We start from the raw sequence: 64,992 nt of genomic DNA, 5'->3' as shown, positions 1-64,992 counted from the left end.
GCAAGAATTGATAAAAACTGCCACAAAATTTCTTCAATCTTTTCCCATGTTCAAGAGAAGCTTAAATATGAATTTTACCCACCCTGATTTTTTTTTTTTAATATATGGTGAACATGTGAAAAGTTTCAAGAAATTGAGTACTGGTACACAGGCATTTCCATAAAGCTATTGCAGGAGAGACTTCAGAAAATTACTTCACTTCCACCTCACTTCCCAAAATACATGTAAAAATTTCACCATATAAGTCACAGGTCAGCTTACATCACATTGGTAGATCAACTGTACTGATACCATGCTATACCTATATACACCTTATGAAAAGAATGAAGGATGACAATGGGGGCTGGCCTACTGCCACACTGTCTGCATGCTGAGAACACTTGAAATCAAGCATTCCCTTCACGGCAATTTTGACATCTTCTATACGGCATTTATTAAATTCATTTCCACTGATAACACAGCCCAGATACAAAATACACATACAAAAACACACTAAAATACTACATTTATTATGAACAAATATGAATGTAAATGTCTATGTAAACGATAAAAAAAATAAAGGTTTACTCTGATAACACCACAAATTTAGGTTAAAGTGGATAGACAGACTATATTGAAAATGATCAAAATGAAACCTAAAGATATATGGAAATAAATCTGAATTCTGTAACAATCGGCACATCCAAATAAATCTGAATTCTGTAACAAATGGTACATCCAAATAAATCTGAATTCTGTAAAAATCGGCACATTTAAATAAACCTGAATTCTGTAACAATCGGCACATCCAAATAAATCTGAATTCTGTAACAATCGGCACATCCAAATAAATCTGAATCTGTAACAATCGGCACATCCAAATAAATCTGAATTCTGTAACAAATGGTACATCCAAATAAATTTGAATTCTGTAACAATCGGCACATTTAAATAAATCTGAAATCTGAAACTAAGGCTTACAGATGCCATCAGTTTAGTAATCTGTACAGTGTATATACTGGGAAAAATATATGCTAATATATACGAAAAACATGGAAAAAATGAGAAAAAAAAAATCTACATGAGGAAATTAGTGGTTAAGGCCACACCGATTTAAATTTTTTTACACACAGAACGAATCTCTTTTCAATATTGTCAGAAGGATTAAACTTAAAATAATAGTGAAAAATCATCCAAGTGTCATATTTATGTGATCTGAAATCCTTGAAAAGCTGGACAATCGAAAAGCAGATTTTCAATTTAATTCTTATCCCACTCATTAGATTCTGTATGCGTGTAAAACACAAATTAAAATTGGTCTCGCCTAATATAATGAAACAAAAAAAATGATAACAATATGCCGTAAATCGAACCGCTAAAGCACTTTTTCTCATCGGGAATTTTTGCTTACAATGATAATAGAAATGATGCTAGAAATGATTTGTTAATGTCATTAAAGATGCAAGCTTCATAAAACTTACTTCTTTATACCCCATAGTTCTTCTCAGAATGTTTCAAAATAATGCTTACAGAGGCAGTTGAAAAGGTTGAAGAATTGAGGAACACAATAAACTGGTCAGTTTAAGGTCAGTGCATAAAATGTACATTGAATCTCGATATAACAGAGCAAGCAGAACTTTAGATGGGAGCTTCTATTTGCGTACTCTCAACATCTACAACAGACTTGTTCGCTGCGGCGCCAGAACAATTTGCGCTGTTGGCTCTCATGGCTTCCAATTTTTTCTTCAGCCCCATAAAACCATTCATACCGACTTTGGCGCCTGCTAATTTACATCCAAACGTGATGGCCTCTCGAAGTCCAATCCCATTGCTGATGTTGTAAATTGTGGAGGCGATGAATGTATCGCCGGCGCCAAGCGTATCCACAATGCTTTCTGGGGGAAATGCTGGTGTGTAGATTATCTCCCCTTCTTTCTTCATGGCCACAGCGCCATGTTCCCCCCATGGAAGGATAAGAGTTGCTCTACAAAAAACACAAAGAAGGTCATTGCATAAAGTGTTCTCAGACAGAACCCTAGAAGACTCTACCATCTGTCCTGCATGTATACACGCCAGACTCCACAAAATAATGCAACCGTGATGTTGATAGATGCATATCCTGCATCTTTGGATCTTTGGTGAACAAAAAAAAATCCCAAATGATGCAGTACATTCACTAATGGATGCGTTCAGGTAGCGCACATTTATTTCCCATTAAGGTTACACTGTCAACCAGAAATCCACATTGTAATCATAGAAATAAACAAATTCAGCCTTAATTTATTTATTTATTTCATTGGTGAATATGAATCTGGCCCACATTGCAGTGGGAGGAAACTGGACAGAGCCCGCGGGAAACCCGTGACCATCCTGGACTGACCCTGGACAATATCATAACGGATAAATGTAAGTTTCAGCCCCCAAGTAGTATTTTATGACATTTATTTACCTTAAAAAAAAGTCAAAATTTAGTCATTTAGGTCAGGACCTAATTCCTCAACTTTTTCACATATGAAAGACTAACTTTCCGTTCAATTTATGTACACTTTTTATTTGATTTTGGAGACAAAACTACATTGATTGCATTAGCCAATGTCAAGGCTTCACAAAACGTATAGTGTTATCAGTCAACACAGAATAATTCTCACAGATTATGCAAACAAAAACCTGAAAAGGCTGAAAAATTACAGTATACATATACATGGACATCCATATCAAATTCTCAAATTCTGGTCTGCTGCTTTTCGGACACAACAAGAATTCACGTCTCTGCTGATGAACACAGCAAATTTAAAGTTCCCATCAACTTTTATCACATTCACACACAGGCAGGGTACATGTACAAGTTTTTCTGCTACATCTCTCCACAATTCATGTTGTCACATGAAGATGGAGGGAACTCTGGGATCCGTCCATAGCAGGCCTTCCCATGAGCTGGTCCTCGTGTATATCAGGTCCTTAAGCCAGTGTTACATCAAAACATGACCGCAGCAAAACGCTTACACTGTTTACAATGTACTATAGTTTTTCAACCCTTTCGCATGTTTGCAAGGTGTTGATTCAAGCAACCTCTGAGGGCATTATTCAGTGCAGACTGACAAAATTATGTTTTTTGTGAAGCCCTGACATTGGCCAATCCAAACAATGTAGTTTTATGTCCAAAATCAAAATAAAAACGATGCATAAATGCATTGAAAATTGCTCTTTCATAAGTGAAAAAGAATTAAGGTATTTTTATCTGCTGTAATGTTGTTCTGTCTTTAATACAAGGCTAATGTGATGAGATGGGAAACGAACGTCTGATGTAAGTAAAATGGCCTCAAGGTTGTACTGCTGGGTGTTTGCCAAGTTCCGATCCTGGTGCTTGAAGTCAAAAGATTTTACGAAAATTTTGTTAATTACAACAAAATATACACATACGTTATTCATGTATACACTCAATTCTTCTCTGGTCATATCTGGGAAGGCCTGCCCGCAACCTAGAGATTGTCGTGGGATTCCCCCTGTCTTTGCCCATCTCTGTATTACAGCACAAGTGAAATATTCTTGAAAATGGCATAAAAACCCCAATCAAATAAATAAATACATATATACATATGTGCACTCAGATTACAGCAACACGTTTGCAAATTTTGCAATAAATGCCATTTTCTTTTCCTGCACCAAAACAATCAACAGATGTAAAGTAGCTTCGTAAACATACCCTGGTCTTATCCTGGTGAAGAAGGCGTTCAGTGCATCTTCTTTGTTGTCGTACCCATGGTGTCTGGCATAGTCCTTACTGACAAACACGTAGTCAGCAGTGTTGAACAGCATTCCTACAGCAGACAGAAAAAGTCACTACATTATGAAAAGAAACAGAAGCAGATCGTGGCCATGTGGCTAAGGTGCTTTCCTTGCTATGTCGAAGGAGACGTGGGTTCTATCCCAATCTCGGTCCAGTAAATTTTTGAGTTCCACTGCGAGTGAGTGAGTGAGTGAGTGAGTGAATGCTTCTGTTTTAACTTCGTACTTAACAGTCATATGACGATGAAGGAGTTTGAGTACTCATACTTTGAGTATATAATGTGCCTTCTTGTTGAAGGACGGATTTCCACTACTCTTTTATCTGCTACTGCTTCACTCAGACGACTTACCGAAAGCAAGTAAGCCGCCCCGCACAAGTCAATCATTATACTGATATTAGTCAACAAGTCGCTGCACTATCCTCTTAATGTTGAATGCCAAGCGAGGAAGTTACAACTTCTTTTAAGGTTTTAGGTGTGACCCAATCTAGAATCTACCTTCCCTGAAGTGGATGCTATAAGAAACTGAGCTATCAAGGCCAATCTCCACTGTTTGTGGTTAGCAGCACTGGTTGTGTACAGAGCTCTCTAATCTGGGCTTGCATGAATTTCTCTAGAGACCACTAGCCATGCACATCACCCCTCATCCAAAATAAACAAAGTCACATTACTACTTGTCTTTTCTTTTCAGGAAAATAAAGTTTTTGGTTTTAACACACATGCTGAAAGGGAGATAACTCTTACCGAGCTGTGGTCTTGGTTTCTCCAGCTCCACAGAAGTCGTAATGCGCTTGCTCTCGCCCACAGAGGCATTGTAATCGTCAACATAGGCCAGCATCTTCTTTATTTCAGCAGCTGCAGGGCGACCCTGTGAAAAATCAATGAGGAGTGATCAGTTACACAGATGTGCCCGGTGAACCAATAAAAATATTCAAAACAAAAGAAATTCCCCCTTCTGCTACATGTGCATAATGTAGACAGTATGTATCACACAGTACTTGATTGTAAATTCAATAGCACACACGTCAACAGCAGGCCTTTTTTGCTAACAGCTTAAATACAATTGTGCCTCATTTTATTGCTGAGCAAGCATGATGTTCCGTTGATGCAAACAATGCAATTTTTTTTTTTTTTACCTAATTTGTTGAGGAATAAGTCTAGGAAATCTACTGGCCTCAGTATCAAATTCAATGTTGAATAAATCTGACATTGCATGCCCCTGAAATCCCAAAGTTTTCTGCCATACAACAAGAAGGATGGATGCTACAAAAATTAAGACACTAAGAAAATAACTTTGAGCGAACGACTGAATGATTATGGCTTAACACCACTTTGGCAATATTGCAGGTATATCCAAACAATAATGAAAACATTCAGAATCCAATATAAAACAAACTGATCCAGCTAAACAGACACAAACTTCAGTTAAAATTCAATAACTCCATTTATTTTTTAAAAGTACATACAGTAATTTACAAATTTTTTTATAAAGAAATGTTTAACAGTATGATATCATACACATTATGAAGAAAAATAATTGAAACAATTCCTAAACAAAGTGTGTCTAGACCATTATAAACTAAAAAAGGACCGTATGGAATTACCTCCCTTGATGTAACTCTCCCATTTGTTTTAAAATGGTGTACTTTTAGGAGTAAGCAGTGGGTAGGTAAAGCCACTGAAAAGGGCTAATGGTGACCTTCAAAGTTAAAACGACATATTAAAGTTAGCTGAAGACCTATCCAGGATAAAGGTTTATATAATTTCTTACGCCATCTTTAACAATCCCCAAACGAAAACCTACAAGTCAAATCACATCTGTAATTGTTTGAGTGCATGTACCGTAATGGGTATAGCTCTCTAAGTACAGTTCGTCTCTGAAAATTAAGCACACACAAGTTTACATCATGGGAAAGACGTATACAAATTTTTATGTGTATACATGTGTGCTGTGCTTTAAGAGTTATGTGAAGAAAGTTGTGTCTACAGACGGACAGACAGACACTGTGATTTTAATATCCCCTCCCTTTCCCCTTCCCCAGAGAACATCATTACTGAGTGGAATAACAAGCAAAAACACAACTTACCTCAAAATGCATCCATTTGTAGAGGCCGGAGTTGAGGTCGACTTTGGTTTTGAAGTCTTGGAATGTGAGATCGGGCAAGCTTTTGTTGGAGTTGATGATAGTGCGCGATCCGTTTTGGACATTAATAATGACAAAGGACGTGGAACATGAATGGTTGGCATGGTACACACAATTCTCTATGTGAATCCCATTCTTCTCAAAATCACTGGTAAAAAACCTGAAAGCCAGACAAAAATATTCACTCAAAAGCCCCCCAAGCACCATGTTTGTGGTCACTCTGCCCCATACTCCTTACAGCACACTTGTCTCTCTCTATGCTTTCTTTACACAACTGCCACCACTTTTGGTGACCTTTGACGCCACTGGTGTCCTTACGCAGAACTACTTTATCAGCATTGATCTATTAAACTGGTGGGAATCATGTTGTCGATACTTTAGATCAACAAAACATGTGCGTGAGAAGTATTATTAGTTTTAACATGAATATTTTCTGATATCACTTCCTGCCTCATCACCACGACCCCAGTGGCCTCGTCGTTGTTCAAGATTTCTGTACAAAATTTGCTGGTGGTGGAGGTACAGTAAACCCTATGTTGGAGAGCACTCCACATGTAAAGAAGCATGACTCTGCCAATGTACAATTTCACAAACTTTGTGAGTCAATTTTTGTAACTTTCCTCATAACAGGTGTCAAATTATGATATTTTGACTTATTTATTTATTTGATTGGTGTTTCACACCGTACTCACGAATATTTCACTTATACAATGGCAGCCAGCATTACGGTGGGAGGAAACCGGGCCGAGCCCAGGGGAAACCCATGACCACCCTCAGGTTGCTGGGAGACCTTCCTACTTATGGCTGGAGAGTGAGATATTTTGAGTTCTTCAGAGTAATGACTTCAACAACAACTGAGGACATCCCACATTATTTCAAGCTGTCAAATGTATTATGCTTCATTTATATATGAAGGCAAAACAATACAGATAAAATACCATATACCATGTCTATGACTGAAGGTATGTATACCTTAGATATGCATGATGCATTACACAAAGTCATCTTTGTGATGACCTGGGCTCAATTTGAGGCCATCATTTTTATTTCTGAGCTCTTAAAATTAATTGAATGACAAAACATTTTGACCCTTGACATGAACTAAAATGAATTTGGCTAATTAAACTTTGTGAAAGTGGCCTTTGTGTGTTACATGTGTAACAGTTAATTACTGTAATACTTCAACTGTTTCAACTAATGAAGCACTATTTTGTTGCAAGTTACGCATATAATTATTACAAAAATAATGCTAAAAATGATAAATGTTTGTTTTTCATTGAAGATCAAGCTTCACAAAACTGTGCAAGTTACTTCTCCACACCCAATAGTTCTCACAGAATGTTTCAAAAATTTTGGTTGTAGGGACGGTTGAATAAGTTACAGAATTAGGGTAGTGACTTATGAAACGATGATTCAGTATGGGCAAGCTTGTTTCCTCTCGCCCATCAACGCGGACTTCCTCTGCATAAATGAAATATTCTTGAGCACCCTTCAACCTTTCAACCGCCTTTTATGAAGCTTGCATCTTTAATGACACAAACAAATCATTTTTGACATAATTTTTACAATAACTGTATGCATACATGTAAATTCCACTGAAAAGTGCTTCAGTGGTTGAAAAGAGTGAAGATTTACAGTCAGTTCTTAAAAGCTAATCAATCAATCTTTTTTTTTTTTAAACACTCGAGGAACTACAAGTAAGAGCAATGACGAGAATTCATCAGGTGGGAAATTGTAAGTCAAGATTTTACTAGGAGTTAAGAGATTACATGATGATGAAATGAAGTGATGCACAGCAAAGTCAAAACAAGGGCAGAAAACTCACAGTACTTCGTGACTCTTGGCTATCGTGCCAAAGAATTCGCAGGGCACTCCTAGGATGGAGAGAACAGTTGTGTTGTTGGAGGCATTCCCACCTCGCTGCCAAAATCGCTCTATACACCTGAAATCATACAAATTTGCTTTAAATATAAAAGTTTTTAATTATTAAGATATCTACCAAGCCCCTGACCAAGGCTGAGCTGGCGTTTCAAATCCAGCTCTAGCAGCTTAAAGTTATGACGTTTGTCAGGTACATGGCAAAAATCTGTGATTTGCTCCACCCATACAATTAAGTGTCGTCATACGAGTGAAAAAATTTCCTATACGGCTTTAAAAACAGATCAAATAGATAAATAAAAAGCGTATTAATCATTACAAAAGCATGACAATATTTATTTACTCTATTGGTGTTTTATGTCATACTCAGTAATATGTCACTTATACGCCTGCAGCCAGTATTATGGTGGGAGGAAACCACGCAGAGCCCAGGGGAAATCCACGACCATCGGCAGGTGGCTGGCAGACCTTCCAACGTACGGCCGTAGAGGATGACAATATTTCATCAGAAATGACACTTTCTAAAACATATTTCCATGAGGCCATGAAATCAGCTAAAAGAGTTGATGTTCATAGCTTTGTGAAAGTCAGCCATCAAAAAAGTTCACTTGCACATGGTCAAGAGTCAATAACAAAAAAACATGAGTCAATAACCAGACACGTCTATATCACACACAAATTGATCTTGTAGCTTAAATGGTGACAGTCATGGTTAGGTCTGCCAATACATCAAAAGAAGCTGCCTGGGGGTTAGACTAGTACCACAGTATCACACTTTACTAGGCCTTCCTCACTCACTGTTATTAGGTGGTTTAGACAGGCTAAAATGAATAATTTACCCGGTGAATGATCAGGGGTGAGTTTCATGAAGCATACTTGGTATTAAGTAGTCCTTAGCTAAGTGCACTTAACATGTCTCTACAATGAACATCAAATCTTGCCATGGGAGTTAAAGGCTCACTTAAGTGAATCCGCTTCTTCATGATGCTGGCCTCTTGTCTATTTCTATCAATCCTTAAAAAGAGAATGATTACAAATTTTCAAACTGAACTTTCTGTATTTCTCCTCCAATAGTTGACTTTCAGAAGCACTTTCTGAAGATATCCCTCTCTCTGCATCTTGTGATTTTGTGTTTTCATGAAATTCATTTCTCTGTTGTTCCATTTTAACCCAAGCTATAAAAGTTTTAACCCAAGCTATAAAAGTTACTGTATCCATGAAAAATAATGAGCATTACCATATATGGATGTAGAAAAATAATGAGCATAACCATATATGGATGCAGAAAAATAATGCGCATTACAATATATGGATGTAGAAAAATAATGAGCATTACCATGTATGGATGTAGAAATATAATGAGCATTACAATATATGGATGTAGAAAAATAATGAGCATTACAATATATGGATGTAGAAAAATAATGAGCATTACAATATATGGATGTAGAAAAATAATGAGCATTACCATTTTTGGATGTAGAAAAATAATGAGCATTACCATATATGGATGTAGAAGGCCGCTCAGCAAAATTTATACAAAATAGATGTTAACATTCATTTTATTCTCACCAAAAGAAGTGGAAGGCTTGTGGATGAGCTACACAAAATGGTCCTAATTGCAGTAGAACGGATCATGCTAAGCTGCTTATGTACTACAATGGTGAGCACACACACACACCGATAGTTATGACAAATTGACAGAAAGAACAAAAGAGTTCATAGCTTTGGACACATTTGTTACATCATTTACGAGTTCCCTTCTGTGAAGTTATATTCAAAATTGAGACTTTTCACGGTTTTTAATGTCTAAGACCATTCCTGTTGTAAGTACTTTGAAACAATGGGAACATCTGATTTATTAATTTGTTTGGTTTTTTGTGCCTTGCTCGAGAATATTTCACATATGTCTGTGGTCAGTATTATGGTGGGAGGAAAGCGGTGAGTACATGTTTATACCCTGAAGGACCTAAAATTTCGTCACAAAAGTGCATTTTTAGAGACAAATAAAGGTCACAAAACGTTATTGTTCATGCTGAAACTTGCAATTTTCTAAATTATCCAAAATATTAGGCACCTATAACGCATTTACTAAAACATGGGCCTCAGAGAAAAACTTTCACCAAAAGTAAGTTAGAGTAGACAAACAACGGAGAAAACTGAGGAGGTGAATGTTTGTGAACTGTCAAAGTTTCTACAGAAAAGAGGAGTCGGATACAAAGATAAAAAACCCAAACACTTACATGTAATTCTTTAAATTGAGAAACACTCCTACTTTATGATAAATATCGTCTGTTTTATTATTTACACACTAAATATCACTGTATCCTCTTAGACCCTAATAAAGAGTTTATAAGAAAGAATTTCACTGAGCGGGATACATGTCAACTGCTGTGATTTTTTAGCCAAAAATCTCCACTTTCAGTATGAACAAAGATTTGCCAGGAATGTTGCACTGATCACGTTTCAAGAGAAAAAAAATGAATATGGTCTCTGTTAACAATACATTCTAAATGAAATCCTCTTGTCTTGAACCAGTAATACAGCACACATATCTGTACATCAAAAGTGGGAAAGTTTGTCAGTAACTTGCCAAAGGTCAGTGGTTTACACCGGGCACTCCAGTTTCCTCCACCCATAAAACTGACCCTCTTGGAATTGGTAAAAAGTATGGTCTTAAACAGCAACCCAAATAAGTAGATTCGAATCCAGATGTCGGAAATCCCCCGCTTCCATCCCCAAACATTTCCAAGAATAATAGCAAAGAAGAACTAAAAAAACCTTTATACAATTAACAGGACGTCATGTTGTCATTATCATTAAGTCTGTAGATGTTCCAATAATATCAAAAATCTACACAAAGTTTCAGGGAAATTGATGCTTTAGCAGAATTTGCGACAGACAAAATCTGTGTACATGGAAATCCATTAATACACTACATGTAAGTAGCTTAACGAGAGTAATTATGAAATTAATTACCTGATCGTAATTAAACTCAAGCATGCACGAGTTTAACTGACAGGCAAGCTGTATGGTAAGTTTCATCAAACAAGCACAGTAGTTTGGGAAGAGATCAATAGACAAAATTACATCTACAAACAGACAGGGTCCAATAAATAAATAAATAAATAAAATAGATGATGATAACACACATTACAATGAAAAGTGTCTCACCTCTGGTCACTATCTTCCTGTGGGAACTCCTTGCAGATGCTAATGATATCCAGGCATAACAGGCCTGCGCAGAAGATTCTCTTCTCTTTATTACTACTGCTACTATCTGCGTCATCCTTAGCTAGAAAAAAAAATCACAACCATGTTAATTTACTTTACCCATTACGCAAGAATACTGCACTTACCGTATTTCTCTGACCTTTTCAACCATCACTGTGACCATTATTCTTTAACATTTTGAGAAAACTATGGGGTGTACAGCAATTATGTGCACAGTTTTATGGAGCTTACATCTTACAATGACACAAACAAATCCTTTTTGGTGTTATTTTCATAATAATTGTAGGCATAAGTTCAACTGGAAAAGCTTCTTAAGAGGTCTAAAAGGTTGAAAATTTACAGCATATGTCGGTGACCACTACTGTGGTGGGAGGAAAATGGGCAAAGTCAAGTCAATTCACTGATTTAAGGATGAAATGTCCAGTTGGTTGAAGGTGAAATTAAGTAAAAGCTTCCAACTTTGGCCAAACTAACTGTGAGACGAATGAACAAGAGCCACTCTGACGTCACCGCATGCGCAAATCCACGGGGGAAAAAGCCATGGGTGCTTTTAACGATTAAGAAAAACTGTTGTTTCGCGCAGTGCATCAGTAAGCATGTGAGTAACGTGTCACAGAAGGGATAAACAAAAGCACATGATCTTTGTGCCTATGGCATAAAATTACAGTCTTCGGTGGCAGCCCCGTATTCGATTTATTTATTTATTTATTTGATTGGTGTTTTATGCCGCACTCAAGAATATTTCACTCATACAATGGCGGCCAGCATTATGGTGGGAGGAAACCGGGCACAGCCTGGGGGAAACCCATGACCATCTGCAGGTTGCTGCCAGACCTTCCCACTTACAGCCAGAGAGAAAGCCAGCATGAGTTGAACTTGAACTCATAGCGACTGCATTGGTGAGAGGCTCCTTGGTCATTACACTGCACTAGCGCGCCAACCGACTGAGCCAAGGAGCACCCCCCCCCCCTCCCCCAACCCACAGTATTCGACTACAATCCAATTTCTTAAAATGTATTTTTTCAAATTTTTTCATTTTTGATTGTCACAAAAAGTCTCAGATGTCACAATTGGAATAAAATACACAGATCTGGCTGAACTGTGTGTAACTGCTGAGGGTCACAATGCTCTAACATGGACACGTGGATTTGTTTGTCTCACAGCTTTGAAATCTCAGTCACACCCGCTGGAAACAGCTATCCACCTTACTATAGACTGATCAGATTTTTCGCACTAAACATGTATGTAATTTCTAGCAAACATGAGAAACAAAATGCACAAAAATGTGACTCAAATCATCACAATGAATTTACATATGCTCTGATAACTTTGTTTCATATCAAAATCCTTTAACAAAAGGGCTATGCACCTGCTTGTGTGCAACAGAGATGACAGCTTGCTTCTGAAACACCATAATTGGTTATACAAAATCAAACTGAATATGATATGAAATGTCACCAAAATCAGACAATATTTGAAGCAGTTATTGTACAAATTTAACCAAGAACAAATGAGAATCATGAAACTCACTGAACATGCTGGCTGTCAAACTAGGTTTGTTTGGAAGATAAGATATAGGATTTAACACCAAAAGACACTTATTTGCCTCTAAAAATGCACATTTTGTGATAAAATAACTACACACTTAAGTGTACATACTTTCACATGTGCATGTCAGACTGTGGATATGTACAATCAATGAACAGAGCTCTATTAAATATATTACAGCTGTGCAAACTTGAACGCAGACAATTGCAATTACACTGACAGCCTTTACATTGCATGTCACTTATGTCCAATTAAAGAGCCCACTTCAAAAAAATCAATCAACGTGAAAATCTAATGAAAACTATTATTATTATCATTATTAAAAGATAATGCGTTTCACCACAGATAAGCCTCGTCTGTGCAGATGTTATAAAAAGATGTTAAAAAAGATCCCAAAATTTTTATAGAGGGCTGCATTGCAACTTTTTCAAACCTTAGAATTATCTCAACATTATATAAATTTATAGGGGCCTCCTTGGCTCAGTTGGTTAGTGCCCTAGCGCAGCGTAATGACTCAGAAGACACGTCACTAAAAGTAAAAGGTATTGAGAAAAATCAAAGCGCATTTTATTTGTTAGACCTCAGACTACAGTTGTTATCTGATTCTCTGACATTATATGAACACTTTTTTACCTTTTAATGTAGTTATTAGGAGCTCCAGCCTTGAAATTGTTTGGATTATTACTATTCACAACAAATCTAGGTCACATTTTTAGTGAAAACAGTCGGTCAGAAATTCAGGAAACTTTGTTTTCGGGTATGACTTCAGGTTGTGCCCAATAACTTTTGGCCTATATTTGGCCATATTGGATTTTTAATAAAAACACTTTATTAGGTGAAACTTCTCCTAGATGAGTGCAGGGGCTTTTTCAAAGACCTTTTGCAAAATTTGTAGTTTTTCTATTTTTATGTAAATCAGTGATCTGAAAATATTGCAAAAGTAGGTCACTTTAATAACCATTTAAAAAACCAAAACATAATGTTGTTATGCAACAAGATCCTATGCCAGTCTGTGAATGCCTACAGGTAAAGCATTCAACATAACAAAGTTCAAACACCTCAAGCATCAACATATCAAAATATAAATAATAAATAGAATATGGCACAGTGAAAGCTGAAAACAACAGATATTGCTCTCAAAGTATCTTGTGATTGTCATTTCCACCTCTCTCTCCAAAGATATTTATGGTATTAATTTCAACCTACATTGTACACTGTGAAATATCCTTTATACACCTGTTGCATATGCCAAATAAAAGCGTCACGATACGTTGTTGAAGCTCGTAAGATGTCTACAACAGAGCTTGTAACGTTTACCTTCTCATTTATATGAACACCGTAACAGATAACACTCGGAAACGGCTTAAAATGGCCGAAAAGATACTTTAGTACACTCTGGAATTCCAGATCAGGCTGGGGGTCTGTGGCTACTTGTATTTATGTCTTTCATGCCTCACTGCAGTCACATGATAATCACCATTCATACTGGTTTTTTCAGAGATATGAACTGCCTCGCCCTCCTTCCCCCACCAACTTCACCACCCCATACATACGCTTTGATATCTCTACAGACAGGCCCACAGTACACACTGTACACAGTAAATAGCAGTGGATGTGCTTGGTTCCTATATGGAATGAATACCCTAACAGCATTGACAGTATGAAGGAATGCCACTCAGGTACATGTAAGGTATTCGTACCTAAAAGTGTTGAAACACTCAGGCCACAGATTGCGTGTCCTGCTTTTCAAAATGAACATACATACATGTATGAGAAGTGGGTCATCAACTAACAAAGGCACTAACCTTGTTCTTACAACTACGGCTATGGCTAATAAACAGATTGGTCGGATGCAGCAAACAATTATAGCAGTGGAGAGGGCTAAATGATTTAATTTGTCTTTCAAGTGAATGGTGATGACAGTGGGGTCACTAGAATAAGATATTTTATTCACAAAAAAATCAGGAAATGATTCTGTACTTCTTTAAGTTCCAGGCTAAATCCGGGCAAAGGCTGGTAAAGGCCAAAAGTAAAACAGGTTATTGATCAGTGTAACAGTGTTGATCAAACTGCAGTCGTTGGCTGAGTGAGTGGAAATTCAAACAGGCATTAGTGAAGGTAAATGAATCATGTACGGACATTATATTAATGGAAAAGCCTCAATTATAATCTTGCCATTACTACTGGGTGTGGTAATAATTTGGTAATTTAAATAAACAACATACCTTGCGCAACCAAACCCAAATCCTTCATCGTGCTACCGGTACTTCAGTACTTGTTGTTGTTGTAAAGCCTGTAATCCCCGTAGCAGGAATGTTTCGCGACAGACACTCCACACCGTAAGAAAAACTTGGTCCCCTACGATCGTAAGAACGCCTGCGTAACAACCAACCGGTTTGTTCCTGAGTACACACATATATATACCCTCTTTCGTTTAGTTCAGTTGCGGTCTGATTACTGCTTCCTTTCTGAGAAGCAATACAGATGGACTATAGGGGGCGCTTTTGTGGCAGTTATATGGCCAGTTGCCAGTGGTAACCCACCCGTTGTTGAAGCCTTCACAAAATAACAAGCAGAACAGCTACACTGGGATTTGCATCCTATCATCAATGCATGAATATAGACATTAGTGATCTGGAACCTCTTTTCGCATGGGAAGAGAGGCGTTTTGTAATGTAGAAGGAACTCCCTGTAGGCCTAATAGGTGGGCTACCTCCCCAGTCTACTCTAGATCGGCTTTATGAACTCCACTTGACGTGCAAGTCTGTTATTCGGTAGAGTCCGTAACTCTCGTCGAGCAAAGCAGTTGCGAGAGTTGCGGAGTGGAGACCCAAATGTGTCGGGTGGACGGTAAGGAACATTTACCGCTGTTCACACGCGCGTTAAATCTTCCCTAGCATAAATCAACTTCAAGCGTGGGATCTCTGTAATTACCGGTACATAACCTGTTGTGAGATTTGTCGATCGAACCAAAAAGGCCCATGGATGGGCATGGCAAACACGTTTGTTTATGAGAACTAATCACATGAGCGAGCCTATAAGGCTATATACTGTAACAGTTATCAAGATGGCGCGATCAATATATCGTGTAGCCTACACCCCTAAAATGTCTTCTTTTTTTTTGTGAATTTGTGTTATTGTTATGGAGTTCATTTTTGGTTAGGTCAACCTAAGAACAGGTTAGTTAATTTGTAGAAACATGCGGTTGACATCGATTTATAGACCGAAATGCTAGAGAAGATTTAAAGAAGAAAATTTAAATATCAAACAAATACCATTGAAAAGAGTATGCATTTCCTCGCAGGTGCATGCCATAAAAAGTTCTAACATGTACCTCAAGGTGATAAATTATAAATAAAGTCAGCGCCAAAATCCGCTGTGGGCGACTCCATTTTGCCTAAGAACTAGTCCTGAAGTCTTCTGTGTTAGGAGGAGAATTGCCGTCGGAAACCACCGAAGTGCAGTTCGTACATTTCCGGTAGAACTCTTCTTCCCAGAGGGTAGCGATCAGTACAGTTGGTTCTCCACATGACGATCGGAAAACCGGAATGTTGATCAAGCCGGCAGTTTTAACGATTCTCATTGACTGAGAGGCAACACAGCCCCGGCATAAATTACAGGGTGTTAAAGATGGAGGACGCGATGAACTCAGCGATTTATGCCAGCTTTGCTGTTTTCAGACTTCACGTGTATGGCGAGGAAAAATCGCAAAATTACGCAGCAGGCACTACCAGATTGAAAAAAAAAATATGCTCTTTTCAGCCTATAGTGTCATGTTTTTAAGTTTTCTTCTCCTTTAATGCGTATGTGAACCGCGGCAGGCCTAAATGCTCCTTACCGTCAATCCGATATATTTGGGACTGATTCTCGCCTAACTTTGTTGTTTGATGAGTCACCCCGTTCCGCAACTATAATCTACCATAATAATTAAGTTCAGTTTTCACGCTTGTACATGTCCTGACCTCGATGTTGGATCAAGGTGCAGCTGTGCATGGGTGAATATAACGGCACAGATATGTATATACATATACACATAATACTCATAAAATCTCTGTGTTTATTTATTTGTTTGATTGGTATTTTACGCCTTACTTTACGCCGGCGACCAGCATTATGATGGAAGGAAACGGGCAGAGCCTGGGGGGAAACCCACGAATATCCGCAAGTTGCTTAACAGGTCTTCCCACGTACGACCGGAGAGGAAGTCAGCATGAGCTGGACTTGAACTCAAAGCGACCGCATTGGTGAGAGGCTCCCGAGTCCTATCGCCGCGCTGGAGTGCTAAACCCCTCGGCCACGGAGGCCCCCAATCCCTGTGTGAAAACCGGCGCATACGTTGTAAGGTGTATGGTACAGTTTGGTCGATGCAGTTTGTGTGCGCGCATGGGAGTAGCAAACTAAAACAAATTGCAAATAACATCACTGCATTTTTTAAAGAAAGAAAAGCATACAATTATCTATTATATAGATGAAGTCTGCGTGAACAAGTAAAAAACTGAGCTGTTCGGCAGATAAATGACAAAAGTAACAAGTCCTGTACGCAAACATGAGTTAACAATCCCATGTACTCACACGCCTAGCTCTGGGATCGGTTGGCAATGCTCCCAACTTAGCCTCACATTAACATGAGTTTTGCGGAAAGAATGACACAGATATTAGATTTAGGTAATGCCATATGCTAATGGTATATCGGTATAAAATACTACAGAATAGAGGGTAAGACGATAGAGGGCTGGCAACAGCTACTCTGACTTCAAAACGGATCGTATGTATATCGATTCGCTAACACCGATCCGTTTGTAATCAGGTTGGACGACAATGCGATAACTGACAAATGGTCACACCTGGGATGCCGATGTTGTATCCTAGAGCACGTATACAGTATTACTTCTCAACTTACTTCAGTTAGGGGTTTATTCCGACTTAGTAAATATGCTTGAATATTAATAATAACTTTATGTATGTGTTATATATATATATATATGCCTAAAAGTATAGCAATGTACGCGCGCATTAGTTGTACTGTGCTATATGTTCTATTAAAACCATTCGATTGAAATATATAGAGGGAGAAATGTACAAGTCATACACAAACAATAAATAAACAACACAATGCAGCTCTTTTTTCTTTCTTTCTTTTGTTTTTTTTTTTATCTCTTTACAGTCTGTACATTCCGTGTATGCACACGTTATAGCATAGAGAATAAAGCCAGAGGACTGACGATCATGTGATAACTGACCAAAGGTCACACCTGGAATACTCGTATTGTGTCCCAGGTCTGACGTACAACTGTTACTGAATCTTGTGAAACCCGGTCACAGTTGTCAACTAATATCAGTCAGGGTTTCATTCTGTATTCTTTCATATATATATATATATATATATATATATATATATATATATATATATATATATATATATATATATATATATATATATACTTAACTGTAGCAACGTACACACGCGCCTTAAATCTGATATCGATTTCATTTTTCCCAGCTAAGCTTTCACAAATACCATATGTTCATGTGGAAGCTATGCTAGGTATATGGCTTACTGATCTCGTAGCTAACCCGCGCCCTAGTACCATGGCTTAAGCATTATTAGGTGAAAAATGCAGTGATATTAGTTGCAATTCATTGGACATCACTGGTCTAGAATTAGTGTACTCAAAATGCAATAACATTAAAACAACGCGAAGGGACCTGCTGAAACCTCTTTCACAAAGCGGCGTACAACTTTTTTTTATCGTATATTTGTCGTGCCATGTTTTGTACATCACTATTACGTATACCATTTACCTATAGGCACGATATCGTAGAAGTGCGACATCTTTGTGAAAGTAGCCACAGGCCTCCCGGGTGGGGGGGATAAGTGCACCAGCTCTGGTTTATGCAGGAATACAATATAAGATGATTCTAAATGTTTGCATCCATGGACATTACCATTAACGTTCAACGTCTGTGGCCATATTTGTGGTATACCGTGTTTATCTAAACCGCCACTGAAGTATCATGTCGAAGACAACAAACTGGACATCTCAACAAATCACATTATAGGCCTACTGATACCAATCAAACAGTCCTGTTTCCTTGCCCTAACCTCTCAGCGCTGAGCGCCAAGCGAGGCAGCAACAAGCAACATTTTTAAAGTCTTTGGTATGGAACGACCCGGATTTGATGCCAACGGCCGATCGATTCCAAGAAGCCATTTCTGACAAATCTTCCCACAACGCTCAGTTTTGGTACTCAAAGTTGAAATTTGGACACATTTGGTTAAAGATAACGCTGCTGAGGTGGACAAAATTTTACTTTATAAAACTGGAAAGTAAGCTTTAAGATGGTATTTCAAATTTTGACGTCATAAAAGTCTTTGTGGAATCTGTCCCAGGTCTCCCGACTTCGAGGCGGACGTTCTAACCATTAGGCCACCGAAGCAATCGATGGTTATCAATAACGCATATATAATAAAAGGTATACCATCCCCAAGATGCTCTACTCAGACTGAGAATCAACTAGCTGAACACTGAAAGAGTTTCAGATATGTATATTGTTACCTGCATAATAATGACGGCAGTATGTATTTTACACGTGTATGACTGGCCTGTTTGCCTGTTCATGATTAAAATCCTTACAAAATGTTTTCATTTAACATCGGCTTATGTCAAACTCAATAATCTTTTTAAAAAATGTACTCTAACATTACAATTTGCAAATAACCATACACTTTTAAGATCACCCTCAAATTTTACAGCATTTAACACGCAGTATAATTTTAAAAGTTATAAAATGTTGGAATTTTTAGTTTTGCGTTTTATACAGTGTATGTCAAAATTAAATAATCTTCATAAAATGTATGCTGGAAAATATAATTTTTTAATTTTAACAGAAAATCTGTTGTCTGAATGATGCTAGAATGTATTCTGTTATTAGAATCTTTGTGTTGAATTAATAGAACATGTGTGTTATATTTAACAGAATAATCTGTTGCAATAACAGAATACATTCTAGCATCACTCAGACAACATACTTTCTGTTATAATTAACTTTTTGAGTATAGTAAACTAACATTACAATTTGCAAACAATCATTACTTGGCAACAACGTTTTATGATGTTGGATCTCACGTTTTACAGCATTTAATATGCTGTTATTTTAACACTCATAAAATGCTGGCATTTTAACATTAGCCTTTTAACAATGTATCATGGAGTTTATGCCATAGACACAATATGTGTATATTATATACCACTCTCGTGTATAAGTTTATTTACTTATTTGATTGGTGTTTTACGCCGTACTCAAGAATATTTCACTGATACGACGGCGGCCAGCACTATGGTGGAAGGAAACCGGGCAAACCCTGGGGGAACTCTCGTGTATAAGGCTCATTGTGTATAAATTTCTCAACAGCGGAATTATATCTACAATTACAATATAAAAAATTAATCGGTTCACTGTAACAGAAAAGTATGTTGTGAGTAATGCTATAATATCAGAATGTATTCTGCATTAATTATTCACCTAAATGTAACTCACATATTCTATTAATTCAACATATAGATTCTATCAGACTATAACAGGATATTACGTTGAATATGACACAGTATTATGTTATAATAACAGAATATATTCTGGCATCACTTTTTGTTAAAATTAACATGTTTTTTTTAGTGTATTGTGAAACAATGAGCATCTACGTAAATGTGTGTATAGGTTGCTACAGTATTTCCAGAGTCTGACGAGTGCACGCAGGTTAGACAAGATAAAATGTGAGCTCTCGCAAACTAACGCGGCTAAAAGATGTGATTTTACGGTAGCTGCTAATGATACCTTTGAGCGACAGTCTCGTCTAAACCTGGGTGAAATGACGAGGCTCCTGAAATGCTGATTCAGCTTTTAGAGTGACCGATTGCATATGCGACTGACTCTTGCAACACGAATATACCGTAAGGTGGGTTGGACCTGGAATCTATGGTGGTTGATTGGAGATCATTTCATTTACATGATTAGCACGTTTCGATTAATGAAGTGCCATGCATGGAGAAGACGTTCTGACCAGGGTCTATACGTCTTGGGATCTTGGTCATCATACAACGTTCATTTTAGACGAGAAGCTATGCACTATGATCAAGATACTGAAAATAGGTGTGGAGATATTTTATTCGATGACCTATAATTAACACTGGGTCGACCTAACAACAATATTGACAACAGTCAAGGGATCGCCAAGAGCCACAGAGTGAAAGCTGCAGTCAATGGGCAGATCACGTCCAATCCAAAAACGAGGCAATATGGCGGGCTTTGTTTGGACAGTGGAATACCTCGTGTGGAGCAGAGATATTAACAGTATTTCGAAGCTGTGTTGAACAATTATACCTTGAAAGGCACTGTAAGACATAGTTTTATTCAAGACAGGCGTTTTTATGGAATACTAGGTCTTTTCTGTTTATGGCTTAACAGCTACAGTTAGCCGCCTAATGATACTTTTTTTTTTGATTGGTGTTTTACGCCGTACTTAAGAATATTTCACTTATACGACGGCGGCCAGCATTATGGTGGGTGGAAACCGGGCACAGCCCGGGGGAAACCCACGACCATCCGCAGGTTGCTAGTAGACCTTCCCACTTATGGCCGGAGAGGAAGCCAGCATGAGCTGGACTTGAACCCTAATGATACTAGCTTTCACACTGCATCTCACTGTCCACCAGTATATATACAATTTATTTATTTATTTATTTATTTGATTGGTGGTTTACGCCGTACTCAAGAATATTTCCCTTATACGACGGCGGCCAGCATTATGGTGGGGGGAAACCGGGCAGTGCCAGGGGGAAACCCACGACCATCCGCAGGTAGCTGGAAGACCGTGTATATAAAATAAACAGTACAACAAAAGTAAGTTCCCCTCAAAACGTTGTTTGATATCTCCTTTGATATGTACCAGATCGCAATGAAATTTTGCCCACGCCATCCCTGTAATCTGGCGACACGGTATATAAGGATTAACGTGCAGTTGCAGTTGTGCGCTAATGGGCATGCGCAAACTGAAAATCAGTCGATTTTGAAAATTTCACAAAAGGAGTCAACCAGATTTTTCACCGCCGAATTTTCATTTCATCAGAGAATTCGTGTCGCCAGTCCTGAAATATTCGTGCGGTTGGGCATTAAGGACATGACACACACCACGAGAAATTCATGCGGTTAAACATGACCTGCATCAGGTCTGAGACGCCACCTTCAGGAAGAGTAGTTAGCCACCCAGCAACGTCGGATTGCACGCCTCATCAACACAATGCGAGCGCATTGTTGAAATGTGATACAATCTCGTGGCGGCTACACACGATATTGATAATTACTGGTCATCGAGTAAAAATGATCGAATTCTGTGATAAAAATAAAGAATTTCCGTTGAAAAATGTGGTTGACTCCTTTTATGAAATTTTCAACATCGACTGATTTTCAGTTTACGAATGCCCATTAGCGCACAACTGCACCTGCACGTTAATCCTTGATATACCACGTCCGCTGGATTACTGGGATAGTGTGTGCAAAATTTCATTACGATTTAATACAAATCAGAGGAGATATCAACCAACTTACTTTTGTTGCACTATATAGAAGAGTTGCAGTACTGTATATAGGGATCACCTGACTAGAGTTAAACGGAACCGTTGACATTGTGAATGGTTAGGAACATGGGCAAGGATATTTATTAACTCCGCTGGCCTCACGGACCCCATCCCCAAGTATCCAAAGCCCGAAAATATAGACCCTATATGTCATCCCATGCACCTATGCATGCTGATCGCCCGAAGTATAATGATGAGCATGGAATCAGCCTTGTTTCTTGAGCAGAGTTAAGAAAAGGCTAATTCCTTAAGCCTCTCAAATCCGCGCATGCCGCATTTAGCCCCTGCCACTTTACAGGCGTAGGTAATGGCGTCGTGCAGTGGCAAGCCTTTGGTGAGCGCAAGGATTGTGGCTGCGTTGAAGGTGTCGCCAGCAGCGGTAGTATTGACGAGTCTCTCTGGCGGGAATGCTTTGGAGGTCGTCACAGACTGGTCCCAGGCTTTTGCTGCCGCGCCCTTTTCACCCCATGCGCAGATAACAGTACCTCTGCCATAAGACAAACAAGAAACACAGTTCAAACAATGTTTTATGCGGACTGACAAACAATATAAGTCTGTACTATTGTCTCTTCGAACAACAATAGAGAACTTTAGTTAGAAGTTACTAACTTCAAACTAGACTTAGTTTACCTGTTCTAGATTGAAATGCCACGTTACAAATTGAATTTGTAACTTTTAACTAACGGTCTCTGATCGATGTCTATTTGAACAACAAACATATCGTGCGCGTGATAGTTATTTATTTGTTTGACTGGTACTTTCACGATTTTTAGCCCTGAATATTTTATGTATAAGACGACCGCGAGGTTTGTTGACGTAGCAAACTGGGCACAGTGCGGGGAATAAAAACCCGGACAGAATGCATAATAAAGCAGGGATAATCCGGAAGAAGCGGGACGGACCCTGAAGGAAACCAACCGGAACCCAAAGAAGAGCGGACAAAGCTGAACAAAACCCGGCAAAACCTGAGGAAACCGCACAAAACTTATATTGCACAGAACCCGGACGATACCGAGCAGAGCCTAAGGTAAACCTGGAGGAGAAACGACAGAACGTTTGGGAGTTAACTATTGTACAGTGCCGAATACTGAGAATGTTTCATAGCATCAAGCAGGATAAAAACCAAAAACTTTGAAGTAGAAATCTTAACAGCACTTGTAACTTTGGTAACATCCTCGTAGCATTGGAACCCTCTATCGCACTGGAATCCTATTTCCACTACAGTTATCTGCATTTCCCCCACAGAAAACCTTGACGCCATGCAAATCGCCATAGATGCTAGGCAATACTATAACTACTGTAATTTTTTGACCTTTTCACATGTTTGCAAGATGTTTATTCAAGCATATTATTTCGTGTAGGCTGCTTAAATTATACTTTTTGTAAAGCTCTGAAAGGGACCAATCCACAAATGTATACTTTTGTCTCCAAAATCAAACTATAAATGTGCCTAAATTGCACAGAAAGTTGCTCTTTCATAGGCGAAAAGTTGAGGAATTAGAGTAAATAAAAGATTACGCGACATGCAGATTAACAATTTGCATATCCAATAAACACATGTAGATATTACCCTGGCCGAAGAAATTTCTCAAATCCCACGACTGCAGACTCCATATCGTGGAAACCTTTGGCAATGGCATAGTCCTTACTTACGAAAACAAGATCAACCTCTTTCATCAAGTGGGCTGAAAAGGAAACAAAAGGTAAAAGCCAAGTCCTTGGCTGAAAACACTGCATGGACTATTTACATCATGCATTGCACCACAGTCGCCTGCCCTCATATATGTGATGTCTTCTCTATTGAAGCAGTAAAGGGTCCGATTCAACAAAGCCCATTCTGATTTAAGTTAAAATTTAAAAACTCTGAAAGATGCTTAATTTTTGTTACTGGAAATTGAAATTTAGACACAGTTTTCTTAAGATAGCATTGATGAAGGGTACAAAATTTTAATTTCTAAAATCCCAAAGTAAGCTTTGACATTGTATATCAAATTTTGACTCAAGTCAAAAAACGGTTTTGGGGAATCGTCTCCGAACCGTTACTGGCCTTGTTTCTTTCAACGACAACGACGTATATATTACGGCTAGGATACATGCTTCAAGGGCTTGTGACCGCATACATGCGTCGTAACTATCTCACTATCCATGCATGTACTAGAGCCCTATTACTGGATAATTCAAATAAAATGTCTCGCTCGCGGATTGGCCACTCAACCAGTGACGTTGAAGCCTCGAATTCAGCTGGACTCCTTCTGGCTATGTCTGTAAGTCAGGAACCTATCTAAGGTTGGAGGTTTTTACCGAGTATTTGAGAATATTCTTGAGAACAGAGCGGAACCCAAATCAAATCTGCATGGACGGCAGTTGTACCTCTTGCTTATTATTTATTTGTATGCTTATACATTTGTATGCTTATTCTTTTAAAGAGTCGAGCTCCCAGCAACCTGCGGATGGTCGTGGGTTTCCTCCGGGCTCTGACTGGTTTCTTCCCACTATAATGTCGTATAAGTGAAATATTCTTGAGTACGGCATAAAACACCAATCAGATAAATAAATAAATACATAAATGGAGAGTGGAAAATGAAGTTAAAACACATTTTCTAATGCATAATGTTTTAGTCTATAAGCCCCGTTTCGAGTGCCTCGAGTGACGTCATAATTATTTAATAAAACAGTGGCATGCTGGATATTGGGTGGAGTCCAACATGTTTGACGGAGGCGACACCAGGTTCCTAAACTGCTATCGATCTTACACTAAAACCGGTTTCTGCCTCTGCCATATTTGAAATTGTTTACGCGTTTTAGTATAATATAACCTTAATAAATAAATATAATTTTATCTGTTGTAGTATATTATCTCACGGCAGTACGGTTTTAAAGCTGAATGTTAGGAAATTTTGCTATAAAAAGCAATGTAAACTATTCGCTGAGTGCGTAGTGTAGAATGAGTTACTGCATGGAGTTTACTCTTACCGCATGTTGGTGAACCTTTTGTAAAGCAAATTACTCTCCACGCCCATTCTCCAGCATGCCACTGGTTTTTTAATAATTATGACGTCACCCGAGGCAATAGGTTCTTGATGTCGAAATTAAGCTTATGGAGTTTAACATTATGGATTAGAAAAAAGTGTTCTAATTTGATTTCCTTTGTAATAATATGTACTTCCAACACATCCATGTGTAGAGCCTGTGTTGTTACGTGTCACTAACTAAAGGCAATTTTGGTAGCGAGTATGACTGATTTTACAGACAGCTGAATTTAGGCGACTCTCTGAGAGAAGCAGACTATAACATATTCCAACATTAAACATACCGCGTAATTTGTATAGCAGAAAATTATAATATAATTTGAAAGCAGAAAATGTTTCATATTCCGAAATCAGCTCATGTCTAATTGCTACGTGACTCTAGCGAGCTTTTGTGGGAATCTCGTCTATATTCGTAATTTTAAAGCCATTCAACTAACTGCGACACCTGCACGATCTGATTATATCCCATGCGTGCATTAAGCTTTAAACCATGGGAAAACGGAGAGTGCAAACTGTGATATAGCAGCAAGAAAACGCATACTATCTGATATCTGATCAGCAGGCTGTTCATTGTGTCGCGTACATATGGATACAATCTTAAAAATCTCTGAAAACCCATTTCGATAAACTATTCTTTACCTGGAAGCTAAACATATATTGGAGATCTGAAAAACAGATTACTCAGCGCTTAATGCTGTACTATAATGTACTATAACATTCTCTCTTATAGCATATACACTGAAAAAAAAAAGATGTTCATCCATAAAACGCGTAATAAACACCTCTTTGATAATAAAGTTCTTAAAGGCTAAGGCTGCTCTAAAATGAAGTATATATCAGATGAAAGACCATTAAAAACTGTCCAGATGGTCGTGAGTTTCCCCCGGACTTTGTCCGGTTTCCTCCCACCATAAATGCTGGCCGCCATCGTATAAGTGAAATATTCTTGAGTACGCCTTAAAACACCAATCAAATAAATAAACAAATAAAAACTGTCCAAGAAAATTGTTGGATTTTTTTTTAGAATTTTTCTCACAGAATGTATTTACAGATCTATATGCTTATGCATCTTGAATGTTGAAATGTAGCAGTCTAATGTGTGCTAAGTAGCCAAAACCTTGTGACGTCACTGGTCCTACTGTGGCCAGAAAAAGGCCACTGTAGAATAAAGTATTCAAATCCGTTTTACTAGATTAAACAAGTTGTAAAAACATAAACCCAACTATTTACCTGGACAGTTTATAATAGTCTTTCATCTGATACATACTTCATTTTAGAGTGGTCTTTGCCTTTACTGCACAATTGTACATAATTAGACGTCTTTATAAGACAAATCCATGTATTTATGAAACAAACGCATGTATCTGAAAAATAAAAACACCTTGAACATGTTGAACGTTAGCAGTTATTAAAGTGTATGCAACGGTCTGCCACGCCTGAGAGTGAAGAAAAGCGAAGTATGCCCTCAAGCCGCGTTCACACTGTGGAATCGACTCGTCGAATTCGACATACGGAATGAAAATAAGCACATGTTTATTTCGTAAATCCCGTTCAGGCGATATGATTTGTCGATTGGTGTACGATAAAATAGGGCTTGTATATACCTGATTCAATTCTTCGGATTTTTTCCAGCTCGAGGGATATTTTGATTTTATCGTCTTCCCGCGCCGCCATGTTGAATTCCTGAATGTGTCTGATCATGGCCTGGATGTCGTCCACGTTAGGTCGGCCCTGGATGAAGAAATATTATATCATTAATGTGTGGCTCAAGATTTCCGTACAAATTTGATACTGGTGGCAGTACATCACCCGGGGGGGGGGGGGGGGGGGGCAGAGTATACCGTCGGCGAAAACATCAATGCACAAGGGCTATTGAGGAACAGATGATGACCCCATAGTCATAACTGACTTGATTCAAGATTTAAAACCGCATCACAATGCTTTGTTTTTGGCACTACAGAAGTTGAAAGTTCGACACTTTTTGTCTAAGATAACATTGGTCAAAATTTTAATATGCGAAACAAAAATAATAAGTTTTAAAATCGCAATTAAAATTTTGTCTTATTTAGTAAGAGGAATTTTCAGAATTTAAGACGAAGCAAATGTTTGTAAATTCTGTAGGGTCTAAGTCTGGACATTTTCTGTGGAGTTAGACTTTCGTGGTAATATATATATACATATATATATATATATATATTTAATATTAAAAAAAACTTTTAAAAACACTATAGTTGACTTGCACTCGCTGCCATGATGTATCTTTGTTACGAAAGAATTTCTTGGACATTCCTGCAGTGTGCTGTTCATTATATGACCATAAACTCTTTTGTTAATTAAAGGTGAAGATGTGTTAAGACATAATCGTTCATTCTTTTCTAAGAAATTCAACATGGCTGCGAGTGCAAATCACCTATTAATTTACCAGTCTATTTTGAAAAGTCTCATTTGTTTATATCTGCGACTAATATAACATAATATCATAACGTTAAAGTAGTGTCATTTTATGTACAGCTGACAAGAAATTCGAGCACAACCTCAAAATGTATCCACCGATATTTGCCTGGTGTCAGCGTGATCCTGGACCGGAAGTCCTTTTCAGCCAGTTCCGGGTAACCGCCGCCATAGTACATGAGCGTCCTTGATCCCGTGCTGGCGTTGATCAGCACGAGGGTGCGTGGACATTGCGATTTGACAATGGGACAGTCCTCATAATGAATGCCCACCTCTTCAAACGTGTCCTTAAAAAATCTGCAAAGTGACAAAACTCAGAAGTATTTAATTTAAATGTGCTTAATCAAAAATGTTCGACTTACATGGCGGCTATCATGTTAAAAAAACCTATCTCACGAGAGCTACAGGATTTGCACCTTAGCGGTAAAATATCGCGGGAAAGCCTGAATAGGTTTGTTGACCGACAAAGGATCCTGATGAATTCTCAGTGAAGGAAAACAACACAGCAGTTTACAAGCTTTCCGCAAAGTGAAGCATTGAATTCAGTTCAAATTTTTGATCGCCAACATTATTTATTTGACTTGCGTTTCACACTGTATTCAAGAATATTTCACTTATACGACGGTGGTCAGCATACTGACGCAGCATATAATGTCGATGACTAACCTTTCCACGTGTTTTTGGTCTATATTACAGTATAGGTGTTTCTGTCGTGGTCTTCGAGAAACGCCGTTAAATTTGTCTTTCAAAAAGGCTCGTCGGGAAAAAAACAAACAAACAAAAAAAAAACAACAACAACAAAAAGAACAGCACCAAAAATCTGCTCTGCGAACAGGCCTTCAAAGATTGCATTTCCGTGTATTTTATAACACTTTTAAAAGAATCAACAATTTTCGATTCTTTTTAGAGAATATCGCAATTTAAAAGGTAAAGGCGCCACGAAGACCTTGCGGCGTTTAAGCATATAAGAGGAGAGGCATCGTGCAAAAATAGGCTTTACACTTCTTTACACCACTTTCATTACTATTTCATCTAAACATTGAATTTGTAGCCCCTTCGCCTAACGGCTCTGTTTTTGTGGACATCTTGGTGAATACCGTGCTAGGTGTGTTGGAACTCAGCGCCTGATGACAATGTCAGCCGAAGATATTTGTCGGATAATTTCTCGCGGAACCATGGCCCGACTCTATTAAAGGATAAACCTCACCTCAAAATACTAAAGACCAGTTGAATACATAACTACATGAGCGTATAAAAAGATATCAGTGCCGGTGTATATGGTATCGATGAAAACCAGTGCCGGTGTATATGGCGTCGATGAAAAGACACCGGTGCCGGTGTATATGGTGTCAATGAAAAGATACCAGTGCCGGTGTATATGGTGTCTATGAAAAGATACCGGTGCCGGTGTATATGGCGTCGATGAAAAAATACCAGTGCCGGTGTATATGGCGTCTATGAAAAAATACCAGTGCCGGGGTATATGGTGTCAATGAAAAGATACCAGTGCCGGTGTATATGGCGTCGATGAAAAGATACCAGTGCCGGTGTATATGGTGTCTATGAAAAGATACCAGTGCCGGTGTATATGGCGTCTATGAAAAGATACCGGTGCCGGTGTATATGGCGTCTATGAAAAAATACCAGTGCCGGTGTATATGGCGTCTATGAAAAAATACCAGTGCCGGTGTATATGGTGTCAATGAAAAGATACCAGTGCCGGTGTATATGGCGTCTATGAAAAGATACCAGTGCCGGTGTATATGGCGTCGATGAAAAGATACCAGTGCCTGTGAATATGGCGTCGATGAAAAGATACCAGGTCCGGTATATAGCGTCGATGAAAGGACACCGGTGTCGGTATATGGCGGCGATGAAAGATCTAGACCAGTACCGGTATATGGCGTCGACGAAAAGATGCCAGTGCTGGTATTTGGCGACGATATCTTAGTCAATACGCCATTCAGTTCAACAGAGACAATATAACTGTTAATACTAACTGCAGTTCGTAGGTGTCCGCCAGGTTGCCCATGTATTGGGTGTTGCCTCCCAATAGGGCACACGCCGTCGAGCTGTTAGACGCATTTCCACCGCGCACCCACAACATGTCCAGGCAGCTGGAAGAAGACGATAATGTAATAATAGAGGTTAATTTTAATGGGAACATGCCATTATGACGTCAAAATTAAAGGCAGTACGATGTTACAGTAGAAACTGATACATTGTAACGTTGTAGATGTTGCGTTACAATACATCTGTGACGTAGCAATACCCAAGGTCCTGTTTCACACTAGCGCCACCTTGAGGAAATAAAAGAAAAAAATATGCCTTCCCATTACATTGATATTTGCTGCAACCCCATCCGCCAAGATCCAGATCCGGGTGATGCGGCCGCGGCTTTAAGTCATGTATGTACATGGTGATGTGAGGTGCGGTGTTCTCGCTAGGCTCTGTCAAGTTTTGTCCACTTATATAAACCCAAATGATTACCGTCATACAAGTGACACGTTGTTTAGTGTGACGTGGGCCTATATACGCGCGCTAGAAAAGAAAAAAAAAAACGGATGAACCAGTACCAAAGGATTCATAGTGTTCAAACATTCGTCAGGAAAGTCAACACCAACCAAGAAAACTCAATATGGCGGAAACATGTCGTTATAGGCTTGATGTCACAGTTTCCATCAATGCGGTTGCAGTGAGTTCAAGTCCAGCTCATGCTGGCTTCCTCTCCTACCGAACGTGAACGTCTGCAGCAATCTGCGGGTAGTCGTGCGATTCCCCGGGGCTTTGCTCGGTTTCTTCCTGCCACAACTTGTCTCCAACGAACGTTTGATTGGGAAAACAGCCGCACGCTGTCTACCGCTCAAACAGATACATAATCGTCACGGATTGGTTGGTGTGAGAGACAGGTAAGTCTAGGTTATCCCTTGGCTAAGCTCAATTTTAGGTGTGGCACCGTCGTTCAAGCGTGAAAAAAAAATGTGGCTTTTAAATGTGGAGAAAACATGAAAATGGCATGAAGTTCAGATGAAAGAGTGTGAAAAGCTATTTCTAAATGTGGTCTTCAATATTTTTTCTGATTTTTCCTTAAGGAGAAAACACTTGAAAATAATTCTTGGGTGGTGGGTATTTGGGACCACATTTTGGTATTTACAGTCTTTATTTACAAATATCATAAATGAGGATGTAACACAGGTTTAATAAATATTTTTGCACTAGAATTTGTTCTTTCAGCTAACCATTGTATATTCAAATAAATTTATTAGACAAGTATCACATCCTTATTTAGAACATTATTATGCAACAACGATAAATACCAAAAGTTGGTCCCAAACACCCACCATACAAAAATATTTTCAAATACCCTTTTCTCTTGAAAAAAAAAAGATCCAAAAAAATATTAAAGATCATATTTGCAAATAAGTTTTGACGCTCGTTCACCTGATTTTGACACCATTTTTATGTTTTCTTCTCCTTTAACTAAGGAAATCCTATCTCAACTGTCAAATAATTGGCCTCGATTCTGATCCATCCTTTTTCTGTCATCAAAGGCAAGGTGCGAACAGTAAGAGCGGGGACAAATTCCCAAATTCCCTGTCTACAAGGCCGGAATTGAACCTACACATCGTCCAACAAATACTATGCCTTACTCGTGATCGGAATCCTCTTCCGGATAAACCTGGCACGTAGTGCTGATGTCAAGACAGTTCATCCCCACAAACATCACTCTGCCGCGATCGTCCGCCATCGTAGTTGCCGTAACCTGCATGTTTAAAATTTAGAATCTTTCGAATACAGTCCATCAATGTGCCATATATATGAGACAAAATTCAAATGGTGTAGCCCACAATATCTTTAAGATTGGGAAAAAACAGAAAACACACACACACACATACACACACACTCAAATGAAGGAAAATAGAAAGAAGAAAGATGAAAAACTCATAAAAGATTTTCATTTCAGCAACTTTAAAACTTTGACCCAAGAACAGATCAGGTGTATGTAACACCACATTGATTGAATCCCAAAATGCAATGTGCTGTGACGTCATTGGCCTTGACCTCTTTCCACCAGGTTGACGGCAACAGCACAGTTCATTCCGGGACTGAAGTGAAAAGAATAACTCTCGGAGTGTCAGAACGTATGATCGGTTCTTGGACCCTAAAATTGATTCGATTAATCTTATTTCAAAACAGCTTCTTTCACATTCTTAGTACGGGATTTAGAGATTTTGGTAACGACCGATTTTATTTGCAGTATCTCAAAGATATTGTCACATGCCAATGTATACATTTCACACAATATTTCTTCTTCCATATATAATCTAAGGTTGAGTTATTTTACGCGTGTTATAGAAAACGTGGGAATTTGGGAAGTTGCAATTTCTGTACGGAACCGTGACATGGTAAGCAAAAATTCTAAAAGAAAAAAATTAACAAATTTTTTTGGAAGAGAGAAAATACATGTATTTATTTATTTATTTATTTATTTGATTTGATTTGATTTGTGTTTTACGCCGTACTCAAGAATACTTTAGTTATACGATAGCACCCAAAATTTTGGTGGGAGGAAACTGGGCAGAGCCCGGGGGAAACTCAAGACCATCCGAAGGTTGCTGGCAGACCTTCCCACCCAAATACATGTAATACACATGGGTATACATGTATCAGTAAAGTGTAATATTCCAACTTATCGCAGCCGTCCTCATATATGTATGGAACACTAAGTTTGGGACAGTAAGGTCTAAACGCATGTATAGCTTGCCATCCTGGCTGGATTAAGTACGTGTTTTCGAATAATGTCTTACATTTAGCTGTTGCATTTGGCACTGAAAAAACTCAATTATATAAGGGCGTGTCAGCATGATGTATTATATATTTTATTTTTATTTATTCCATATGTCTTTTTGAAATCTGTTCATTAATATTTATTTATTTATTTGATTGCTGTTTTACGCCGTACTCAAGAATATTTCACTTATACGACGGCGGCCAGCATTATGGTGGGTGGAAACCGGGCAGAGCACTGGGGAAACCCACAACCATCCACAGGTTGCTGGCTGACGTACGTCCGGAGAGGAAGCCAGCATGAGCTGGACTTGAACTCACAGCGACCGCATTGGTGAGAGACTTCTGAGTGATTACGCTGCCCTTTCGCGCTAACCAACTGAGCTGTTCATTAATTATGTACCTATGTCATCAATTATGTAGGCCTATTAGTAAAATATAAACGATCCTTTACAGAAGTTAGCTGTAGCTGATTTAGTTGCTGGCATTTGTAATGGATTTGCTACATTACTGTAACATTTGACAGCAGCACGCCGCAATCACATCTTTCCTTTAGTTCCAAAACTCCAGTGTAGATGTGATCAAATTTACAAGCGAACTTTTTAAAGTCGTCCGAATTCCCGCCTCTTCCGGTGTTTCATCGCTGCTTAAGAGGCAACAAAATATTTTTACAAAAATGTCTTCACGCACCCCTTTTCACAGCTCCATGTTCATTTCATTACAATTATCTCATTAGTTTCGATATGTTTCGGTTTTAATCGTTCTCTACAGATGAGAACCGCTACCACTGCTGAAGCTGTCAGACGTTGCCTTTTTGTTGCACACAGGTGGCATTTCCGACAATTTGTTAGAAGCTCGCTCATTGAGCTTGTGTATGCATTTAAGGCCTTTATTTCCCCTCCCTGCTGTTCAAATTTAGCCTGGCCCGCCAGATTTTCTTTTCTCAACTCTCAACACCACGTCAAAGATTTCACTACTAGCGGGCCAGCGGTTATTTCCATCCCTGCTGTAGGGCCTACTGTATTATTTGTCAGTTAGTTTATGCTGAAGAATTTGCTTGCAATGTAGGATAAAACCAACAGTTAGGCGATTCATTTCAAAATTACAATATACGTTCACAATTTATTTTGATCTCTGTTCGTCAGTATAGAGGTCCTTGTGTGTGTATGTTTTAAAAGTTATCATGGCGGACAACAGCAACGCCCAGTATTTTCAATTAAAGTGTGAAAAATCGAATTATCGAAACGCGCATTATGGCGATGTTTATGGTCGTACGTCCACTTATTGAGAGGAGGTAAATTGGAAATTTGAGAACAATTGGTCATTTTGAAAATTATTTTTGTAACGTTCTTACGGGAATCCAAGCAGATTCCGTAAATTTGGGGTTTACGGGAGCCATGGCGAGAATCGGATTCCAGGATTCCCATCAAAAGTAAAGCCCTGAGTACCATTTGTCTTTGGTATGACCCCACCCGGGTTTGATCAAAGGTCTCATGACTTCGATTGAGGCGGACGCTCTACCATAATTCACCGTAGCGGTTAATATGTTTAACAGCATGACTGCTTTCGACAAGATATGATATTTATGCTTATTAAGCGGATAAGCTTATTAAATATGATCGATGAATGACGTATACGCATATGAATGCAGAGCTTGAGCATTTATCTATATACAGAAAACAGAACAACTGTTGGCAGGCATGGAAGAGGGAATGTATCAACTTAAGTAACAGCTGGAATCGCCAGAGACTAAAGCCGAGTCGATCCCTGAATATTTCAAGTTTAATATATAAGATTTCGCAGATTAATTTTGGACTGGAAATCCACCAAATCGACCAAAAATGTAGGCCTATATCTTCGCAATCAATAATATCAACATGGAAATAAGTAATATGTTCCATAAATCCGATCTTCATTGAAGTTCTCCATCTCATTTGTGTGTTTATACAGCTGCAGAGACGTTTTTCTATGCCCCAAAACAGATCTGTACCTGCGAGCAGTGTGACCCCTAATCCACCCACTTCACTATTCGCCATTTATCAGTGCTGGCCAGCTTAATCTGATTCTCCGTTCTGCAGCCGACGATGACGGTACGCAGTGACTCTGTGTATTTCGATCACAGCTGCAGTACAAACTGCTCAGAAATAACCATGGGTTCGGGGCGTATATAAATTCCACTCAGGCATTGATTGGTATCTGATACCTAAGCAAGTCCGCACGGCCCTGTGCACGATACTCACCGAATAAGTCTCCGCGCAGCGCCAAATGTCAATTGCGTGAAAGTGGATACAGAGAAAACACTGGACGTAATACCAACCATTTTCAAGGGAGATAAACCATATCGTCTCGCTTTCTAAGTATACCGTATAGCTATTAAAAATGAAAATAAAACATTATACCTTAAGAGACAATTTATGAATTTGGAATATCTACAGTTAAAAATAACATTTTGTTCCACTCCAAAAAATAATGTCAGTTTTATCAGAAAGTTTGTTGTCCGAGTGATGCTGTTATAATAGCACAATATTCTGTCATATTCAACATAGTATTCTGTTAGCCAAACATAATCTTTAAGTTGAATTAATAGAATATGTGTATTGTATTTAACAGAACAATCCGCTGTAATAACAGAATACATGATGGTATGTCTCAATTCAGAATGGATTTTCGACCAATCACACTTTCCCAATTTTGAATCTGCCACAAGAAAGTTCAAGTTGGCCGTTTCTTGTTTTGATTTATTTATTTACCTGATTGATGTAGTGAACCGTATACTCAGGAATATCTTGTTTTGAGAACCTGTACTTAGGCCTATATGGCTCATTTGACTTTCGCGGAGATTAGAAATTTGAGGCCCATCAAATTGCGGCATCCCACTCACATAGGGATGCTCGCGTAACTTTTCAAGGCTTGTATAAGATGATCGTGTTTGTCTTGCTTGCGAAAAGCGTTTGTTTTGAGTTGTCACAACACCAGCCTTACTTCATGCGCAAAGTTTTAAAGGTGGAGAAAACATGAAAATTTCACAAAATTCAGTTGAAAGAGTGCGAAAAGGTATAGTCGTAAATGTGGTCTTCAATATTTTTGTATGTTTTCTTCACCTTTAAAGGGATTAATTAGACCAGTAGAATCGTCACTGGAGGCCAAAGTTCAATCTAATCGTATAGGCTAAGCTGAATTTTAGGCATTGCACATTTTTTCAAGCATGATCAAGGCTGTACAGGCCCAGGATTTAACCCAGATCCCAGAATCACAAAGCGATCTTAGACTTAAGTCAAAATTTCAAATCGCTTTAAGTCCCTTTAAAGGTGGAGAAAACATAAAAATGACATGAAGTTCAGATGAAAGAGTGTGAAAAGTTATTCCTAAATGTGGTCTTCAATATTTTTTCCGATTTTTCCTTAAAGAGAAAAAGACACTTGAAAATAATTCTTGTATGGTGGGTATTTGGGACCACCTTTTGGTATTTATAGCCTTTGTTTAATAATGTCATAAATGAGGATGTAATACAGGTTTAATAAATATTTTTGCACTAGAATTTGCTCTTTTCAGCTAACAAATGCATTAAACCTCAATTTGGATCATATTTATATTTTAATATGTTTATAAATATTATCATAATTTAGGTTAAATGCATATGTTTCGATATAAACAACAAATTTACATTCAAATAAATTTATTAGAAAAGCATCATATCTTTATTTAGAACATTATTATGCAACAATGATAAATACCAAAAGTTGGTCCCAAATACCCACCATACAAAAATATTTTCAAATACCCTTTTCTCTTGAAAAAAAAAGATCCAAAAAAATATTAAAGATCATATTTGCAAATAAATTTTGACGCTCTTTCATCCGATTTTGACATCATTTTTATGTTTTATGGTCCCAAATACCCACCATACACACGTTTAACTCCAAGCACACTTGTCTGTACTTACGACGTTATACCCCAAGAACACATACACACTTGACAGTATTTACGACGTAATACCCCAAGCACACATACACACTTGTCTGTACTTATGACATTAAACCTCAAGCACGCATACACACTTGTTAGTACTTACGACGTTAAACCCCAAGCACACTTACACACTTGTCAATACTTACGGCGTTAAACCCCAAGCACACTTGTCAGTACTTATGACGTAAAACCTCAAGCACGCATACACACTTGTTAGTACTTACGACGTTAAACCCCAAGCACACATACACACTTGTCAATACTTACGGCGTTAAACCCCAAACACACTTGTCAGTACTTAAGACATTAAACCTCAAGCACGCATACACACTTGTTAGTACTTACGACGTTAATCCCCAAGCACACATACACACTTGTCAATACTTACGGCGTTAAACCCCAAGCACACTTGTCAGTACTTACGACGTAAAACCTCAAGCACACATACACACTTGTCAATACTTACGACGTTAAACCCCAAGCACACTTGTCAGTACTTACGACGTAAAACCTCAAGCACACATACACACTTGTCTGTACTTACGACGTTAAACCCCAAGCACACTTGTCAGTACTTATGACGTTATAGCTCAAACACACATATACACTTGTCTGTACTTATGACGTTAAACCCCAAGCACACATACACACTTGTTAGTACTTACGACGTTATACCCAAAGTACACATACACACTTGTCTGTACAGCACATCAGTTCGAATGAAAAGACAACAAATAATTTAACCTTATAACTATTTCGGAAGAGGGTTGGAAACAGACCTAAACTGTCACAACAGTTTTGTTCTGACGCGCATGCGTGGAAACTCTACAGATCAACTTTTGATATGAAATTTTTACGAGGCCATGAGATACATGTTAGGTGTCACTCATATATGGTTAAAGGGCAAAACTGGGTTCCGGTGACGTCATAGAAAACAGGTGCGTTCTCTAGTTAAAAGAATAACTCGCGAATGATTGTAATGATGGTTAACCACGGTTAAAACTGGTAACATTGCGACCGGCGCTTCGATTTTCTCGACGTGTGCCATTTTGCTCACCTTAATTGAACTGCCATATCTCAGTAATCGCAAAAATAAAAAATGTATGCTTTTAAACTTTACGTCAGTCACATTATCGATGCAATAACTTGCCAATATAAAGTTGTCTTTTTTCTTTTAAATGAACATTTCCACATTTCACATTTGACATGTGCCAGGTTCATGCTGTAAGAAGTGAACAAGTATACTGTTTAAACAGGGACCGGTTTCTGGTTTCCATAGCAACAGAAGTCCAACTGCTTCAGGTATAGATTCATACATTTGACATGCAGGTTTATGTTAATGTGAACCTGCATGGATCCGTATTTATCAAACGACTTAAGACTGAAGTCAAAAATTCAAACGCAGCCACAAATAAAATGTTTTGCTCTAGGAAGTTCAAAATTTGTACACCGATTCTTTACTGCAGAAAAATGTATTAAATATACAATTTGAGCTCTTTCCTGTCCGGAATTTGGCTTTTTAAGGACTTGCAAGTCACGACTTGAGTCTTAAGGTGCTTAATAAATATGGGCTCAGTCAGGTTCCTATATCACTATGTTTAAACTGGAATGTTTCGATCAAATGAGGAACTGGTAAAACTCCTCTACGCCTTTTTACAGTATGGTCCAAAGCTACAAAGCTAACTTTATAGACGCAAGAAAATTTTACATTGCTTTCTTTCGGTATTAAATAACGTGTTAACTCAACAATATGGGTAAGTATTCATTGCCAGTTGTGGCTTCAATTTCCATCATATTATCACATTTTAGCAATCCAGGAGCTATGGTAGCGTGTAAGCAGTGTGGTCGGTAACCACAGTTCACGCTCTTCGTGATGCTAACGGTGGACACACTCGGTACTGAGTGCTGTGAACTGTGATTACCGACCACTCCTTTTTGTTGAGTACATACGTACTCTTTTGTTCTTTCTTGTACAGTACCTTACGCTTTTCGGTGTAAGGACCGAGTCCATCGAATTTCAGGTTTCTCAAGCAAATAGCAAGTCACTGTTTCTGAATCTCACTCAAAGCTCATAAAATCCACCACTAGAATATAGTGCGAGTCAAACTTTCTTAATGTCCCTCATCTTATTTGGAACTAGTTGTTCATTTCGCTTTTGCAAAACTTCGAGCTAATTAAGGAATCAAGAAACTCAGAAAACAAGAAAAGATCTATTTTGTGTATTTACAAGGAAGCAATTTCATTTTTAATTGCATTTTTAATTTCATTAGTATACATAATGAAGTTTTTTTTCCGTTTATATAGGCTATAATATAATGTTTTATCCAGCTGCATGACAATAAATTTACAATTTACTAACCATATAAATTAAAACTTAAATTTGCCTATATTTTAGAATGGGTGCTATGTTAAACACACTCAGTTACTAATGATTTCTTGTATTATAGTACTGCATAAAATTACTTTTAACAAAGCACATACGTATTACTTCCATTCTTGTAACAACCTTCGTAATTATTTTCACAAGGTTTACATATTAGTAATTAAGTGTCCCTTTGCTGTAAACTAGACAACTGTTCACAAGTCCTAATGGACAACAAAATTGCGTCGGTCTTACATTAAAAAGAAAATGTACACATACAATCAAGTTGTAATTTTCATTCCCTTGGCCAAATTTCCCCTATTAAGCCATCGTGCCGGCCCGTAGTTTCATTCCCTTGGCCACATTCACCTTAGCAATCGTGTTGGTGTGTAATTTTCATTCCCTTAACCAAATTTCCCTAAGTTGATAATATGTTAAGGGGAAATAGGCCTATTTTGAACGGGGTCCTGTTTTACTGAAGAGTAAGTTTACTACAGCTTGGACCTGACTGAATTTTACCTTTTGAGGCAAACCACTAAGTAAAAAGCTTTTACCAATATCAATATCAGGATTTTTTATTTACTGGGGAACCCCCAAAGGGTTGAAGAAATACATATAGCATTTACCTCTACCTAACACTGTACACACAAATGAGCACGTGCTATAATGCAACTGAAGAGCATCCTTCATCCCCAAATTCAACATTGGCGACATCTTTTGAGCAAGGAGAAACAACACTTGCCGTAATAATGGTAAAACTGATCAAATACTCCACTGAGAAATACAGAAGCGGAACGAGTGTCTCAAAACCACTTCCAAAAATATACCTTTCCTTATTACTACGGGGAGTATTTTTATATTTTATCACTTTCTTCTAATAAAGAAACATGCCAATAATTCAAACAAGAACTGATTTTGCAAAATATTTTCTTCTCTTGAATAAATAAATAAAAACAAGAAAACCATATATTTTAAAGACAATTTCCAAACTAATGAGGTCTTGTTTTCTACGAGTAGCACAGATAATTGACTGCTATTAAGGACATAAAGCATCCAAATAAGCTAGAAAAGAAATAACTTACCGACTCTGATTTGTTCAGGTGTATATACTGCAATTTTAGGACATCGCTGGGCAGAGTTTTATTATCCCCCCCCCTCCCCGTTATGATATCGGTACAAATATTAAGACAAGCTTCAGAAAAAACTGGTAGAATCAAGTTTTTTCCTCCCTTCCTTTATTTATTTGTTTGATTTGTGCTTCATAAAATGAACAAATGTGATATTATCGTGATAATAAATGCACCATTTTCACAACTTATGATTTTGTTTAATAAAAAAAAAAGACACAAAATACTTCAATCCTATCCTTCAATCCTTTGTAGTCACACATAATCAAAATGGTAGTTTTGCCTTTTTGTGGATCATCTAGTCTTGTAAACAAAAACTAATATATACAATTCTATCAAACGATATAAAGATGCCGTACCATGCCACGAAGAGCCATTCCGATCACAAGCTTAAAGCTCGTCAAATACGAGAGCTTAAGACCCAAATCAACTCAACAAGACCGTTGTGTCGTGTCGTAAGCACTCGTAAGTATTCCAAATAACGACACAACTGAAATCATCACGTGGATGGCCGATGCAGTTAAATGGACATCGAAGACTGGATCAACTCAGTTAAAGTTGATCTGATTTGTATCTCAAGTTCTCATGTACGCTGAGCATAAGTATTAAGTCCCTTTTGAAGGATAGTCCAATATTTATTCTTAAATAATTAAATGGAAGCCAAATTTATATGAAAGGGGAAAGGGCTTGGTATTAAGGGCTCTTTGGAAAGGGAAATTTATCTGGTTACCTTGCCAATAATGTGTGTTTCTAGAAATAAAAATGCAAATATTTCAAGAATATATATGAATCATTTAAGTACATGTACTTTGAAATCGATTCTAAATGCTTTTGCTGAATCAGTTATGATAAAAAAAAAACCCTCATCACATGATAATGCCGTTGAATGCTTAGGAATGTCACTTTAAAGATTAAATTGTCTTACGGACATTACAAGGATTCCATTTCCTTTCAATTGCAAAAAATAAAATTTCATCCAGACAGGTTTGAACAAGTGTGGACCCCAAAAAAACGGATCCTAAATGATGCATCAAAGGAAAAATGTAAGCTATAAAACAGCATACAATTATTTAACAATCACTTTTTACAACAAAACAATTTACATTTACTGCTGAAAATATTTAAAAAACAAAAAAAAAACAACAACAACACTACACACATATTGAGGGATGCTTGATTGGCTATTCAAGGCTGCCAGTGAATTATTGTACATGGATATAACCTAGGTATGTAACTGTACAGAAATGGAGGGGTTAGAAAGATGGGCTGTACAATAGATGCAAATTTGCTGAGGAGATGAATGCCAGACGATGATGAACTTCATTAAAGTGCTTTAATTATTTGACTGTTGTTAGACGACATACTACAGAATTTTTCATAATCGTATGATATGGGTGGAGTAAACCAGAGTCCAGGTGTAAAGCATACAGACCTCTGGCAAACTACTGAAGAACTTTTCCTCGTGTGACATACAAATATGCGTGCCGTATGGGTGGAGGACAAAGGTTCTTCAACGAGCATCATTTTGTCGTCTGGGTTATTGTCACAAAGCCCCAGTGAACAGTGTGAGAGGGGGGTGAGGGGAACAAACAAATTCCCTGTGTAAGGCCAGGACATCATGGCTTCAAAGCAAAAACAGTACATGCATGGAGTCAGTTCAGAGTTAAGAAAAATGGAAATGGGGGCATACATAAATGACTAGAGTTTCCTGATAGTCGAATGCTACTGCACAATAAACTGTGGCTGCCAGTAATAGTGGTGGGGGGTGAGGGTGTTCATAGTAACAGCATCCACTTCAAGCTGTGTGTGTTCTTTTCCATCATTGGTTTACCTAGAACAATAGGGGAGATTCAAGTATAAACTCTTCTGTCCCCAAAGGTAAAAAAAAACAAACACCAAACTGTACTGTATATGTGAGTTCTCAAGAATGATAGGGTCACATTAAGTTACTGATGTTCCAAAGGTTCAAATGAAACCTCTTTCCTTTAGCAACTTCTTAATTTCACACGTCCAGCTTCTCAGTTTTCTTTACCGTTCATCTAATCTAAATCCCCTTTTATGAAACTTTAAATGTAATCAAAAATAGTTGCCTAACATTTGTAACACATCACATGGTACAACAGGACTACATCTACCTAGAAGAGATAAGAGAGTTCAAATTCAATTCTCCCCTATTGTACAGTCCGCGCTTCCTTACAATTTACACAAGCCATGGCTGCCATGTTGAATAGATATTCACAGTCCAAAAGCCATCAGGATTGGTCAAGGTAGATCCTCCTGCCTGTTTCATGCTAGAGCTCAGTTAATGCGAGAGAGAGAGTTTTCTAGAGAAGCTGAGAAACAGAGATTCATAAAAGTGTGCAGAACTTGATTCTATCTACAACAAGGGTTTTGTTGATAAATATAGGTATAAAAAAATTTTCCTCGTCAATTCTCACAGAATTGGATCACATTGAGCTTATGTGTTTCAGCTGTCAATTTTCACCCCTTCACATGTTAGCGTTCGCATTGTTGACACCTAACTTATCCCTCATTTTCTCATGCAAAGTGTGGTCAGACTACAACATCATGCATTCCACATACCTACAGCTTCTCAAACTTCGAAATTTGGCTTCAGTAGAAAGTATCCTCAGTTAGCGTTTTCCATTATCCAATTAACAACCCATTATCAAAATTCTTGTGGCCGTTTTGAGTTTAAGTCCAGCTCTTGCTGGCTTCCTCTCCAGCCACAAGTGGGTCTGGCAGCAACCTGTGGATGGTTGTGGGTTTCCACCAGGCTCTGCCTGGTTTCTTCCCACCATAATGATGGCTGCCACTGTATAAGTGAAATATTCTTGAGTATGGTGTAAAACACCAATCAAATAAATAAATAAATAAATAAATTTTCAAAATTCTCAGTTTCAATTAGCATGCCACAGATACAGCATCAATCTTCCTTCTACATTTCCTCTCTCTGAAAATAATTCTGTAAACATTTCTCTGAAAATCTCACCATGTGAACAAATAACAGAGATGAATTCCAAACTAGTACACTTCTCCATCATCATCTACTTCCTCTTACTTCCTGTTAAAATCAGAAATTTTGTTCTAAAGATGAATTTTGCTTTCTCCACTATCTTTTGATGTCACTTAAAATCATACCTTACATTTCCTAACTCCTCACTGTCCAGGTAAATACTGGACACTTAATTAAAATAAACTAGTACAACCATTTGTTGTTGCAAATACTTTTCTTAAAGCCACCTGCTGTCGCAAGTACATGTCCATTTTCTCACACCAGTTTCCTGTGGGTAATACTTTGTCTCATGCTTTTAGACATTTCTGCAGAACGTAGCAAGACGTCTTTCCCTCCGACCATTTGTCTTCTCTGTCCAAGTCCAGGCCGCCATGACTGCTACTTGCCGCTAGCTGAAGGTGTCCACTGAGTTTTACTCTGCTCACAGTCACACCATCAGGGTTTGGTTTCCTTTACCACTAATAAATGCAATAATGGACATTTTCCCCAAAGGTATCTCTAGTTTTGGCCCTCAAGCCTCATTGTCCTGGACAAACAACATTTCTGACTTCCCCAAGCCAACTTCCTCGAATGTAGGAGGCTCGGGATTGGCATCATCTGGTTGGCATGGCAACTGTTTGCGTGGAAAGTTTGTGACAATGTGGAAATCATCTGGGCATTCGGCATGGCAGAACACGAAGTAATATAAATACTGAAACAGAAAAGGGCGAAAAAAAATCTGTACCCTTTTATCTCATTCTTTAGTGAACTAAATACTGCATTTCATCTAAAGTTTATAATTTTTGAAGTGACATCTTTTGCTTGATTCTGATTGATTCATCTATCAGTAAAGATTCGTTATAGAATTTGTGAAAGAGTTTGATAAATTCATTATGAAAAAAACATTTTAAGGCCTTTATGTGCTTCCGAAAGAGCATTTTTACAAACTAATTAACATAGTTTAACTGCCTAGGCATCATTATAAGTTTTCCCACACTACTGTTTACAGAAGGGGCAATAATTAGTGACTGCTTTCAAAAATCTTGAAAAACTCCTGTTTTATGCACTTTGAACATGGCAGAGACAGGAAATAATGAAATTGGACACCCTGCTCAAACAAAAAGGCCTCAAAAAAGGGCTGACCTGACACCCTTTTTCACATATCTGGCTAGCCATTTGCTGCCCTGAGGTTCATGTGTGACAGCTTGCATCGTGCTATCAAGTTTTTGACCTGACCCAATAATGACTACTAATGGATGGATCCCACTCATCCGATGTCCCACCACCCCTTGTCAGGACGAGGTTACTTTTCATTTCATTTCCTGGTGAAGGCAATTGTGACGTCATAACGTCATGGAAAGATGGAACATTTGTAACCAATGTGTGGGACAGCCAGTTGACCTATTTGTGACAAAACTGCTTATGATTGGTCAACTGTGTGTCCTTGACTGACAGTCTGGAAAGGCTTGACCAAAACCTATTCTGAATCCCATTATGCATGGCTTTTGCATCACTAGATTGGACATCCAACCAATCAAATGATAGCATAAACAAAGTGTAAATATATCCAGAATAGCTGGTTTGTTTTCAGTGGAATGGGATACCCACAGATGTACAAAGTTTGTCATGTTAGTGACGCTAAATGCTCTACTGCACCATCAATAGTGCAACATCACGCTGAGCAGACTATATATGTCATTATCATAGATGACATCATACTATGCAAAACTTCTGACATGGAAGTCATCACTCACTGCAGCGACACCTGTTCAGACACCATTAGTCTTCACATTAGTCTTCACAAACTACATCCATGAATTCCTTTAAGTATCAATACACATTCTTCCTTCAATCTGATACTGCTTCCAGCAGCAACTCACCTTGAGAGACTGTGACTTTCGGAATCTTCTCTCTAGCCTCGTGCCTGAAGGAAGTTTGAGGAGTATGCGGATGGCCTCTGGGTCGTCACTAGGGGGCTCTGCAGGGATACCTGTCTTCAGGTCCTCCTTCTGGCGCTCGCGCTCCTACAAGGGAGGCAAATCAGCAAATACGCACAAAGATTATTCCTCTGCTTTTGACAGTTTAATTGTTTCGCAGTTTTATTGTCTTTTCAAAAATAATTTGGCTCAAATCACAACAGTACCTTCATGCCAGACCATTTGTTGGGCTGCCCCAATGTAATTTGATTAAATTTGTTGTTTAAAGCCTGGATACAATGTTTAAATTGGTGCAGGACATAATGACAAATCTTTCCGCTATTCACAACATTAAAAAACAAGATAAAATATTATTTACATGACATTTTTGTCTTGTACCGAACAGTTGGTCACCGACAATATATTCTTTGGTGCAGGACACTGTCTTGTACTACTGCTTATTTTCAAACTAGTATGTGGGAAGGTCTGCTGCCAACCTGCGGATGGTCGTGGGTTTCCCTTTCGGACTATGCCTGGCTTCCTCCCATCATAAACCTGGCCGCTATCGTATAAGTGAAATATTCTTCACGAGTACGTCGTAAAACACCAATCAAATAAACAAACAAATATTTTCAGACTTGTCAGGAAATTTCAGATATAGGATGTTAATCAGTTTGACTGGTTATTATTTATTTATTTATTTGGTGTTTTACGCTGTACTCAAGAATATTTCACTTATACGACGGTGGCCAGCATTATGGTGGGTGGAAACAGGCAGAGCCCGGGGGAAACCCACAACCATCCGCAGGTTGCTGACAGCCCTTCCCACGTACGGACGGACAGTTTGACTGGCGGAGCAAACCACAATGCCACTGACTGACCTATTGTCAGTTACTGGTCACACCCTTTCTCGGATGTCAGGTAGACGCTTGCATGTATGTGCGCTTGGGTTTTAACATCGCATCGTAATTTTCCACTTATATGACGACGAGGAGTCATTAGGTGTGTGTATATAATGTGTCTTCTTGCGGCAGGCTGTCTGTGCTGCCGAAATGCTGCTGCCTAGGAAGTATCATGCTGGGGACACCGTACATGTATGTATGCTTGGGATTTTACAAGGGGTCATTAGGTGTGTGTATATATACTGTGTCTTGAAGTGGCATGGGAAGGTCTCCCAGCAACCTGCGGATGGTCGTGGGTTTCCCCCAGGCTCTGCCCACTTTCCTCCCACCATAATGCTGGCTGCCGTCGTATAAGTGAAATATTCTTGAGTATGGCATACAACACCAATTAAAAAAATAAATAAATAAATTTCAGCGTGGCAGGACTCGTATTGAAGTATCATATAGACTTGAACATCATAATGGTGGAATACACGTAAGGTGAATGGGATTTAGATTTCTGAAAACATGAACTTAAAAAATACATTTCTGCACTAGCTTGTATGCTTCATGAACACACAAGCTTGTATGCTTCATGAACACACAAGCTTGTATGCTTCATGAACACACAAGCTTGTATGCTTCAGGAACACACAAGCTTGTTTGCTTCAAGAACACACAAGCTTGTATGCTTCATGAACACACAAGCTTGTATGCTTCAGGAACACACAAGCTTGTTTGCTTCAAGAACACACAAGCTTGTATGCTTCATGAACACACGAGCTTGCATGCTTCAAGAACACACAAGCTTGTATGCTTCATGAACACACAAGCTTGCATGCTTCAGGAACACACAAGCTTGTTTGCTTCAAGAACACACAAGCTTGTATGCTTCATGAACACACAAGCTTGCATGCTTCAGGAACACACAAGCTTGCATGCTTCATGAACACACTAGCTTGCATGCTTCATGAACACACGAGCTTGTATGCTTCATGAACACACAAGCTTGTATGCTTCATGAACACACAAGCTTGTATGCTTCATGAACACACAAGCTTGTATGCTTCATGAACACACAAGCTTGTTTGCTTCAAGAACACACAAGCTTGTATGCTTCATGAACACACAAGCTTGCATGCTTCAGGAACACACAAGCTTGCATGCTTCATGAACACACAAGCTTGCATGCTTCATGAACACACGAGCTTGCATGCTTCATGAACACACGAGCTTGCATGCTTCATGAACACATGAGCTTGTATGCTTCATGAACACACGAGCTTGTATGCTTCATGAACACACAAGCTTGTATGCTTCATGAACACACAAACTTGTATGCTTCATGAACACACTAGCTTGTATGCTTCATGAACACACAAGCTTGTATGCTTCATGAACACACAAGCTTGTATGCTTCATGAACACACAAGCTTGTATGCTTCATGAACACACTAGCTTGCATGCTTCATGAACACACAAGCTTGTATGCTTCATGAACACACAAGCTTGTATGCTTCATGAACAGACAAGCTTGCATGCTTCATGAACACACAAGCTTGTATGCTTCATGAACACACAAGCTTGTATGCTTCATGAACACACTAGCTTGCATGCTTCATGAACACACTAGCTTGTATGCTTCATGAACACACAAACTTGTATGCTTCATGAACACACTAGCTTGCATGCTTCATGAACACACTAGCTTGTATTCTTCATGAACACACAAGCTTGTATGCTGAATGCAAGTTCATGAACATGAATGCCGTCTGTATTTCTACCCACCTTACAAAAATTATTTTTAAGCGTCTTTTTCTCTTTAAAGAAAATTCCAAACAGGTATTTAAAACCACACCTACAACTAACTTCTCTTTCACTCTTTCACCTGAACTTTTTTATTTTAATGTTTTCTCCATCTTGAAGCCATTTACTGAGCTTCGGATGTTTATTGTGAAAACAGGCGCGAAACTTTTCATTAATAATCCATTAACTTTGGCCCTGACTGACTGACTGATCAACCGTGTAAACATTCTCACCTCAAGCAGTCTCTGGTTTTCCAGCTCCTCATTCCGCGCTAACTGAGCAACTCTCTCCTTTTCTTCTTTCTCCTCCCGCTTTTTTCTTTCCTAAAGCAAATGATCATACTACAATCTGTCACACAGCTTCCCTTATTTTACACACCCCAAAATAGAACCAGTAACCAATGGGGGAGTTTTGAGACTGAATTCTTTTTTTCGCTGAATATAAAATTTGTCCTACTGTATCATGCGAGTTATCAAAAATGCTGGGCAACTACTGTTTACATTAATTAACCAATCAGGTGTCTCGTCATATTCCGAGCATAAACATGACACCCCTTCATGTAAAGAACCCCCTAGGATCACAACCTCTAAGCTCCCCAATTTTCTACGTCGTTCATCTACTCCATATAACTTTTTGGTGAAACTTTTTCAGATGCCCAGGTTATAATAAATGTGATCAATAATTTTTGCCTAACATTTCTCACATGTCACATGGTTCAGTCGGTCTCCTTTTACCATCGGCGATAAGAGTTCAAAATTCCCATATCACCTACTCCTACAGCCTATTTTCCAACAACATACCATTACTACACTCTTTTATCACTCCTATCAAGCCATTTATTCATTTATTTTTAACATAAATTAAATATAAATGCATACAATAATCTTTTTCCTTCACCTTAACCAGAGTTAAGTAAATCGTTACTGGTCCAAAACAAACCAAGACCGCCCTCCTTTCCTAAGATTTTTTGTGAAAAGCTTACAAAAATAACTTATTTCTCCTCGTATAATGTCACCGTTAGATTAGAATGAAAATGTCGTCGGGTGGCTGCTTCACACATGGTATGATATAAATTAACTATTTCTTTATGTCACTGGTGTTAGGCCATACTCAAGAATATTTCACTTATAAGCTGGCGGCCAGAGTTATGGTAGGAGGACACCAGGGAAAGCCTTGGAGAAACCTACGATCTCCCGCAGGTTGCTGGCAGACCTTCCCATGTATGACAGTTAGGAAGCCAGTTAGCATGAGCTGGGCTTGAACTCACAGCCATCGCATTGCTGGTATAATATGATAGAATACTAACAGCACACGCCTATGTGGTGCAGTAACATGAACATATTGTAATTCTTTAACATTTTCTTATGTTTGCAGGGTGTTTATTCAAGCTTATTCTCAAGGCATTATTCTGTGCAGGCTGACAAAATTACACTTTTCTTGAAGCCCTGACAAGGGTCACTCCAACCAATGTAGTGTTGTTTCCAAAATCAATGCATAAACGTGCATAAATTGTACTGGAGGTAGCTCTTCCACATGCGAAAAGCTTGAGGAATTAAGGTAGTGTTACATGTTTGTGTAAGAACTTCACTTTTAAAAAGCTTTGGAATGTGTTCGCAGAAATATGACTACAGATAATCAGCAAACAGTCATAGAGTGTAACCGGGGAACGAAACACATTTCCAAGAGGAGTAACTCTCACCTTTTCCTGATCTGCCCTTAGAGACTCCCTGTAGGCTTCATCTTGCTGCTGTCTGAGTGTCTGGTTAAATGTTCTCTCATCTCTATGGCAACAGAAACAACACTGTGCATCGTGAAAACTGTTTCATGCTACAGCTTGCATTACATACCATCCATTAATTGAATCAGTTTTAGGAATCTTTAAATTGATTAACCAAACCAACATGATTTTAAAGATGGCTTGATCTGTCACCGATTGACATCAACACTAAGACCTGGTTTTTAAGATCTCCCATTTCCTTCTGATTCGACTCACCTGTCGGCTCTAGCAGCCACTAACGACGGCTCGTTATCCTCCATGACCCGGGTCAGACGACCTATCAGGTCAGGGCCACCTGTAACGAGGTGTGAAACAAGAGTCAAAATGGGAATAATAAAACGATCAGCGATTTCTGACTTTTTGAAACTGACATATATCTTGTAAGTTTTAAGATGATATTTCATGAAATTTTCTGTTCTTGACAGCAGATTTTATGTCACCGTATTAAATACAACAGTTTAGATGTCATAAAGCCAAATCTATAAGTTGTTTTCGAAATACCTTAAATGACGTAAAAATTTCTCATTTTTCCAGATTCCAGGTTCTATGTATTTTAGAAAGGTGCTTAGAGAGGTGTCTGGAAGGAAGGATGACATCCTACTGGGAAAATGTACATTTTAACAAGTACAATCTCATGATATTTAAATGCTCTTTTTGTGATCGAATTTTTAGGTCATTTACAGTAATGCAAAAACTGTTCCAAGGAGAAAAGAGCTCCAATGCAAAACTTCAGCTCATTACCTAAGTACTAAAGTCGTGAATTTTGTATTTTCAGTCTTTAATATGCACACAATGCAACTGCAATGCCCCCCCCCCCCACCAGCCCGTGTGGTTGTGCTCTACAAGTGTGCATAATATGTGCTCAATACACGTACACCTTTTAACGACACCACCTCTAAAATTTACTACAACATTGCTTTCACTATTATTGGAAGCCTTTACTGGACATAAGCTACATCTGTACTTTGTGCAGGCAAAACTAGAAATGCATTAACATTCCTAGGGCAGGCTATTATGCACTTTCCAACACGCATACAGTGTAAGCCTATCACATGTTACAGTTGTTCACAACTTTGATATGTCAAATATGTACATTTATAACATCAAGTGCAGTAAATACCAGGTAACATATATAAATAAGTTTCAGGTGTACTTACTGATTGGCCCCTCTATCCTCAAGACAACAGTCATTTTGTTGTCACGAAGGACAATCAAAGCTATAAACGGGTAGGTATATTCCTTGAGGGCTTGTGACACTGCAATTATAAAGATCACACTGAAATAGCTAAGCAGATGTACATACGAGAGGTAAGAAACTAGACATACATGTATTTATACTTACATGTACATGCATCTCACTATCCAGTTCTTTCACGACTTACGGATTGTCATTTTACTTATTCATTTATTTGATCGGTCTTATACGCTGTGCTCAAGAGTATTTCACTTATATGACAGCATGTAGGAATTACGGTGGGAATATACTGGGCAGAGCCCAGGGGTGGGGGCTCACGACCATCCGCAGGGTGCTGGCAGGCCTTCCCGCGTATGATCGCCAGTGTGACATGAACAATTTGCATTTGAACACGAATGTCTCACTTAATAGACTGTAGTCAGTTTCAAGGGTGGAAAATGGAACTGCTCAAAGTACAAATAAAGCAACAAAATTTCCCAAATGTTTACAAGTTCACTAATTTGCAAGTTCAGTGTGTATACGACATTACACATTTTACTTATGAGTTTTAATTGGTGTTTTATACCATACTCAAAAATGTTTCACTAACTCATGCAACGGCGCCCAGCATTATGATGGGAGGAAACCAGACAAGGCCCAAAGGAAACCCACCACCATCCACATTGCTGGCTGACCTTCCCACGTACAGCCGCAGTGGAAGCAAGCATAAGCTGGACTTGAACACATAGTGACTGCATTGGTAAAAGGCTCCTGGGGCCTTGTGCCGCGTCAGCACTCTAATGGTTGCTTGGCTCAAAAAGATGTCCTGTGGTCAGTAATCAGCCATTTAGAGCCTCCTGGGATATAACTTACCTCTGTACCCCTCAGGACTGTTGACATTACAGGCCCAAAATAACATTGTGCTATTGATGAAATCTATTACTTCTGTGCTCCCCAGGGTTTCCCTGCAATACAAAAAAAAAAAAACATTTTACTTTTACTTTTTCAAACTTCAACAATTTCTCATTTAAGCAAAACCAATTTTATTTTATGTTTCATAGGCGATCTGACACTAAACAATCCACCTTTTTATTTTGTCTGATCTAGATATATTTATGATTTTCCCATTTTCAAGACTTCCTGATCACGTAAACATGTCTCCAACAGAAAAAAAAAACAGTTGGGGCAGTCCACATTTCCCACAAATTACATGAATTTTAAGCTTCATTTTTGTATTTATACTCTACTCCAACATAAGAAAAAGATTTATTCTGCCCATAAGACAACAATTTAAAATGGGGTGAGTGAGTGAGCTTGGGGTTTAACGTCGTACTTAACAATTATGTGACGATTAAGGAATCCTTAGAGTGCATGTGATGTGCCTCCTTGTTGCAGGACGGATTTTCACCGCTCTTTCACCTAGTGCTGCTTCACTGAGGTGAATTACCCCAGGAAAGTAAGCCGCTCCGCCCGCGTCATTACACGGATACGGGTCAACCAGTCGTTGCACTATCCTTTTAATGCTGAGCGCCAAGCAAGGAAATTACAACTTCCTCCTTCTTAAGGTCTTGGGTGTGACACAACCCAGGATTGACCCTGGATCTACTGCTCTGGACTTGGACGCTCTACCAACTGTGCTATCGGGACAGGTCAATCTAAATTGGAGTGGCATTAATATAAATGCCAGTCAGGTTTATGGGTGGAGGAAACCAGAATGCCTGGAGGAAACCACTGCCCACCACTGCCATTTGATCACCAGCCACCTGATAAACCTCCTGACTTAAAGCCTAAGTCAAAGCAGCAACTGCTCATTCCAAGCCTGCAAACTCAAAATTCACTTGTCAGCAGCTGATGATCAGTGTTTTCTAGTCCTGTGACATCAGAAACCAAGTGTAAAAGACGGTGCAAGTGAAAGTTTGTTAACTCTCTCTCAGACATTTGTTAACTCTCTCTCAGACATTAGTAGTAACAAGTTATCGCCCCCTGATGATTTTGGAGAGGGGCGCCATGGGCTTCGGGGGCCCGGGCAATACATACTTTTGAGAACTGTGTGTCATTAAAACCTGAAAAGTGTGCCAGTACAAATGCATTGTGGGCTTTTATGATACTGAGTAACAAGTTATGTTAAATCTTCATGTACCACACAGGGGGGTTAAGCAGTCCTTAACAACACACACCCACATGCACCACACAGGGGGGTTAAGCAGTCCTTAACAACACACACCCACATGCACCACACAGGGGGTTAAGCAGTCCTTAACAACACACACCCACATGCATCACACAGGGGGTTAAGCAGTCCTTAACAACACACACCCACATGCACCACACAGGGGGTTAAGCAGTCCTTAACAACACACACCCACATGCACCACACAGGGAGTTAAGTAGTCCTTAACAACACACACCCACATGCACCACACATGGGGGTTAAGCAGTCCTTAACAACACACACCCACATGCACCACACATGGGGGTTAAGCAGTCCTTAACAACACACACCCACATGCACCACACAGGGAGTTAAGTAGTCCTTAACAACACACACCCACATGCACCACACATGGGGGTTAAGCAGTCCTTAACAACACACACCCACATGCACCACACAGGGAGTTAAGTAGTCCTTAACAACACACACCCACATGCACCACACATGGGGGTTAAGCAGTCCTTAACAACACACACCCACATGCACCACACAGGGAGTTAAGTAGTCCTTAACAACACACACCCACATGCACCACACAGGGGGGTTAAGCAGTCCTTAACAACACACACCCACATGCACCACACAGGGGGTTAAGCAGTCCTTAACAACACACACCCACATGCACCACACAGGGGGTTAAGCAGTCCTTAACAACACACACCCACATGCACCACACAGGGGGGTTAAGCAGTCCTTAACAACACACACCCACATGCACCACACATGGGGGTTAAGCAGTCCTTAACAACACACACCCACATGCACCACACAGGGAGTTAAGTAGTCCTTAACAACACACACCCACATGCACCACACATGGGGGTTAAGCAGTCCTTAACAACACACACCCACATGCACCACACAGGGAGTTAAGTAGTCCTTAACAACACACACCCACATGCACCACACATGGGGGTTAAGCAGTCCTTAACAACACACACCCACATGCACCACACAGGGAGTTAAGCAGTCCTTAACAACACACACCCACATGCACCACACAGGGGGGTTAAGCAGTCCTTAACAACACACACCCACATGCACCACACAGGGGGTTAAGCAGTCCTTAACAACACACACCCACATGCACCACACAGGGGGTTAAGCAGTCCTTAACAACACACACCCACATGCACCACACAGGGGGGTTAAGCAGTCCTTAACAACACACACCCACATGCACCACACATGGGGGTTAAGCAGTCCTTAACAACACACACCCACATGCACCACACAGGGAGTTAAGTAGTCCTTAACAACACACACCCACATGCACCACACATGGGGGTTAAGCAGTCCTTAACAACACACACCCACATGCACCACACAGGGAGTTAAGTAGTCCTTAACAACACACACCCACATGCACCACACATGGGGGTTAAGCAGTCCTTAACAACACACACCCACATGCACCACACAGGGAGTTAAGTAGTCCTTAACAACACACACCCACATGCACCACACATGGGGGTTAAGCAGTCCTTAACAACACACACCCACATGCACCACACAGGGAGTTAAGCAGTCCTTAACAACACACACCCACATGCACCACACAGGGGGGTTAAGCAGTCCTTAACAACACACACCCACATGCACCACACAGGGGGTTAAGCAGTCCTTAACAACACACACCCACATGCACCACACAGGGGGTTAAGCAGTCCTTAACAACACACACCCACATGCACCACACAGGGGGTTAAGCAGTCCTTAACAACACACACCCACATGCACCACACAGGGGGTTAAGCAGTCCTTAACAACACACACCCACATGCACCACACAGGGGGTTAAGCAGTCCTTAACAACACACACCCATATGCACCTTACAAATTATACTTTTAATCAAACGCTTTTTTCTGATAAGAAATTAATCAGACTTCACAAAAAACTCTTAAGTTGCCCTACAAGGTGAATGAATCAATGAGAATCAGTGAGTGAGTGAGTGAGTGCTTGGGGTTTCAAAGTCGTACTTAACAATTTTTCAGTCATATGGCGAAGAAGGAATCCTAAGAGTGTATGTAATGTGCCTCCTTGTTGCAGGACGGATTTCCACCACTCTTTTATCTAGTGCTGCTTCACTGAGATGACTTACCGAAGGCAAGTAAGCCGCCCCACCCGAGCCATTATACTGATACGGGTCAACCAGTTTTTGCACTATCCCCTTCATGCTGAACGCCAAGTGAGGAAGTTACAACTTTCTCTTTTAAGGTTTTAGGTTTGACTCGACCTAGGATTGACCCTGGATCTACCGCTTCTGAAGTGGACGCTCTACCAACTGTGCTATCTAAGCTGGTCAATCAGAATCAACAAAATGTGTCACTTGAAAATTGCTAAACTTTTGCTAAAATACAATTTTTACATGTAGTTTAACAGTTCATTATGCGGAGTATTAAAGGGGAACAGCTGTTGATTACCCACCTGCAGAAAGTTGGGGTATCCTGATGGTCATCTCCATGGAGATAGACACAGAGAAACCGCAGCTCTCGCTTAGCATCATTTAATGCCTGCAAACAGGAGATCATGAAATGCATGTAAATCCAGTGAAGAGTAAACTGCAGAATGCAGAGCTCAATACAGAATATAAACCCACCCAATACAGTACCTGTGGCCCCAGGCAGCTACTGCAGATCTTCAATCTTTTTGATCTCTAAAAATGACTTTTTGTGTCCCTCGGGATGCAAGCTTCAAAGTTATTTCTCTAGACTCTATAGTTATCTCAGAAAGTTTCAAAATGTTGGCTGTAGAGGCGGCTAAAAAATTAGGGTTTTTCAACTCTTATCTTTATGGTGCGCTGGCTAAGTATCACAGCCACGGCCACAACTATACACCGTTTTCATACCAAGTCCAATAAGACCTTTCCAAACGATGTCTGCAGTTCAAAACAGGTGTCAACTGTGGTCTTACCTCTCAGCTTGACAACAAACACAACATTCCACATCAGATATTTTTAATTTAATATATGTGGAGCGTTGCGAGTGCAGGCCGTATGCATCAGAGTATTATGCAGGTTTTGTTGGCCTTTATGCTGCGTGTTTATTTCTCTCCACAGTTTGACAGTTGTCAAGAAGATATAAATTATTTTGCTTTGTTACAGCTCATAGATATTCCTTTTCAGCAATAAGAAAAAAAAAAATGTATTTATTTATTTATTTATTTGATTGGTGTTTTATGCCGTAATCAAGAATATTTCATTTATATGAAGGCAGCCAGCATTATGGTGGGAGGAAACCGGGCAGAGCCTGGGGGACACCCACAACCATCCGCTGGTTGCTGACAGACCTTCCCAAGCACGGCTGGAGAGGAAGTCAGCATGAGCTGGACTTGAACTCACAGTGACCACATTGGTGAGATGCCCCTGGGTCATTACACCGCGCTAGCGCACTAACCAACTGAGCAAATAAAAATTGCACCCTACCACTGTACTTACCTGACTATATGTTCCCTGATAAAAGGTGGGGTGAGCTGTTCCAAACTGCTCCTCAAACACGTGAATAAACGACACTACATCTCCTACAGGGTCTGTGACAACTATAACATACAACACAAATGACAGACTTGAGGACAAGCCGCACAAACAGGTCACGCAGTGGAGCGAATCACTTTCTTCTGTGATGTTGTAGTGCTTGTGTACTACATACAGGCTTTATGAACACACACACATTCCTCAACCTTTTCGGATATGAAAGAGCAACTTTCAGTGAAGTTTATGCAAATTTTGAAGTTGATTTTAGAGACCAAGGTACATTGGTTGTATTGGCCAAATTTCAGGGCTTCATAAAAAATGTAATTGTATCAGTCTACACAGAAAAATGCCTTCAAAATATGCAGGAATAAACACCTTGCAAACATGCGCAAAGGTTGATGAATTACTGTAATAAAATAGGAACAACAGAGCTCAAACCTTTGTAACATTTGTTACCAGCAGAATGAGTTCATGATATGTTGAAGTTCATACATTTGAACTCGTTAATAAGCTCATGGGTATTACAGTAAATCACATATAATTTCATCATATTTTCCATCAACTAATCGCAGTGCTGTACCCACTGTACTTAGTCTACACAAAGGTAATGAGTTGATGAAAAATCGTGCGTCAGAAAAAAGTCAGAAATGTGATTAGAAAAACGATTTAAAAAAAAAAGAAGACTTTTCACTAACTTTAATTAATACAGTGGGGTGATTTAGTGAAATTACACGTGATAAGTGTTACAGGCATAAGGAAGTCTGAGTATTGTTAGACAAAAAGTATTACATTGTATAAATTTGATATGTGCAATGTTCATGAGGAGACTTACAAAAGAAGAAGAGGAGACTTAGACGGACCCCATCACATCATCTCGGTACTGTGATCTGTTGGGGAACATGTATTATTTGATTGGTGTTTCACACCGTACTCAAGAATATTTCACTTATACGACAGGGGCCAGCATTATGGTGGGGGGAAACCCATGACCCTCCGCAGGTTGCTGGCAGATATTCCCACGTACAGGGTACATGTAAATGTATTAGGAAACACTTATGTTCAGTCTATACATGTTCCAAATCCACAGGCCAGCATGGACACCTGTTGGACAGATTATCTTACTTCATATATTCTGAAGTTAGAAAATTTGACCTAAAATTTCACTCAAAAAAAATGTGCATTTTTGAAGGCAAATGTATGTTATAAAATGTCACAAATAGTCTTGACACATTAATTTTTCCAGTACTGAGTAGGTTATCATTAGATGTTCCACCCACAACCTCACAGCTGCTTTCTAGGAATAGATCTCCAGTTAGAAATAAGAGAATCACAGGCAAAGTTTTAGGTGATTCAGGACTGTAAGGAAGAAAAAGAGGGAGAAAAGCTGTAAGATTAATATAGTGTAAAACAGGAAGTAGGTGATGTAATTCATATTTAAAAGGACATAAGGCTAGTTTTTCAGACATATGGCAATGAGGAGTTATTAGGTGTGTGTGTATATATATATATATGTGTGTCTTCTTGTGACAGGTCCATGTCGCCAAAGTGCTGCTGCCACTTAGGTATCATACTGAAGACATCCCACACAGTCACATTATACGGACATCTGGCCAACCAGCCTTGTTTCTTTCCTCTAACCTCTCAGTGATGAGCAGTAATTTTAAATAACATTATTTTCATAATATTACTGCATATATTTGAAGCATGCTTGAGCAGAGATACAGGTACACACTGTATCATTTTCTATAAAATATCAATTTGAAAATACTTACTTCTTCTAGGATCTGGTCTAACTAAACGATCTGAAAACATAAGTTACAGAAATTTAAACCACACATGAAAAGGAACGATAAAAACAAAGATTAAAGTTTAATGAGAAATGATGAAATTATGCCAATATTATGTTTGAGAATATTAATATCTCTTAATAATCCCTCTAATTTTATGCATATTCTTCGTCAATGGTCTGAAATTTTCAGACCTTATCAGTGAACTTTAACGCTAAACACTGGGACCACGGAACCAGCTTAGTATGCACCCATTCCCCGACCCACACTTTTTTTTTTCACTAACTTTAATTAATACAATGGGGTGATTTAGTTATTGAATCCTAGAAAAATGTATATAAAACTTTGAATTCTGACCATACTGTGACCAGTGATGTCACATTCGGTTTTGCCACGCGGCACACGAACAGACTGGCAAATTTCATCATTCAAACTATATATAGTATACATATAGATCCATGGATGTATTCACAGAATGAACCTTGAAACGCACTGTTTCAAGCAAAAGATAAGATGTGACACCTCTGATACCCTCTGGGTCAGTACAGCCTACAGCAGAATCTGACATTTTAAAACCATTTTCCTTGATTGAAAAAAATTTTAAAAAAATATAAATCGCTCTATTTTCTTTGACAGTGTTTTATGGTTTTTTTTCATCTGATTTCATATCTCATTTTAGTGTTTTCTTTGCCTGTAAGTCCAGGAATTAATCATGTCAGTGGTAAACAAGTGGTTTTCATTGAATAAATATCTACAAACGATTCCATGAGGGTCACTGGTAGCCCCCAAAACTATCAGGAGGAGAGAACCGAGAAATACCCTGCCCGAGGCTGGGATTGAGCCTGGAAACTTTGTGCCTGCAATCAAGAATTGTGCATTTAATCCCTGAGCTATGTTCCACACTTGCATCCAACATAATCACACAGAAACAAACTGTATCTAGGTAATTACCCTAATTCCTCAACCTTTACGCCTATAAAAGAGCAACTTTCTGTGCAATTCATACACTTTTTTCATTTGATCTTGAGTGCTTGGGGTTTAACATCATACTTAACAAATGTTTCCGTCATATGACGACGAAGTATTCCTTACAGTGCTTGTAATGCACCTCCTTGTTGCAGGACAGATTTCCATGGCTCTTTTACATGTATCTAGTGCTGCTTTACTGAGACGCCTTACCAAAGGCAAGTAAGCCACCCCGCCCGAGCCATTATACTGATATGGGTAAACCAGTCGTTGCAATATCCCCTTCATGTTAAGGAAGTTACAACTTCCTCTTTTAGGGTGTTAGGTATGACTAGCCAGGATTGACCCTAGATCTACCGCTCCCGAAGTGCATTTGATTTTGAAGACAAACTACACTGGTTGGATTGGCCAGTTCAAGGCTTCGCAAAAAAGTATAATTTTATCAGTCTACACAGACTAATGTCCACAGAATATGCTTAAATAAACACCTTGCAAACATACAAAAAGTCTGAAGAATTTACAACAGATCAATAATAAATAAACTAATAATAGCTACAGATACTTACATGCAAATCTAAATATATCAGCTATTGTACTATATAAAAATCTAAATGGAAGGAGGAGGAGGAAGTAGCTCCACTGGAAAAAACCCTCAGGCCTGCGTCCCTGTATTGTGAATACTCTGTAAACAGAAAGTGAAAGTAAATGAGTATCAAACATACGGTCATGCTCAATAATTTCCGTCCATGCTTTAACTTTCATAGTCTGAGTCAAAATGTGAACTGCTAAAAAAATAAATTACTACAATATCAATGAAGGTGACATTTTCTGAAAGTGCATATTTTGAAGAAGAAAATTACAAAAAGTTCACCTAGAATTGCTTAAACCAAAAAGCTGTGATAACTCTTTGGTATAGTCTCTTCCAAAAAAAAAAAAAAAAAAAAAAAAAAAAAAAAAAAAAAAAAAAAAGATACACACACCCACAAATAAACAATTGTAAGAGTCAATTTTTCATGAAAACTTACCTTTGGTCTGAGGGCTGAAGATTCATGGGTGGGAGGCGAGGGTCCTGTCGCTGGGGTGGGGTAAACACTGAAGGGGCTCCCTCTCTCTCATTGAACGTGTCCTGTACAGCCACCTGAAAAAGATGGTAACAAATGTAATGGTCTTTCTCTTTTCATGATGTATGTTATGTAACATATTCAACAGAACAACAAACGTAACCAACATAACCAAGTGTTCTATTATCATGATGTAACAATTGTAACATTCTTCTTTCAAGATGATGTAACAAACATTACCAATTTTCTCTTATCATGATGTTACGAACATACCCGCTTTTCTCTATGAGGTAACAAGCATAACCCTTTTTCTCTTATCATGATGCAACACATATAACTGTTTTCCTCTTATCATAATGTAACAAACATTACCATTTTTCTCTTATCATGATGTTACAACATAGCTGCTTTTCTTTATAATGTAACAAACACAACCCTTTTTCTCTCATGATGTTACAAATATAGCCATTTTTCTCCATCATGATGCTACAAACATTACTGTTTTTCTCTCATCATGATGTAACAAATATAACTGTTTTCCTCTTATCATGATGTAACAAACATAACTGTTTTCCTCTTATCATGATGTAACAAACATAACTGTTTTCCTCTTATCATGATGTAACAAATGTAACAGTTTTTCTCAAATCATGATGTGACAAACATAACTGTTTTCCTCTTATCATGTAACAAACATAACTGTTTTTCACTTATGTTGTAACAAACATACCCATTTTTCACTTATGATGTAACAAATATAACAGTTTTTCTCTTATCATGATGTAACAAACATAACTGTTTTCATCTTATCATCATGTAACAAACATTACCGTTTTTCTCTTATCATGGTGTAACAAACATAACCGTTTTTCTCTTATCATGATGTACGAAACATAACCGTTTTTCTCTTATCATGATGTAACAAATGTAACAGTTTTTCTCTTATCATGATGTGACAAACATAAAAGTCTTTTCATTATAATGAAGTAACAAACAGAATTCTTTCTCTTACATATATCATGATTTAGCCTTTTCAAACAAAGAAAATGAAGAGAACTACCTCAATGTCCCAGTTATGTCTCTGTAATATTTCCCGACATCTTTGAATATCCTCTATTCCTGTTAAATCCTGAAAAAAAAGGTACAGAAAGTTAACTATTTCATACATTGTATGTATATATATGCTAGGGGTTTACTGTCCTAATTTTTGTCCTAAACAGGTTTTGAATCATGTGACGATGAGTCATTAGATGTGTGTACATATACAGAGTCATCTTGTGGCCGCGCAAGTCCATTACGCCAAACTGAAGTATCATGCCGAAGACATCAAACATGACACCCCACCCAGTCACATTATACTGACACCAGGACTCCTAGTGCTCAGCGCCAATGGAGGTAGCAACAAGTGCCATATTTCAAGGTGTGACCCGACCCAGGTTAGATTCCAGGTCTACTGGCTTCAAAGCGGAAACTCTAATCATTAGGCCATCAACAAATGAAAATAAAACTATTTAAGGACCCCAAAGATAATATGAGCTCTTCCAATGAAAAACAGCTTTGGTACGGATAGAGTGAACAAATATGTCATAAAATTATTGCTAATTTAATATCTTCACTCATCATTTTGCATCACTACGAGCTCAGATCATATCCAACATTCACATCATAATTTAGAACACTGTAGCATTTGATGCTTGCATCTACAGATGATAACTAACAAAAGCATAAACGATGCATTGTACATTTCTTAATTTTATTAAATTATTAATGCCGTGCATGAGTCTATTTTAAGAATATATAAAATTCATGAAAATGCTGCATTTACGCATATGCTCATAATTTAATACATCATTTTTATATATATTCTGGAGCTATAAAGTTTAGGGGGATGTTTAGGTCATGTGGTAAAGGAAATGCTTTCGTTCATAAAAGAATCTGTTTTTCAAAATAAAAATCCGAGAGTTGGTCAACAGCACACAATGACAGCACCCTATACTTTACAACTGCCCATACGTTCAACCACAGTGAAATAACTTGTATTTTCAGCCCATCACCCTGATCTGTTTATCCCACGTTTGTTATCAAAAGCAATACCATGCAAACTGGTGGTAAAACACGGGTGGTAAAATGCATTAACTGTAAAGATGAAACAAAGCTTTAATACCTTCTGTATTTAAGTATTAAAATCTGAACACCATGGTGCAGCGACATGAGTTACAATGCAAAACAAGATCAAGCGTGGCATAATACATTCTGGACTACTTCTGTGTAAAAAAAAGCTTTTATCTTAGTCTACTACCTCTTGACTGCTGCATTGCTCCGCACAGGAAGCAGGGTGCCACAAGCTCTTATGCAATATCTGTGTAGAAGAGTCTATGGGATCAAAAAGATTGAATAAATAGCAGAAGGAAGGAGAGATTTTTGGCAGAATTTCCGTTATATATTCAAACACAATGTAGAACTACCAGCTACAATTGTGGATGAAATTGTCACTTTTATATTGAGTGAGTGAGTGAGTGAATGAGTGCTTGGGGTTTAACGTCGTACTCAACAATTTTTCAGTCATATGACGATGAAGGAATCCGTATGGTGTATGTAATGTGCCTCCTTGTTGCTGGACGGATTTCCACTGCTCTTTTATCTAGTGCTGCCTCACTGAGACGACTTACGGAAGGCATGTAAACCGCCCCAACTGAGCCATTATACTGTTACGGGTCAACCATTCGTTGCACTATCATGCTGAACGCCAAGCGAGGGAGTTACAACTTCCTTTTTTATAGTCTTAGGTGTGACTCGACCCAGGATTGATCCTGGATCTACTGCTCCCGAAGCAGGCACTTTTATATTGAAAGAAATTACCTACAAATTGTCCTTCTGCAGGGGCTATTTAGGCCTGGAGGTGCTGCCACAAGCTACATATCAAGAAAAGCAGTTGAAAAAAAAAGAATGCAAAAACCTCAACACCTCCATTACCACACATGAACAATAAAATGGGCTCACCAAAATTCGCCATTGTTGTTAAAACAAGCCACCTTTCGAATTTTTGTCAATGGAATAGATTAAAGCAGATTCTTTCATCAGATGAATATAAATGAAGCTAAGTTGATTTTTTTTTTCATTTGGATCTCTGCATGCTAACAATACTACTGTAATTCTTAAACCATTTTGCAGGTTTGCAAGGTGTTTATTTAAGCATATTCTAAAGCCATTATTCTGTGTTGACTGATAAAGTCATACTTTTTGCGAAGGCCTGAAACTGGCCAATGCAACCAATGCAGTTTTGTCTCCAATATCGAATTAAAATGTGGATAAAGTGCGCTGCAAAAGTTGCTCTTTCACATGCAAAAAGGTTGAGGAATTAGGGTAGGTGAATGTTACGGATTAGTTTACAGTACTTGATGCCCAATATGGTTGAAATGCCATACAACTAGGACCTACCTCGCCCTGACAAAGTATTGGTACAACTGCCCTTGAGAGATCAGCTATTAATCTGAAATTTTTTCTTCAAGATTGAAACGAAAATAGCAGACAACGTAAAACATGTTTCCTCCACAACAACCAACTAAAAGTGAGTTTGCTGTGAATTCCAAAGCTTTAGCAATGATTTCTTCGGGTCTTGATGTGCCAGATAAATAATTTTCTTGGCCTCAAAAAATGTTTATTTGCAGCTTACTTGCCAAGAATAGGCCATTTAATTGGTATCAAAAACTTTCAATGTGATGAAATCATTTATTCTCTTGAAACATTAGCACACTTGCACACACTATAGGCCCAGTGTTACCTTACGCGACTACAACTATACCACAATGACTAAAACTAAACGTCACAAACGTGTTTTTCCTCTAATTCCAATGTTCCGGTCTAGATTCAATCTTTATTTCCGCAAATGGAAAGATGAACTGCGACAAAATATACAAGGGCTCTCCCATGTACAAGCTTCTAATATTGCCACAGTACTTGCAATATCCGGTTCTTAGAATTTATGTTGCACCTGCCCAGCTGTCATGCACAGTGACGAGACATTTTACAACAACAACAGCAACGTCAAAGGTAAACGCCGATAATTCACATTAAATCAGTCAATGAACGAACGCTAATTTTCCGGGATTCCGGCAGAACTCAGGTTCCCAGAGCCACGCGCTTGCTAAAATAGATCGTTATTGCCACATACCTGGAACTGTAACAACTTTTCCGTCTGATCAGCCGACAAATCACCTACTTCGCCGTCCGCCATCGCTCAGGATGCTGACCTCTGACCTTTCAATTCTCCACGACGCTAAACATTCGAGTCCTGGAGAATGTTATGCGGCTCTACTGTAGGGCCAACTTAGCAGGCCTTCATGTGCATCTCAGAGTGTATTTTTACATACCCCAAATCACTAAAATTTTATTTTATTCGGTGTTTTTTTTGTTTTTTTTTTTTAAACTGAACGATATTTCCACTCAGGTTCCTGTATATATCATAAGCTCCGGACTATAGTTCAACCCAACACTATTGTCGAAGAGTAACGTCATAGCGTTCCGCAGGGTTGATCTAACCGCAGGGAGGATAGGTTGGTACCGCATACAGTAAAAACGTATGAAGTCAACCTAAATGACGTCATCAACATGAAGCCGTGCAATCTTTACGTAGGTCAATATGTTTAACTTGAGAATGGATTACTTACACTCGCTGACAGATCTATTTACACCTAGCAACTACGAAGTATAAACAACGAAAAGCAACAGCACAATTCTACGTACCCATGTTAATTTGTTTATTTTAATTTTTTATTTTTAATTTTTTTTCCCGATGTTCGTATGGCACCCTGGGCTCGCGAATAGCTGGGGACAGGGGCAAGTAAATGTTGGAAATATCAAAGCCTGCAGGCCCTTCATGCCGGACTTCATGCTGCCAGTGACGGCCCAAAGCAGTTGAGTTAGTTGAGAGTCCGTAGCCTGTTGCGTAGCTCTTATCGCCTTGTTATCTAAATGCCCCGTTCGTGATTGCCGTCTGTCGATCTCTTGTTAGTTTTACT

At 38.7% G+C, this 64,992-nt stretch overlaps 3 protein-coding genes across 5 annotated transcripts; all 3 read right to left on the bottom strand.

Annotated features, from left to right (window-relative positions):
* Nucleotides 1-1,001: 1,001 nt before the first annotated feature.
* On the bottom strand, nt 1,002-15,937 carry LOC135463746 (ketohexokinase-like). 3 transcript variants are annotated; one of them, XM_064741167.1, is made up of 8 exons: nt 15,903-15,937; nt 14,794-14,944; nt 10,961-11,081; nt 7,734-7,850; nt 5,852-6,068; nt 4,509-4,632; nt 3,683-3,797; nt 1,002-1,963 (listed from the first exon to the last, which is right to left on the bottom strand). In XM_064741167.1, exons 2-8 carry the CDS (start codon nt 14,819-14,821, stop codon nt 1,618-1,620), a joined length of 1,068 nt encoding a protein of 355 aa, XP_064597237.1. In that variant the 5' UTR covers nt 14,822-14,944; nt 15,903-15,937; the 3' UTR covers nt 1,002-1,617. The 3 variants fall into 3 exon arrangements, with proteins under 3 accessions (XP_064597237.1, XP_064597235.1, XP_064597236.1); XM_064741165.1 differs by having other exon boundaries at nt 14,794-15,124; nt 15,903-15,933; XM_064741166.1 differs by lacking the exon at nt 15,903-15,937 and having other exon boundaries at nt 14,794-15,137.
* Nucleotides 15,938-22,428: 6,491 nt separating this feature from the next.
* On the bottom strand, nt 22,429-31,433 carry LOC135463395 (ketohexokinase-like). The gene is made up of 6 exons (XM_064740655.1): nt 31,331-31,433; nt 29,681-29,797; nt 27,746-27,977; nt 26,834-26,960; nt 23,771-23,885; nt 22,429-22,687 (listed from the first exon to the last, which is right to left on the bottom strand). The coding sequence occupies exons 1-6, from the start codon at nt 31,426-31,428 to the stop codon at nt 22,429-22,431; spliced, it is 948 nt and encodes a 315-aa protein (XP_064596725.1). The 5' UTR covers nt 31,429-31,433.
* Nucleotides 31,434-42,825: 11,392 nt separating this feature from the next.
* Nucleotides 42,826-64,208, bottom strand: LOC135463850 (FAS-associated factor 2-like). Its single transcript, XM_064741303.1, has 14 exons — nt 64,146-64,208; nt 61,035-61,103; nt 59,939-60,051; nt 59,480-59,595; nt 57,933-57,962; nt 56,125-56,225; nt 55,116-55,201; nt 51,349-51,440; nt 50,459-50,557; nt 49,518-49,596; nt 49,224-49,305; nt 47,758-47,847; nt 44,802-44,945; nt 42,826-43,633 (listed from the first exon to the last, which is right to left on the bottom strand). The coding sequence occupies exons 1-14, from the start codon at nt 64,206-64,208 to the stop codon at nt 43,454-43,456; spliced, it is 1,344 nt and encodes a 447-aa protein (XP_064597373.1). The 3' UTR covers nt 42,826-43,453.
* Between the last annotated feature and the right edge of the window lie 784 nt (nt 64,209-64,992).

This window comes from Liolophura sinensis, chromosome 3 (genome assembly GCF_032854445.1).
Source record: "Liolophura sinensis isolate JHLJ2023 chromosome 3, CUHK_Ljap_v2, whole genome shotgun sequence".
Taxonomy (NCBI): Eukaryota; Metazoa; Mollusca; class Polyplacophora; order Chitonida; family Chitonidae; genus Liolophura; species Liolophura sinensis.
This window is presented reverse-complemented; position numbering and strand designations above follow the sequence as displayed.

Excerpts from the sequence above, each read along its gene's own strand:
- LOC135463746 (XM_064741167.1), bottom strand. The coding sequence starts at position 14,821 with ATGAAGGATTTGGGTTTGGTTGCGCAAG. Across the intron at positions 3,798-4,508 it reads GAAACCAAGACCACAGCTCG|GAATGCTGTTCAACACTGCT; the intron begins GTAAGAGTTATC and ends TGTCTGCTGTAG. Across the intron at positions 1,964-3,682 it reads TTCACCAGGATAAGACCAGG|AGCAACTCTTATCCTTCCAT; the intron begins GTATGTTTACGA and ends TGTTTTTTGTAG.
- LOC135463395 (XM_064740655.1), bottom strand. The coding sequence starts at position 31,428 with ATGGCGGACGATCGCGGCAGAGTGATGTTTGTGGGGATGAACTGTCTT. Across the intron at positions 29,798-31,330 it reads GAAGAGGATTCCGATCACGA|CTGCCTGGACATGTTGTGGG; the intron begins GTAAGGCATAGT and ends GTCTTCTTCCAG. Across the intron at positions 22,688-23,770 it reads GAGAAATTTCTTCGGCCAGG|AGGTACTGTTATCTGCGCAT; the intron begins GTAATATCTACA and ends GTCTTATGGCAG.
- LOC135463850 (XM_064741303.1), bottom strand. The coding sequence starts at position 64,208 with ATGGCGGACGGCGAAGTAGGTGATTTGTCGGCTGATCAGACGGAAAAG. Across the intron at positions 50,558-51,348 it reads CAGTCCTGAGGGGTACAGAG|TGTCACAAGCCCTCAAGGAA; the intron begins GTAAGTTATATC and ends TTATAATTGCAG. Across the intron at positions 49,597-50,458 it reads GAGGATAGAGGGGCCAATCA|GTGGCCCTGACCTGATAGGT; the intron begins GTAAGTACACCT and ends ACCTCGTTACAG.